At 36.3% G+C, this 72089-nt stretch overlaps 1 protein-coding gene across 3 annotated transcripts; it reads right to left on the reverse strand.

The window, feature by feature from the left end:
- Positions 1 to 6744: 6744 nt before the first annotated feature.
- On the reverse strand, positions 6745 to 55114 carry FHIP2A (FHF complex subunit HOOK interacting protein 2A). Of its 3 annotated transcripts, XR_006354835.1 has the most exons (18): positions 54942 to 55114; positions 47697 to 47775; positions 42580 to 42749; positions 40529 to 40633; positions 40069 to 40191; positions 34734 to 35027; positions 34325 to 34521; positions 33309 to 33423; positions 31178 to 31254; positions 30878 to 31070; positions 30522 to 30691; positions 21268 to 21411; positions 20011 to 20101; positions 15931 to 16074; positions 11695 to 11835; positions 10166 to 10269; positions 8623 to 10064; positions 6745 to 8581 (listed from the first exon to the last, which is right to left on the reverse strand). XR_006354835.1 is itself a non-coding variant. In XM_043984578.1 (17 exons), the coding sequence occupies exons 1-17, from the start codon at positions 54984 to 54986 to the stop codon at positions 9959 to 9961; spliced, it is 2298 nt and encodes a 765-aa protein (XP_043840513.1). In that variant the 5' UTR covers positions 54987 to 55114; the 3' UTR covers positions 6745 to 9958. The 3 variants fall into 3 exon arrangements, 2 of the variants coding, with proteins under 2 accessions (XP_043840513.1, XP_043840514.1); XM_043984578.1 differs by having other exon boundaries at positions 6745 to 10064; XM_043984579.1 differs by lacking the exon at positions 54942 to 55114 and adding an exon at positions 49664 to 49683 and having other exon boundaries at positions 6745 to 10064.
- Positions 55115 to 72089: the final 16975 nt, after the last annotated feature.

Below are 72089 nucleotides of genomic sequence, written 5' to 3' on the forward strand. Positions count from 1 at the left end.
ATCATCATCCAGTCTTTGCTTGAAGGTTTCTAACCTCTACATGCTCTGACTCCTTACACAATTGGTAAGAACAAAAGGGTGAAGACAAGTACAAAAGTATCTTTTTTTCAACATGGAAGAATAATGTTTATGGAGCTGGCTAATTTGTTTCCTTCTGCAAATGGTTCTCTAGGGAAAGTAAATCAATTAAAATGCTGCATGCTACTATACTTGTGAAATGGAATGGGGAATACATTTTTCATATAATTACATAAATGAATCTCCATTCCAAGGCTTTAAAAATATGACTTTATCAAGACTACACTGAATTTGTGAGTCATCACATCCTTTTACATTACAGTTAAATTGATTTTGTTATTCCTAGCCCATAAATTAAAGGTCCTCGGCAATACTAGGCTTGCTTTGTCCTGTCACAGGGATGTTGTGAGGGAGAAAAATCATAATTTGGGAGAAGACACACAGTATTCCTGCTCCCTTTTAGGAATCATATTTGCCTTTTAGGTTCACACTTCCATTTTAATTTCATTTTCATTGGTACATTTTGTTTTTCTATTATCTTCAGTTCTCAATCTATCCTTGCTTCCTCCCCTATTGAGAAAGCCATATTTTGTTACAAAGGAAAAGCAGTTCAGCAAAGCTAACTCATCAAATGAATCAGAAAATACGCAATTTTGTATATCTATAGTCCCCTCTGTAAAGAAGAATGTACTTTTCTTTCCTACACATGAAGTGATTTTATTCAATGAAATAAATCAAGCTGGGAGCAAAGGCAGGGCCAGAATCCTGACTTCTAATTTGGAGTTCTTGACATAACACTATGGTGCTTTAAGAACAGATTATGGAGGTTTGCATCTTGATGATTTTAATGAAACTTGAACATTCTTATTAGTGCCCTTTGATTATCCTTAGAAACCATGATTATAATTTATTAATAAGCGACTAAAGATAGTTGCCATAAGATCATGCCATGGTTGCATGATGGAAAGAGGATAACTTCTACATTTGGAATCCGGAAGACCTGGGTTAATCAGGAAAACCTGGGTTCAAGTTCTGTCTTTGACTGTGACCTTTTAGTGACCACTCAGTTCTCTCTATATAAGACTTCAAGTATTTATTAAGCACATACTATGTGCCAGTCACTATGCTAAGGGCCAGGAATCCAAATAGAATGAAAAGGAAAGACAGTCCCTGCCCTCAAAGAGTTTACATTCTTTCTAATGGAGGTGGTCAACACAATTTATGCAAACTGAAAAGGGGCAGGGTTGGGGGAGAGACAATAGCAAGGTTGAAAAGTCTGGAGTGTTAGGAACTGATCTAGGTTAGAAGAAAACACAACTGCCTTGGCTGATTCAACAAATGGGAATTGAGGGAAAGAATTCATTAGAGGCTAAAGGCATAGGAGCATCTCTAGTATTAGGAGGCACCTGAGGCAGAGCTCAATCAGGTTTAAAAGACTACAAAATTTACAAATTTCCTAGATCAGTTGGGGGGTATTTCCATAATAGGAATTCCTCACATGAATGAAACTGCAGACCCAGACCAACATTTTTAAAAAGCAACATTAACATGAAACCATTGAAGAGGCATGCTGCTGTTATTGTTCATCCTTCATTCATGAAGGTGATGTCATGATTTGTAGTGAACTGGACTTAAGTGAGGGAGGGCATGCAAAGTCACTAACCTCACTCTCTCCTCCAGAGCCATCTGGGTCCAGGGGCAAGATATACAACAGGACAACTGGAAATGGCCCAGGATATTTAAGACAATTGGGGTTATGGGATTTGCCCGGGGTCACACAGCTAGTGTCAAGTGTCTGACCAGATTTAAACTCAGGTCCTGGGCCAGTGCTCTATCTACGGTGCCACCTAGTTGCCCCATGAAGACTTTATAAGATCTGTTCTCAGCCGGACCCAACTTAGACTAATACAGTAATTGAGGGATCATGAAAATACAATGAAAACAACTTTACTTAAAATAAGAATAAAAAACCCAGCATTCAGAGAGTGCTATCCCCCTCTGCCTCTTGTTTAACCACAACAACCACCTTGCTAAGGCAGAAAGGTGTTCCTGCAGGGCAGTATGAATTGAGCTAAACCTCCAATGTTCAGTGAACATTTATTAAACACCACCACCTATTCTGTGCTAAGCATTGGGGATGCAAAGAAACGAATACATTCCCTGATCTCTAGGGGCACAGTCTTAATGAGGGAGACAAAATGCAAACTAATACATATAAAGTAGCTCATATGAGGAATAAATTGGAAAGAATCAACAGAATGAAGGCACTAGAATTAAGAGAGATTAAGAAAGGCTTCCTTTAGAAGGTGGAACTTTTGCTGGGACTTGAAGGAAACTAGGGAAGCAGAAATGAAAGCATTGTAGGTAGGGGACAGCCAGTGAAAATGCCTGGAATCCAGAGATGGAGTATAGTGTTCAAAAACAGTAAGCAGGCTAGTGTCAGTACATCGCAAAATAGTAGGGTGAAAAGGTGGGGTGCAGGCAGGTTATAAAGGACTTTAAAAGCCAAAGAATTTTATATTTGATCCTGAAGGTGATAGGGAACCACTGGTATTGAGATGAGATCGTGAGTGTGTGCGTGTGCGTGTGTGTGCGTGCGTGCGTGCGTGTGTGTGTGTGTGTGTGTGCGTGCGTGTGTGTGTGTGTGTGTGTGTGTGTGTGTGTGTGTGCATAGCTAAATAAAAGATCCAAGCTTCCTCCCCACCTTAATTCTCCAAGATACGATTAAGAATGGACTCAGGTAATGTGCCCATTGCTGGGGTTCGTGTAAGTACTATTCCCAAGTTCACGACCATGTATAGGCATACCTTGTTTTACTGAATTCCATTTTATTGCACTTCACAGATATTATGTGTCAAGAAAGGCTATCGGTACCATTTTCCCTATAGCATGTGTTTACATCATGTCTCTCACATTTTGGTAATTCATGCAATATTTAAAACTTTTTCATTGTTATTATACTGGTTATGGTGATCTGTGATTTCTAATGTTAGTATTGGAATTGTTTTGGGGCACCTCAAACATGACAAACTTAATCAATGAATGTTTTATGTTAAGACTGCTCCACTGACCAGTCATTTCCCATCTCTCTCTCTCCCCCCCCCCAGCCTCCCTATTCCCTGAGGCATAATATTGAAATTAGGTCAATTAATAACCCTACAATGGCCTGTAAGTGTTTAAGTGAAAGGAATAATTAACTTCACAGTTTTCTTACTTTAAGAAAATACCACAGACACCCCAATCTTTTTTTTTTTTTAGCCAGGCAATGAGGGTTAAGTGACTTGCCCAGGGTCACACAGCTAGTAGGTGTCAAGTGTCTAAGGCTGGATTTAAACTCAGGTCCTCCTGAATCTAAGGCCACTGCTTTATCCACTGCACCACCTAGCTACCCCTCCCCCACCCCAATCTTTTACAGCCACCACCTTGGTCAGCAGCCATCATCACTGTGCAAAGATCCTCCACCAGCAAAGAGACTGACTTGGTGAAGGCCCAAATGATGGTTAGCATTTTCTAGAAATTAAGCATTTTAAAATTAAAGTTAGATATATATTTTTAAGGCATAATACTACTGCACACTTTATAGATGATAGTATAAACATAACTTTTCCCACTTGGAAACCAAAAAATTGGTGTGACTAGCTTTATTTGTTCTGGAACTAAACCCACAGTATCTCTGAGGTATTCCTGTGATCATACCTGACATGGTCAACTATGGAGGAAGTCATAATGACTTTCTGACAAGTCATTAACTTAGATGTCTTTCTTTCTTTCTTTCTTTCTTTTTTTTGGTGGGACAATGAGGGTTAAATGACTTGCCCAGTGTCAAGTGCTTGAGGCCAAATAACTTAGACGTCTTTCTGATGTATGCTCAGTAATTTTTTAATTCAGCTGTATTGCTTCCAGTATAGTCAACCTGCAAGATCATTCATTGACTATTAGAACGAAGTAGATCTCTACAGATCACCTCATTTTACCAATGAGGAGACTGAAGGCCAGAAACAAAGTGCAAGGTCACATTGATAAGAGGCATATATGTGACTTAAAACCAGATCCCTTAACTCCTGAGTGTACTGTTCTTTTCAAGAAAACATGTTGCACCTTCCAAATTTCCCCCACAAGGCCTAGCCAATGCCCATATTTAGGAGCTAGAGTTCTGAATTGTAGCAATAAGCAAATGGGCCACAATTGAAACCTGGCTAACCCAGGGAACAGATTGCCTTTGAAACCAAAATATTACTTACCTGACATCCTAAGCCATAAAAAACCCCCACCACTGTAACTGAATTTACTATTCACCTCAGATCCATCACTAACTTAATTCACGATTTCTAAAGGGATGTGCTTCCTATTACAGTCTACATGCTAGGAAGAAAGGGTCTTTTAAACCATAATACTTAACTATTCTTGCAGGACATGAGCCATAATGGGGAGAAAGGACAGAGAAAACAAACAAAAACACAACAATATGACTGGTGCTTTGCACTAGTGTCCAAAAATGTAGTTTCAATAAATCAACAAGCATTTACTAAGAGCCTAATATGTGCTAGCCATTATGCAGCATTATGTAGTGATATGAAGGGCATACAGATACAGAAGGCAGAGAGACCTTACCTTGTGAGGAGCTTCCATTGTGCTGAGGAGATATCTACCCCATATGTAGAGAGCAATACATATATAAGCTATACAGAAAATAACTAAACTGTGAATGGCTTTAAAAAGGCCAAACTTAGGAGTTTTTATTTTATACTGGAGGCAAGAGTGAGCTATTAAAAGAGTAGGAATGTGACATAGAATATCAGTGGAGGATGTATTGGAGATGAGAGGATGGATGTAGGAAGACCAATTAGGAGGCTTTTGAAATAATTTGTGAGGCAATGAGGGTCTGAACTACAGTGATTGTATTGCAAACAGACAGAAGAGGATGAATGCAAGAGAGATTTTGGAGGTAGAATGGCCCGACTTGGTCACTGATTGAATAAGGGAGTAAATGAGATTTTAAGATGCTGTTTGTGAACCTGGATGACTCATGATGCCCCTGGAAGAAACAGGGAAGTTAGAAGGAAGAGGAAGCAAAATGAGTTTTGGACTCAACATGCTGCATTTGAGATACTTATGGGACATCCAGGTAGACATCTAAAAGGCAACTGGAAATGCAGGACTCAAGCACAAAAGAGATGAGAGCTACAAATGTAATATAAACTTGTCATAGAGAAAGAAAAGTGAGTCAGCTTTTCCTGAATTAATTTCTCCTAGTGTGGCTTCATTATTTTATCTAAAGTACTATGGATTCTCAAATCAGGCACATCTACAGTCAAATGTAAGTATTAAAGAGTCAGATTTTAGTGACTTTCATTTTGGAATACCTTGAATGTCACCCCCATCTCATGTATGTGTGTATGTATGGGCTTGCATGTATGTATATGCACATATTTTATATAATATATAATAAAAATATCATAGTGGGGGGAGGGGGAGGAGGACACAGGTGGATCTGGAGCACTAGTGATTTCTTCATTGTGTAGAGATACTAATGTGGGAACTCCCTCCATTGATGCATATGTAGATTCTAATACATGCAAGTGGTCAAATAAGAATTAAAAAAATAGGAAAATACACCTGGTAGCTAGTATGTTGTTCCTGTGGTAGTTTGCTACGTAAGTTGCTTGGCATGGATGAGAAACAATCTATCACAATGATTCAGCTCTTTTTTTGTCATTGCTAACAAGTGGCAAAACTTCCACAGCATCTGTAGCGCGCACACACACACACACACACACACACATATTCATTCTTTCTCTCTGAAACAGGATTTGAATTTTTCAAGTTCTTGGTGTTGACACCACTTCAATGGATGAAATACTATACAATTCTTAACACATAAAAATTATATATACATATCTGGGGACACCCCCACACCCCCACACAAACACACATCTCTTCCTGAAACTTTCTCTATAAATGGCTGGTAAAGACAAGAAGAGTGATGGTTAAGGGCTTCCACTCACTAATATGTAAATCTATTCTGCTGGTATATCCTCATCTCATCTTTTCTCCTTTTAAATTATCTTTCCCTTTTTTTTTGATGAGGCAATTGGGGTTAAATGACTTGCCCAAGGTCATACAGCTAGTAAGTGTTAAGTGTCTGAGGCCAGATTTGAACTCAGGTCCTCCTGATATCAGGGCTGGTGCTCTTTCCACTGCGCCACCTAACTGCCCCTCTCCTTTCAAATTCTAAAGCTTTAGGTCGAGATGCAGGGGTGAAAAGATGCCAGGCTGACCGTGTAAATAACTGGCTTTTTTTCTTTCAGATTATGCTATACATTATACTTGTCTCTTTCAGTTAGCAAGTCAGAGAATTTTATATCTAACTGAAGGGCTAATCATCAGGCAAAATAGTAAGAAATTTTTGAAATAAAATAGTATTTGGAATGAAGTTACATATTAATGTTACAATGTTGTCTTATGTATCATCCTTCCTTTAAATACATGCAACAAAGGGGCAGCTAGGTGCCACAGTGGATAAAGCACCGGCCCTGGATTCAGGAGGACCTGAGTTCAAATCCGGCCTCAGATACTTGATGCTTACTTACTAGTTGTGTGACCCTGGGCAAGTCACTTAACCCTCATTGCCCTGCAAAAACAACAACAATAACAACAACAACAAAAATACATGCAACAAATAAAATGTATACAATTTGAATTCCAAAAATACAAGTACGCATGTGGTTTAAATTAAATTAATTTATTTTTAGAATATCCCTCTTAATCCTGCATGCATTGGTTAGCACAAAGTTGAACTTTATCACAATCTTCTTTGTAAAAGTTAAAGTATGTACTCTGATCACTGGTTGGGATAGTTTCTTCACTGGATAGCCCCATGACTGCCAAACCATAGTAACACTGTTGAGTCAGCAATTTATACAAAGTTCAATAGAAAAAAATTTACTGAATATCCTCTGTTTAATGTAAACAAGGCAGGAGGCAAACAAAGAGTTTATAGTAACACTATTTTACAGGGCCTGAAATGATTATCAATTGTGTGTTAAAGCACTGAATTATTACCATGGCATAGATATCTGGATTTATCGTACAACCCAAAATACAAATACCATGTAATTTGTGAGTATTTCATGGTTTCTTTTATCAATGCCTATAAACTTCATAATTAAATGGTAATTTTATATTTGTACAATAATTTATGGAAACAACTTACCAATTTATGAAGTAATTCCATAATTCGTGCCCTGTAAAATGAGGTGTAACAATTTTTACACTAGCAACAGTGTAAGCAAGCTAAGGATTTTGGTCCTTATATATACATAAAGTAATGTACAACCAGACTGAAAAGCTGTGTATTATTAATTCACAGCTCCCATATTGCACAGATATATTATGAGAACTATACATAGTCACAATGTGAGCACTGCATTGGTAATAGGCTAAGACTGATGCTCATTATGAAAACTTCAATAGGGTTTGAAAACATAACTACAATGGTGGAGAAAAATTTTTTTTAAATGTGCACCCCCTATTTACACAAATATGCAGCAAAGCTAAAATTCAATTTGGGATCTGCTTAAGGTGATCATCTCAGTGGTGTTTTTTAGTACAACACTAGCTATTAACAATTGTTTATTGAAATGTTCACTGATAGGAAATAATAGAGTCCTATACACAGAATAACAAGCTACTTAGTGCAACTTTCCACTGACAAATCTAGATGTAATATTGAGTGACTTTTCATATCTTCCTAAACACGAAAAGTGCATGTGAAAATTAGAAAAAAAAATAAAAGCAAAGTATATCTTAATAGTTAACTTATTTGGAAGAGTCACTGTATTAATGTAACTATGATTTCATAAGCAGCACCCAGTACAAAAACAAGTCCTAAAGCTCTTAGCTTGATTTCATGGATGAGCTAGAATACCCATTTCTGAGAGTGAGAATTGAATAGCATTTGGCTTGAGAGGTAAGAGCATCACAGTGGCATCTTAAGGATTAAACAATTATATACCAAATATAAGAAAACATTAATAAGCAAGATTTACCTTAATGCATTAAATTTTAAACAACCCAAATTAAGCAAACAACTTTTACAACAGAGTAAAAGCATGCAGTACTCTCTGCATGAACTGACTGATAACAGTGGCTGACTGAATGAGACTCCATTATAAAAATCTTTTAAAGAAAACTACGCATGATGTTAACACTTGCAGTTTAGGAACTTGATTTTTTTTTGTTGTTTGTTATTTTACTTTGTGAATTTGGAATGTCATCACAGATTTGAATTAAATTACTTAGAAACATATATTCTCTTAAAAGGTGGCAAATCTACTACTGTTAAGAATACTCATAGTTGTTTGCTATCCTGTTCTTATCTAATAATGAAATAAAGCTTTATGAAACATAAAATAACAAAAAAATGAAATCAAAGCAAAAGCCCAAAATACACAAAGGTTTATAATTTGGTCCTATACACAGGCAGTGCAGTCTTCATATATGCAAATATGTGCTAAGTAAATATAGCTTCTCAAAGAGGCAGTGACAGATTCCCTTTAAACGACTATAAAGTTAACTTCTTTCCCCAAATATCTTTAAGTGGACTTGTAATAAAGAAAAAGAAAGTGCAGCTGCTTAACTTTAAAAATGTTAATGACAAAAAACTCCTAAACAGACAAACTTAGAAGAACTGATTTGAGTACTAAAAAATCAATAAAATTAAAAAGGCCAAGTGGTAGCGGCAAACGCTGCTTTGTCCACAAAGCACTCACGCCCAGCGTCGTTTGGATAAGCTACCAAAGAATCCAAAAGACTCCTTCAGGACCTACTTTCTACACATATTGTGTGTCTGTCTGTCTGTCTGTCTGTCTGTCTGTCTGTCTGTCTGTCTCTCTCTCTCTCACACACACACACACACACACACACACACACACACACACACACACACACACACTTTACCAAAATCCTTTGACACATAAGCAGGACATTGAAAGACTATGATTTTTTTTTTTACTTTAGGATCCTATACAATAAAGACTTCAATAAAAGAAAAATGTAAACATTGAGGATGTTGGCATTCTGATTGCTGCTTACTAAAGTGGAATCAGTCAGTTCTTTGCCTAGAAACTCCCGTGAAATTCAACAGGATAATAAAATCACAAAACACATTTGCCAAGGCACAAAATGTTCTTAACCCAATTTCTGTTAAATAAGATTCTTAAAAAAATACTGTTTTAGCAAATACAGTGGCAAATATGATAGTTTAAATAAACTAGGACCAAAATATGAAATAAATTCTTAACCTTGCTAAATGAGATTAAAATAACATTTTGAAAAGCATATAATTGATTAAATATCTGGTACATGAATTAAGAATTTCTTCACTGTATTAAATTTTATCCTTTTTCTTATAAAAGATTGAAGGCAGCTAAATTGTCCTAAAAATTCTTATCTTCAGTTATCACCTTCAACTTTTTCCTTTTTTCTGTATTGAGTGAATTTCTTTTTAAGCATGTATAGCATTTTCTCATTCCCACTTTCCTTTCATGTTTTGTTTGATAAGAATTCTGACATCAAAAAGTTACAAAAATCAGTGATTTTCTTTGCTACATAACAATCCAAAAGAACATATGTATTGAGCTTCAGAGTGTCAAAAAGCCTTACTACCTAAAATGATATTAAAATAAGATCATCAAAGTTTAGACAGAAATTTTTACAGCTTTTGAAACAGTCACTAGAAATGTTTGTTTCCTGAAGTTCCTTTGATTGCATCCTGGGTTCAATGGCGTGCAATTATATACAGAACCAATAAAGACAATGCCAAAAACTGTACACCTGTTACCAAGAATGTCCATTCAGTCATGTCCTCCATGGCTCTGGCCAGTTTAAGGCTTTATCCTTTCTTGCCTGGGTGACATGGAGGCTACCATAAAGACATTCTTCATGGTGTTGAAGAAGTGTGATACTTCACAAATGCAATTGCTGCCAGTTCCTTACAGAACTCTTCTAGTACAATCACACCCTCTAGTAATGTCATGTGGTCAATCCTGGTAAAGAGAGAGCTAGGGTAATTAAAAGGCAACCATCACAAAATAGCAATGTTTATAAGCTTTTATATGATATGACAATATGCATAATTATGACTTACATTGGGCCATCAGGTTCCAAACCAAGTAGTCGTTTCCTGACCAGTAGAAGTTTGGGGGTGAAATCTGGAATCCGCTGGATTCGGACCATAAGGTCTCCAACTACCTGTAATACACAGAAACAAAATACACCATGTCCCAAAAAAACCCATGCATGGGAACCTCCTGGATGATAAGAACAGTTCATGGCAGTGTGAAGTAGGGGAAGTAAAGCTATGCTTGGTTTCAGGAAAATTTGACTTGAATTTAGGTTCTGGTCCTTAAAAGCTTGTCTTTCTGGATCTCTCTTGACTTATGTAGAAGAGAGGATAATAATATATGCTCAATCTACCTAAAAGAATGATAGTGAAGGTATTCTGTAAACCACAGAGCAACGTACAATGAGAGCTGCTATTATTAAAAGGCTTCTATATAACCCAGTTAAGATACAGGAGAGGAAATGTCAGTTTTGACAAAGTATTCACATATACCCACTTAATATTAAAATCTAACGGGGGGGGGGGGGGGGCGCGCCGCTGGGTGGCGCAGTGGATAAAGCCCTGGATTCAGGAGTATCTGAGTTCAAATCCGGACTCAGACACTTGACACCTACTAGCTGTGTGACCCTGAGCAAGTCACTTAACCCCCATTGCCCCACAAAACAAAACAAAACAAAACAAAAAACTTAGCCCAAAGCCTTTTTAAAGGTATACTTTTCAATATTCAGATCACAGATACAGAGCTGGACCTTAGGAGACACTGAATCCAACCCCTTCATTTTACAGATGAGAACCTTAAGTCCCAAGGTTAAGTGACCTGCCCGAAGACACTGATATCATAAGGAGCAGTCAAGATTCAAATCCAGGACTTCTGACTTCGCATTTAGTGCCACATTACAGTTTATCTACAGTTAAATCAGAATTCCACAAAATCACAGACTGAGGTCAATATGGTACTATGGAAACATGGAAGAACATTGGACTTTAATTAAAAAGATTTGAGTCCAACTCATACTTCTGTCACTCTCTGGGTGACCTTGGGTAAGTCAATTGGACTAGGTAAGTTCCAAGGTCCCTTGCAGCTCTAGAGTATGGTTTTAAGATTATCAGAGCTGGAAAGGACCTAAGAGCTCATCTAATCCAACATGTTCATTTTAGAGATAAGGAAACTAAGTCAAAGGAGAGAAGTAAATTGCATATACCCACATAGTTATTTAATAACCAGGACTCAAATATGACTCCAAGTCCAGTGCCCAGTATATATTATAGCAGACCATATGTACTCACCTTTTTTTCATGGTAGGCATATGTCTTACCAAATTGTTTTAAATTAAACTATTTCTTTATTATGTATAATCTGTCATACAATATTAGATCTGGAAGAGATTCTGGAGATCATCTAGTAGTGAATGTAAAATTGTTTCAGAGAATATATAAAATATTTCCTTTTTCATGTACTTTATTAAATATAGAATGTAATTCTATATTTCCTTAATAATTTTAACAATATACTAGCACTTCTATAGATACCATATAATACACAAATCACTCACCCTGACAATAACAGAAAAGAGTGATCTACAGCCAGATGCCAGATTCACATATGGATCCAAAAGGTACTCATGTATATGAGGATGAGGGAAAAGAGAAAGTCTGGATAACACTGATGTTACTTGTAAATTTACATCATATGGCTGTGAAAAGGGAAAAAACAGAAAGAGATGCCATCAGGTTATTATTCTTATATTTGATAGTATTCTTCTTAATTTACTGCTCAACCTAAGTTCACCAGGAAACACGATCCACTACCTTACTTTTCCATTATGACATTCTGCAACTGAAGGACAAGCAAATCTATTACCATTATCCCCACCAACCTTAGCCAAAAAACTTGAACTCCCCAAATCTTCAGCATAGATGTTTTTCATACAATACAAATAGACACAGATACAAAAAAACATAACTAAGATACTAGTCTGTATTTTTCACTGTCTAATGTATAAATCCCAGCTCTGACACTAATTTTTTGACTTAGAGAAAAATCACTTTGTTCCAATGGGTCTTCATTTCCTTAATCTGCAAAATGAAGGGGTACTGCTTCTCAGCATTTTGGCTGAGATCAAGTATGGGGTTGGGACAGTATGCGTAAGGTATCTTCTAGTTCCTAAAATGTTCTGTAGAATCTATGTTTCAATAAGCCATTTTCCCAAATGATAAGCAGTTAAAGAATATGAAGTTTTCAAGAGAAATAAATGATTAATATCTATATGAAAAAATGTAATGTTGTCTCTCCTCTCCCTCCATGGGGGGAGAGGGTGTGGGTAGAAAGGAACCGTGTATCCAGAAGGGATATTAGGTGAAAGGGACAGAAGAATGATTTATGACCATGTTCAATGCAACACTCAGTAATACTAAAGATAATTCATGAGTGACTCAACTGAACATTTTTTTAAAACACCCAAACATGCCAGATGTAAATCTGGCAAACACAGGTAGTTTATAATAACAAAATATGTTTTATCAAGTGCTAAAAGAAACAAAACTGATAACATTTTGACTAAAGTGGAAGGTTTCAGTTCTATGATCTCAAATCTAGTTTTATCACCAAATATATGAGTTACCTTTTCAAAGGGATTATCTAAGAGCCACTCCCAATCTGAGAATTCTACCTTGCATTTTTCCAGAACAGAAGACAAACATATTTTATGTACATTTATGTATATTTTATTTTTAATAGTATTTTATTATTTTTCCCAGTTCCATGTAAAGATAGCTTTTAACATTCATTTTTGTAAGATTTTGAGTAGAGAAAAATATTTCTATCCTCAGCTGTACTTTCTTTCTCTGATATCATGGCGTAGTTGTTCCCTGATAAGACAAAACTAAGATAACAAGAGCAATAGCTGAGCTGGTCTACAAACTTCAATTTTTCTTTAGTTTCAAGTTCAAATGAAATGTAAGAAGAAGAGGAAGGAAAGAAAGAAGAAGAAATCTACTGAAAGGTTATACTCTTGGTATAAAAAAAAACTATGTAGAATTATATAATAAATTTTTTATCAGATGGTCTGGAATTTTTAAGTTCACTTTAGGTACATTTATTACCTAAGGAAAAAATAGAATTAGAATTATAAAAATAGTATGGGTCAAAGTCCAAAAATAATTTATTTTGGACTACTAAACCCATTTGAGCACTAACTATATGATGCTACATTAATGATGAATCAGAAAAAATTAAAACCCTTATCTAAGAACCATAATCATTTTACCATAGGATACTCTTTAATATAATGTTTTTTTAATATAATATGTTTTTTGGTGGTAGAAAGATTAAAAACTTTAACTCAGATATGGTCTTTTTTTCTTTCTATATGAATAAAGAATAAATATATCATTTTTAAAGGTATTACAGAGATCACACAAAGAAACCCAGAGGAAAAAAATTAAAATTGAAGTAGACAATTTGAATCATGGAATTCTTACTTCCTAACATTTAGATTCTTAATTAGCACATTTTTCAGACTATTTAATGATCCCATCAGTTAATAAACACTTATTAAATACCTATGTAGAAGGTGCCGTGCTAAGCACTGGAATGACAACAAATAATAGGTTGTTTACATATACTAACTGATATCCTAACTAGGCAGCCAAGTAAAACTGTTAAGTCAGAAAAGAAGCAGCATTTATTGAATCTTCGGTGCTCAGGTACTGCACCCAACATATCATAACTGAATGACCAACTAGCTCTGGTGCCTAGGAGAGTTATTCAACAAGGTAAATAAGGTAGTAAGATTATTTAAAGAGTATTATAACTATTATATATACTAGACTCCAAAACATTATGTAAGATATTTTAAAGAAACCTAAATCTCCAAAAGCACATATCACACAAATATTAGAACTTTTTGTAATAAAACTTTTCAAAAGCTATCCACTATTAAGAGGCAATAATAAACAGGGAAAAACTACATCATGTTTTTCTTTTTAAAAAAATACGGTCAGGGGCAGCTAGGTAGTGCAATGGATAAAGCACTAGCCCTGGATTCAGGAGGACCTGAGTTCAAATCCCACCTCAGACACTAGACACTTACTAGCTGTGTGACCCTGGGCAAGTCACTTAACCCCCCCAATGCCCTGAAAAAAAAGATATGTATATGGTCTAGAAAATAATTTGGGTCTTTCCTAACTAATGCCCTGGAATAAAGGTTATGCATAGTTTAAACAAACAAACAAAAACAAAAACATGGTCTGACCCAATTCATGACATTTCTTTATTTTATTAATTTTATTTCCTTTAGCTAATACTAATATCAGAACTTAATACTGTCTTTTTAAAGTTAAGGGATGGATTTTTTTTTTAATTCCAGAATTTGTTTAAAAATCAATGACGGGGCAGCTAGGTGGCGCAGTGGGTAGAGCACTGGCCCTGGATTCAGGAGGACCTGAGTTCAAATCCGACCTCAGACACTTAACACTTACTAGCTGTGTGACTCTGGGCAAGTCACTTAACCCCAATTGCCTCACAAAAAAAAAAAATCAATGACACGGGCGGGGGAGGGGGGGGGGGGGGGGGGGGGGGGCGGGGGGAGGAAGGTCAGCTAGGTGACGCAGTGGATAAAGCACTGGCCCTGGATTCAGGAGGACCTGTGTTCAAATCTGGCCTCAGACACTTGACACTTACTAGCTGTGTGACCCTGGGCTAGTCACGTAACCCCCACTGCCCTACCCCTGCCCCCTAAAAAAATCAATGGCACATTTTCTAGAAGATCTCAGAAGGAAACAGATTGAAAGCATATGAAATTATTCTATATTAGATAACTTTAAAGTGTTTTCCCTTAATTGTTTGAAAACTAACTACCCTGATGATCTCCTAGTAGATATGGGAGAGAATGAGATCTAAACCCCGTATTACTCACTGGTAAAGTAAGTAGTTTGAAAGTCATCACTGAAGTCAGAGAAAGACTACTAGTGTGCCAGTTGACAGTGAGGAGCTATCCTCTTGCAGTTTCCAAGAGAAAAAACAGGGTCCTTGCATACAAAAATTATAACGGTTTGACTATACCTTTACTTAAGGCCTAGACTAGGTGCCAGCAAACTATGGCCTGGGGGTCAAATTCAGCCATAAAAAAAATGTAATAACTATTCTTAGCTCATTGACTGTACAAAAACAGGAGACAGGCCAGCTTGCAAGCTTAGTTTTCTATTATGTTATGATAAAACTACTGAGAGCCTAAGTTCTATAATGGCTAACACAAAATATTAAAAGACCCTCCTCTAGAAGAGTTCCCATTGCATCCAGTAGATTCTTATTAGTGGATTTATGAGGAATGTAGACAAGTGCACAGGACAAAAGGTGTGCAGGAGTTGAGAACTTCCACAATAGATCTAGTATATGCATCAAAAAGATATTATGGGAAAAAAAAAGATATCATGGACCCAAGAAAATAAAAACTGAACTTAAGCAATTTTACAAGAAAAAAAAAAGCTAATGAATATTATTTTGCATTTAATGTCACCTCCAACTCTCTACTCTCTAATGTTCTTTTATAATGTCTAAATAAATGCAAGTTTAGATTTCTAAGCTGATCATTGAGGGAAATTACCTAGGTCACAGAAAAGGCAGTAAGATTACTAAATTGAGAAAATTTCATAAGAGTATATCAAGTAAAACAGTCAAAGAATATACAATTGCTATGCTGAAGATCAAATTAAACAAGTACAATTTATAGAGAATAGTAATTCGAAAGAACACAAAACCCAGTATTTATAAACACTTTATTTCCAATTACCTGATCAAGAATCCTTCCCATTCTGTCAAACAAAACTTTCAAGAAATGACCCTCAAAGAAAGCTGCTTCTAAATTGCACTTTTCCAGTGCTTTTGGAGATCCAGGCCACTCCCATCTTAAGCAGATAGAACAATAATCCCGGAACTAGGAAAAAGGTATTTTGATGGTTAGATTGGGCTAACAAATTTTGAACAAGAATGATTTTCAGAAATACATTACTGTACAATTATTCAACAAAATAGGTGCTATGCTAGAAATACAAGCGACTACAGTGGGACACAGTGAAAAGAGTAAAGAGTGCTAAATTTGAACTCAAAAGACTTGGGTTTGAATCTTGACTGTTAGTGATTGTTACCTCAAGCAAGTCTCCTTAATTCCTTAGGGCTTTGGTTTTCATTATCTATAAAAATGAGGGATTTAGTGTAGATAATTTCTAGGATTCCTTCCAGTTCTGTTATCCTCTTATCTTAATTGGACTCTTCTTGGTACATGGCTTTTATGAGGCACAGTGCCAAAGGAGGAATACCTAACTGAAATGGCCCTGAGGTGAAAAGGTGGCAGCGTGCATAGAGTACAATGAGAAAGCTCCACAGAGTCAGCTTTCTCACTTATTTCCTTCAATACTTCCAACTGGAATGACTTTAAAAGCAAGATGAATCCTGTCCAAAACATCAAATTTACTATCAAACGGCATGGAAATGAGTAGATTGATATGATATTTACCAGTAAAAAAGCAACAGCATAGCATATGTCCATAGTTAGGGCCCATAACTGCTACTTCAAGAAAGAGGTACTCTCAAATTTAAGTGACAATTTTTCTCTCTCATATCTAATTATAAAACTTGAAGAATAAAAAGAATTTTTTCTTAAATATACAACTTCCAAAATTTACACAAAAGAATACTCTGTGTATTGACTTTTAAAATTTACCTTAGTTGAGATAAAAAGAGACATTCAAGACAAAACAGAAAACTCCTTATTAGTGTTAATTAGTCTTTAAAAAACAAGACTTGTCATTTTAAAACTGAAAATTTATAAATGACAAATGCTTAAAATGCTAAAGTTCCTCAAGTTACTACAAATTTCAAAGCACAAAAAATACCTGTATAGATTCAATCACAAAGTGCTCCTTAAAGAAATAAAGAACTTAAAATAGCTTGAGGAATATTCATAGCCATGCCACGTCAATATAATAAAAGTAACAATGCCAAAGTTAATTTACCAAGTTAATGTTATACCAATCAAATTATCAAAAAGATACCGTATAACCTAGCTTTTTTTTTTTCAGGGCAATGAGGGTTAAATGACTTGCCCAGGGTCACAAAGCTAGTAAGTACCAAGTGTCTAAGGCTGGATTTGAACTCAGGTTCTTCTGAATCCAGGGCCAGTGCTTTATCCACTGTGCCACCTAGCTGCACCCTAGCCTAGCTTCTTAAACTGTAAATCACAATCCCATATAGAGTTATGTAACTGAATGTGGGGATTGTGAAAAATGTGACAACAGTAAAAGGTTATGTATACCTATTTTATATTCCTATATACCCAGGATCACGTAAAAACTTCTTGGGCAAAAAAGGAATCTCAAGTAGAAAAAGTTTAAGAAGCCCTGCCTTATTGTACACAATAAAATAGTAACAAAACATCTTGAAAAATAAAAGACCTAGAATACTAAAAAAAAAATTAAAAGTGGTCGAGATAAAAGGGGAACTACACTTCTGGACCTCAGACCAAATTACAAAGCCGCAGCAGTCATCAGTACAACTTAATATTGGTTAAAACGGGAATATAAATAAATGGAACAGATTAGACTAGGGAGAATGAGAAACAATAGAACTCAAGTTAACTATCAATCTCAAATATTTTAGCCCTTAATTTTATTGGTTAACTCAGATTGTTACACTAAGCATTTTTACACTGTTCTTTGAGATTCTGATCCAGAAGTATTTTTGAAGATTACTTTGCTATTATCAATTATCCAGAGTGCCCTTTAACATCTATATTATGTCATTCTGTTAAGAGTTTATAAATTTATAGACCGTTCATTCTAATGACATAGTATTTAATTGTTTAAAAGAATGATTCTATGAGAAAATTCATCTGAATTTCAAATTAGTGATACCAGGAACACCTTTCCTTCCACTGTTTAGCAGCTGGAATGATTCTGAGAACACATTTGAAGTTACTACTTCAGATGCAAAAAAGATCTCTTACCTGCTCTCTACTGAGCAATGTAGCACAGGGGAAACAGCAGTGGGTTTGGAACAAGAGGACCCAGTTTTGAGTGCTGGCTCTGTCACCATCCATGTGGCAGCAAATCACTCAGCCTCACTGGCCCTATTTTTCTTATTTATAAAATGAGGGAGAGGAACCAGAGGTTCCCCAGAGGGTCTGAATCTATGATTTTTAAGTTTTTGGTACTAGCTCTCTCTCAGGGCCTCAGGCTTGGTTTGGAGAAAAGCAGGGAATAAGGATTGGGTGCACAGAGGCTGGGGAGTGGGATAGTCAGGAAAGAGATGTTAGAAAACAGGGAATGGCTACTGGGGAAATGAAGAAATGGTTTATTTTATTTGGAAGCCTGTTCTCAATCCTCCTCCTACTTGACTTTTCTTCAGTCTTTCAAACAGTAGATCATCTCCTTGATACTTTTCTATCTAGGTTTCCACAACACAGTTCTGCACTAGAGTTTTCCTCCTGACCACTCCTTCTAAATCCTTTGCTGATCTTCCTCCAGGTCACATTCACTAAAATTGGTATCTACCAGAGCTCTGACTCAGGCTTTCCCCCCCTCTATACTATTTCCTTTAGCAATCACATCAGTTCCAATGGATTCAGTTATTATCTCTATGCTGATAATAATCTACTTATCCAACCATAACCTCTCTCTTGATCTCCAGTCTCACATCTCCAACTGCTTACTGGGCATCTCAAACAGGATGCCTTGTATTTATCTTTAACACAATATATCCAAAACTGAACTTTTCTTCCCCCTCAAGTCCTTCCTTCTTCCTAACTTCCCTATCACTGCCAAAGGTACTTGCTTATCCTCTCTGATACCCAGGCTTATAACCGAGATATCATTCTCAACTCCTTGCTCTTTTTTATGCCTAATATAATCTGTTGCCAAGTCTTGTCAATTTTACCTTTGTAACATCTCTTGTACATATTTCTTACTCTCCTCTGACACTGAAACTACTCTGGTGCAGGCCCTCAACACCTTACACCTTTAGACTACCATAAAAGCCTGCTAGTTGGTCTTCCTGCCATGAGGCTCTTCCCTACTCCAGCCCATCTGCCACTCAGCTGTGAAACTGATGTTCTCAAAGTGCAACCAGGCCATCCTCCTATTCAATGAAGATCAGTGGATCCCTATCACCTCCAGGATCAAACACACAATCCTCTGTGTGATATTCATTACCCTTCACAATCTAGCCCCCGCCTACCTTTCCTGTCCTACTTTTTCTACACCTTACTCCCTTCATGTATTCTGCATCCAGTGACTGGTCTCCTCGTTTTTCCTTCAACAATACATTCCATCTCCCAACTCTGAATTTTCACTGCTTCTCCTCACACCTGGAATTCTCTCCCTCTTTATCTCTGTCTCCTGATTTCTTTTAACTCCCAGTTAAAATCCCACTTTCTACTAGAATCTTTTCTTGAACTCCCTTAATGCTTGTGTCTTACCTTTATTAATTATCTCTAGTTTATCCTTTATATATTTTGTTTGTATGTAGTTATTTGAATGTTTTTGTCTCTTATAAGACTGTAAACTCCTTAAGGGTGGAGACTGGTTCTTTTTTTTGCTGTGTTTTTTTTCCAGGGCAATGAGGGTTAAGTGACTTGCCCAAGGTCACACAGCTAGTAAGTGTCAAGTGTCTGAGGTCAGATTTGAACTCAGGACCTCCTGAATTCAGGGCCAGTGCTTTATCCACTATGCCACCTAGCTGCCCCTGGAGACTGTTTTTTATATTTATTCCCAGCACTTAGCACAGTGCCTGGCTGCTTCAATGAGGAAAAATAGGTTTTCCCTTCCCATGAATTAATTTTTTAAAAATTAATGAAAAAATTTGTTGCTTCACTTACCTGCCTATGAGCATCTCTGAGGTAGGTATCATAACCTGTCCCCTCTACCTGGTAGGATGATTTTGCTTCATCAGGTACTAGACAGAGAAAACTTAAAACAACACATATGAAATAGCCTAAGTAGTACTGTTTCTACATTTAACAATATCTTTAAGCGTAACTGCCTTTCCTTAGTGATGCCTCTTGAGCAGAAATCACTTCAAGAGAAGACATCTTTGAAAAATTATAGATGACAATATATTATTTGCCTAACTTTACATCAAATATATTACTAGCAAAATATTTTTCTGTAATTTCAATAGTTCCCCTTAAAAGCAGTCCTATAAAACAATTTGGGTTGGTTTTTGTTTTTTTTGATGGGGCAATGAGTGTTAAGTGACTTGCCCAGGGTCACACAGCTAGTAAGTGTCAAGTGTCTGAGGCCGGATTATAACTCAGGTCCTCCTGAATCCAGGGTCAGTGCTCTATCCACTGTGCCACCTAGCTGCCCCCTTAGTTTTTGTTTTTTACCTTAATGATCATGAAAAAGCAGGCAAAATCTTTATTGATCAGTGGAAACAGATGACATCAACCCTATCCTAGTATGAGATTTCAAATTAGTGTTTAAACAGAGAAAGAAAGAAAGGCTTTTGGTCCCTGGGAAGCAGAGGTAGATAAATGTCTAAATTTTGTTGGTCTCATTTAAACAGAAAACAAGAAAATGGATAGATATAGGTTTAACCAAGAAAATTTATCTGAATCAAAAGACAATGTGGGGGCAGCTAGGTGGCGCAGTGGATAGAGCACCGGCCCTGGAGTCAGGAGTACCTGAGTTCAAACCAGCCTCAGACATTTAACTCTTACTAGCTGTGTGACCCTGGGCAAGTCACTTAATCCCAATTGCCTCACTTAAAAAAAAAAGACAATGTGGTATTGTTTAATGTTACCCAATTAGCATACTATTTAAATTTAAGAATCCATAAGAACATCTGATATTTTGATCCTCCTAAAAAAAGTTGGGGTTTTTTGTTTGTTTTGCATATTCCAGTCAAACATTTTCTCCAGGGCTGGATTAGCACTGTCAGCTTTAATCTTTTCTAAGAATGGCAAATAGTTTCCTTATATTGTATTAAATAAGTAAAAGCTGTGAAAGTAAAGGTTTCCATTGACGTCACAATTTGTTTTTGGAACAATTCAAAGGAAGAGCTATGTAAATAACATTCACATAAATTATAAATACAAAATTAAAGACATAAATCTATTTAAACAAAAACTTACCTATTTACAATTTTATGGACTTCAGTTTTTCCATCATTTTTGGGGTGTTCTGGAGTAGTAGGTGGTGAAGAACTAAGCCACTCTTGATTTGACAAAGTGTTTTCTGGTGAAAGGTCAGTAAATAATGGATCTTCTTCCAAATCCCTAAATTTAATTTTAGAAATAAGGAAAATATTTTGTTACAATATTTCTAAAATTGGACATGAACCTTAAGATGATGATGCTAGAGAACAAAGATTTGGATTTCTTAACCAATCAAGACTTCACATATGAGAACTATAGGCTCTTAGCCAGATGAAGTATGTCTAACAAGAAGCAGTAAAATATATTTGTTTAGTGATGTATAGATACACAAGTTTATTTTAAACAGGAAAATGAAAAGAGCAAAAAAAACCAGAAACCAAAACCCCACCCTATCCACATACATCCACTAAGCCAAATACCACAGGAAATAGGTGATATAAGAAAAGAAAATAAGGCTAAATAAAGGTCCAGCAATTAATTCACAGAAGATTATATCCAAAAAAAGAAAGCCATCAATATACTTGTAGCCTCAAATTAGACATTTGAGCATTTGAGGTAATAAATGAATTGTAGATTTTTAACTCAAGAACAGGATGTGATTCATGACAATAATATAGCAAAAAATAGGTACATTTTATCCAAAAGGAAAAGACAAAAAGAGCAATGGAGTAGCATTGTATACCAAGATTTACTCACAGGAGATGAACCACCAATCAGATGGGAGAGGCATAAAAGAGAACATTTGGGTTAGGACTGACAAAAGTTATGTAGTAGTACTGTGGTAAGAATGCACCTACCAGAAAGAGATGGACAGAGTTTCAGAAACAGATCACAAATCTGCATCATAGGCATGATAGAGTCAGGATGAGGAAAATCAGGTATTTGGACATCTGCTAGAACATTCTCTTTGCTAAAAGCAGTAGCAGGACTAAAATTCTAGAGTGGAAACTGGCTCAAAGAAAGACATAATAAATTGATAAGAACACAATTTCCTTGATAAATATAAATAAGGAAGAAAAATGACTGCTGATGCACTAGTCAAAAATGATTTTAGAAAGACGTACAGAAAGAAGGTGAAATCAAAGGCAGACAACTGAAGAAAACTAAGAGGCACAGTCCATAACAGTGTCAGGAATGCTAAAATTCAGAGTGAGATGAGATTGGAAATGAATGCTAATATCAAAAAAATATCAGTTTGTTTCATTTTTGTTTTTTTTTTAAAAACTGTTGTAGGCAAGAAAAAAATTCAAAGGGATACTACTGCTAGTAAGTGAAAAGAATAATAACAAAGAATGGGATGATGGAAAGAAGGCTGAACTACTCAACTCTTACTATGCTACTGGCCTTCTCTTATAAAGAAACATGTTCTTGACTAATGCAGAAATGTTTAATGTGATTGTACATATATAACCTATATCAGATTGCTTTGTCTTGGGGAGGGGGGAGGGAAGGGAGAGAGGGAGAAAAATTTGGAACTAAAAATCAAACTATCTTTACATGTAACTGGAAAATAATAAAATACTATTATGATTTTTAAAAAATGTTGAAAACTATCTTTAGATGTAACTGGAAAATAAAATACTTTTATGGTAAAAAAAAAAAACATGTTCTGCTGGAGAAGTGATACCTAAGCTAAGTGAACGTGGTAAGACAAAGTTCAATGAATTCAAGTCAACAGGCCTAGGCAATCTACATCCTGGGGTAACCAAAAATTCTTAAATGCAACTGTTGAGTGCCTGTTATGTATTTTTAAAAAAAAACATGGAGAATGGAAGTGAAGCTACAGATAAATATGGCAAATGTGGTCTCAATTTCAAAAAAATGGAAATGTAGACTTCTTAAACTACAGGTTGATGAACTTGACTTTAATTCATCACAAAATTCTAGAATGAATGGTTAAAACCATGATTTCTAATCAATTAGAAAGGGATATATTAATTATTAAGAGTCAGCACAGGGGCAGCTAGGTGGCGCAGTGGATAAAGCACCAGCCTTGGATTTAGGAGGACCTGAGTTCAAATCCGGCCTCAGACACTTGACACTTACTAGCTGTGTGACCCTGGGCAAGTCACTTAACCCCCATTGCCTCGCAAACACCCCCCACACACACACACACACACAAAAGAGTCAGCTTAAGTTCATCAAGAGCAAGTCATGTCAAACCAATATCATTTCCCTTTTTTTTTGGGACAAGGTTACTAGAATGACAGACCAGGGGAAGATGATAAATACAACATATCTGGATGCTGACAAGGTATTTGATGAAGTCTTTAATAATATGTTTGTTGAAAAGGTAATGAATGTGGGCTGGATGAGAGTGAAGTTAGAAAGATTCAGAACTCATTTAATGACTAAAACCTAAGGACAATGACAGCCTTGATTGAAATTTCTAGTGAAACAACCTAGGCATTTGCTTTTAGTTTAGATCTGTTTTGTTCACTATTTCTATCATTTACTTGCTGAAGATATAAACAGCATGCTCACAAAATTTATAGATTGCATAGTATCAGGGATTTAGATATAAGGTGAGTACTTTTCAAGGAAGAATTTGGTAGCTGAAGGGGAAAGAAAAAGAACTTATGTTAATTTTTTTAAAACACCCTAAAATCCATACTTAAATATAGTTTTCAGATGGGATGTGAGAAATTTGCTCAAACAAAGAAGAAAATACACTTTTATACAATGTAAGGCCTAAAACACCTTGGAAAGAATCTATAGTGACTCTCATAGGTGAAGAGTTTGGTGGCTAGAAGGGAAAGAAACTTTTATTTACTAAAAATTTGTGTAATGCATGTGGAAGGAATATTCAGAGTCAGAGACTTAAGACGACTACATTGAAGACTGAGGAATGGCTGTGGCTGCAGAGCATCATGGTCATAGAGCTCATTTATATGTAACTGGTTTTGGCTTTAAAGGGTTAAAACAAACCAAAATGATAAATCAAATGGCTGTTTGGAGACTATGGGAAACTTAGATGAGGGGTGATTTAGTAATGAGCAGAAAATGGGAATTTGAGAGTTTTTAACCCAGAAAGAGAAAAAAGCAAGTTCCACACCTGAGACCTGAGCCACTGGAGGGACTAACCATACCCAATGAAGAGGTGAAGAAAGGGCAAGAGAGAGAGGAGAGAAAAGCAGGGTAGAATGTAGTTGGCTCTGAGCTGTAAGAAGAAGCCAGCAGCAGGAGAGTGGGTTAGCTGCTCCTTCCTAATTGGCTGGAGAAAGGCTGATTCCATTAGGAGATCACTATTGCTCATAGGTGCCAGGTCCAGTGTGACAGTTGGGAAGCCTCTCAGAAGTATCTTTTGCTCTCTACTGCCCTCTCTGGTTTGGAAGGGAAAAGCAGGCAGAGAAAATAAAGGCTTTGAAGCTGGTTTGCTGTTTGATGGGCTGGCTAACAGCTGAATGCATAGGACTGCACAGCCCAGAGAGCTAGCAAGATAAGTTCTGCAGCTGTCTGGTTGCAAGGAAGCAGTTGCCAATAAAAGAGTCTAATACTTCTTCCATGCTTTTTTTTAGTGTGACTGTGAGTTAAAAGAGCTTGTATATGCTTCATCAGTTGGGAGTCAAAGAATTAGGCCAAAAAGAGAGCAGTTATAAACAAGAGGAACAAATAGAAACAGGAAATTATTGAGTAGAAACATGGTTTTCTGTGCTACAGATGTTCCTGAATGGATCAATGATATCAAGGCATGCAATTCAGAGTTGTGAATGACCCCAGGCACACAACTGTGCTCATTCATGTCAAGTTTCTGTGAGTGTATTATTGGAAGACTGTGAACCAGGTTTATGCAATAGTCTATTCCTGTCTTTGTTTATATTGAGGCCTTATAATGCTGTAATTATTGTTGCTTGGTTTTAGCATATTGCTAAACAAATAGTTATGTACAAGATCTAATATTATCATGATTTTGGGTGACTGGGTTTGTTTTAGTGGAAGCAAACTGGTGGGGGCTGCAGAGCTGTTAAGTAGGGGGAGTGTTATCTTCTCACAACAGGGTTACCCCAACACAACTAAAAAAGTTTAAGCACAGTCACTTGGTGGTGGTCCTTCTCTGGGAATTCAGACCTTCCAGTGTAAAGAGGAGGTGAAAGTGATCTAGCCAGGGCAGAGAGAAAGTGAACTCCATGAAAGTTTATTCCATGAAAAGGATTCCAAGAAGGTCCATGTCAGGAATGCCCCACACATGTATTATATAGATCTGAAGAGAATTTTAGAGGACATCTAATCTAATACTCTGATTTTACAAGTAAGAAAACCGAGGCCCAGAGGCATTAACTGACTTGCCACATAGGAAGTAGTAGAGCCAGGATTCACCTTCAAGTCCTGTGACTATAAATGTACTGCTCTTTCTACTGTACCAAACTGCCTCCCATGAAGATGGAAGAGATCTAAAGTCCCTAAATGAGAAAATTGACATCTGAAAATATCTTGATGGGGTAGATTAAAGGACAAATCTATTAAGATACGGTTTCACAGGAATAAATGTAAAGGCCTACACTTGGGTTAAAAAAAAAATCAACAACCTAAGAACAAGATGGAGAGAGGCGTGTTCATATAATTGAAGTGAAAAATACATGAAGATTGTAGTGGATTATAAACACTACATAATTAAACAATATATCACAGAAGCCCAAAAAAACTACTTTGATCTTAGACTGCTTAAAATAAAATGTATAGTACACAGGACATTACAGTCCCACTATAGCCTGATCCTGATAGATGACATCTGGAGTATTTTGTTCATATCTGAATACCACATTAAGAAAAAAAATTGCTATCTTGTTTTTACATCACCTTAAAAAATATATTTTCCACCCCTATCCTGCCCTTACACTACCCAGGGAGGCAAGTTATTGTTATCATTTGTTTTTATATCACCTTCTTTTAAAAAATCACTCCCCTCCCTTTCACTTCCCAGGAAGCCATCCCTTATAACAAAGAATAAATTGGGGTGGGGGGGAAGTAATTTAGAAAAGCTAGACAACCGTAACAAAGTCTAGAAATATATGTAATATTCCTTCACACCCACCTCTGCAAAGAAGGGACAGAAGTTTTTTGTTTTGTTTTTCATTTCTACTTCAAGGTCAAGCTTGATGATTATAATTTTGAGAAACATCTTTTTTTTTGGGGGGGGGCAATGAGGGTTAAATGACTTGCCCAGGGTCACACAGCTAGTGTCAAGTGTCTGAGGCCGGATTTGAACTCAGGTCCTCCTGAACCCAGGGCCAATGCTTTATTCACTGTGCCACCTAGCTGCCCCAAGAAACAACATTTTAAGAAAGGCATTGACAAGCTAGAGCCTGTCAAAAGTCTGACAAACAGGATGTCTTTCAAGAAGGCCACCTGAATAGGAGGCAAACTGCTCCGGTCCCATATACCTAGTATTGCAGTAAAACCCTAAAGTTCACACCAGACTGAATAATGATCAAGAAATCCGGGGCAGCTAGGTGGCACAGTGGATAGAGCACGGGCCAGAGCACCGGCCCTAGAGTCAGGAGGACCTGAGTTCAAATCTGGCCTCAGACACTTAACACTTACTAGCTGTGTGACCCTGGGCAAGTCACTTAACCTCAATTGCCTCACTAAAAAAAGACAGACAAACAAACAAACAAAAAAAGAAATCCAATGAGAAACTATAGTGACTTCTACATTTGAATTGTATAAAGTTAGCTAGTCTTGAATAAAGCTCATGCCAGTACAGTATCTCATCAAAACTAGGGATACATGTAGCCTGCAAAGCACTATGGCCAGAAGGAATAAAAGTAGAGGGCTTTCCTAAGAATCTCCAAGGTGGGGGGAAAAATTATGAAGAAGGTAAAGGGCAGAGGGAAGCCCCATGGAACAGCAACAGGAAGTAATCAGCAGCAATGAGCCACCACAGTGCTCAGATTGAGACAGGCCTAAGGAGCTCTGTAGTCCCTAATACCTTGCCCTGAGATAATAAAAAGGGTCTGAAAATACAGTGCTCTCAATCTCAAAGATGAGATGATGATCATGGAGCTGAGCACAGGGAGGTAGAAATCAGGGAAAGAATCTAGGGATCCCAGGTGGAAAACAAGCAGGGCAGGTGAACCAAAAGTGCAAGGGGCGTGGTGGGGTGGGGTGTGCTTGGCCCTGGGACAAAGCCTTAATTGATGAATTTAAGCTGGAAAACTAAGTAAATCAAAGAAAACACCATTTGGTATCCACAAAGTCTATTCAAATACCTAAAAAAAAATGAAGGATTAAAAAAGAAATACAACTTAAGACTGCAAAAGTAGAAGAAAATTTAAGATATCTGATATTAAAACATCCAACTTGGAAAGAGAGATCATTTAAGAATTACTGGATTTTATGAAAACCATGATTAAAAAAAAAACCTGGCTGATATATATTTTTTAAATCATTTTTTAAAAACAGCCCAAAACTACTAGAATCAAGAAGCAAAATAAAGATGAAAAGAATTCACCAATCTCCTCCTGAAAGGAACCCCAAAAGGAAAAGTCTCAGGAATGTTATAGCCAAAATCCAGTTTCCATGTCAGAGAAAATACTTCAAATATTCAGAATGAAGCAGTTGAAATATCAAGGGATACACAAGGCATGGCAACTTCTACTAAAAAACCAGGAGATCCGGAATATAATATTCAAAAGGCAAAAATATGAGTTTGCAACCAAGAATAATTTACTCTGCAGAACTGAATGTAATCCTATAGGGGGAAATGTCCTTTAATGGAATAAAGTACTTTCAAGCATTCATGATGAAAAGACCAGAGCTAAGTAGGAACTTTGAAATAGAACTCCAAGAGTGGAGAGAAACCTACAAAGGTAACAGCAACTGGAAGGAGCTATGTGATGATATAGTGCTAACATTCCAATAGAGGAGAATAAGTGATGAGACAGCTAGGCAGAATACTGAACAAAGTATTGGGCTTAGAGTCAGGAAGACCTGAATTCAAAATCAGCCTTAGACATGCTGTATGACTGGGCATGTCACTTAACCTCTGTTTGCTTTAGTTCTCTCAAATATAAAATGGGAGTACTCACAGAACCTACCTCTCAGGGTCATTGTAAGGATCAAATGAGTTAATATTTGTAAATTGCATATTAGCACAGTGTCTGGCACATAGGAGCTGTTATATGTAAAGGCTTATTCTCCCTCTTCTTCACTTCAGAATCCTAGTGTATTTAAAAAGTAAAGAGAGTTAAGAAAATCAGAGGATCTGGGAGTATATTGCTTCTATTCTGAGGGTCTTTAAGAGGGGGAAAAAGAAGGAAGAAAATAGTAATGTAGAAAGAAACAATCATCATAATAATCACAGTAGTAGTAGTAATAGTAATAATAATAATGATAGCAGCTAACATTTACATATTGGTAACTATGTGCCAGGCACTGTGCTATGCACTCTGCAATTATTATCACATTTGATCCTCACAACAACCCTTGGAGCTACGCTGTTTTTATCGAAATTTTACAGTTGAGGTAACTCAAGCAAGTGCAGGTTAAGTGGCTTGCCCAGGGTGCAAGAAAGGAGTGGAACTGGCTATTTTTCATAATTTAGGTATATGGAAGAAATGTATAAAATGGAAGAAGTGATAGGGATAGTGGGCATCAGATGAACTTTACTCTTATCTGAAACAGATAAAGGAGTTTTGAACATACCAACAGTGTAGTGTAAAAATGCTTCAAAATTAATAAGGAAATAAACAGGATTAGGAAGGCGGCAGGTTTTAGATGAGAGTATCAAAGAGAAAATAGTCAAAAGAAAAACAATCATTTAAAAAAACAACAACAGTCCAGAACTATTAGAATTAAGAAGCAAAATAAAGATCATCCTGTAAGAGGGTAGGAGGGAGTACCTTAGATTGTCTCTAAGGAATGGCTATCTTGTAGTCCAACATAAGTTAGATTAAATTATAAACTTAATCAAAAGTTGTACAATATCTCTGAAATTCTATTTCTGCTACTTAGATAGTATGTCATCATTTAGCTGACAAGGAACATTATACTAATATATAACTGACAAGTTAGCTATTGTTAATCCAAATCAATTTTGTCTTAAGTATGGAAGGATTAAAACATCTCTGTCAAGTGTAAAACTTGTGATTTCATCAGTGTGGGCGTTATTGTTATGGGAACTTCTTCCACTGAAACTGATCACAGGCCATCTAGAACAAGAGTCCCAGAGAGTTGCCTGAAGCTCAGAGGGATTAAGTGGCTTTTCCACTATCACATAGCTAGTTAAGTGGCAGAATTAGTGTGTAATTTGAACTAATGTCTTACTGATTTTAAGCATGAAGGTCCAGTAGTACTATAGTATGCTATCATGGCAACCAAGCTTTATTAAACGAAACCATTAGCTTAGATAGAGAAAAAAAATGACAATAACATTATTACAAATTAAGCAAGAGTTAGACAAACAAATCCATACAGTGGCTATATTAAAAAACATATGTCTGGACCTTGTGGTGATCCACTGTCAGGAGCTGGGTAACATATCTCAAAAGACATAGTTTGTCATTGCTTTGATCAAAGTTCTTAAGACCTTTCAAAGTTGTTTTTCTTTAGTGTTATACTTTGCATAAATTGTTTTCCTGGTTCTGCTAACTTCACTCCATCAGTTCATTTATACTACCTAGGATTCATTTCTTATGGTGTGATGCAATACAATTATACACTTTAAAAATGTTAGAGTGTTTTGGATTTGGGTTTTTTGTCTCTTATGAGGAAAGAGAAAGCAAAAAAGTGAAATAGACAGATCATAGGGTATAAGAAACCATGCCATAAGAGGATCAGAGAAGGAAACAGCTATGTTAGTTTACAGAGTTTACAGAGAATATATAGCTGTCTTCATATTTTTAAGGGCTTCATTATATGAAGAAAATATCATTGGTTATTTTTTATGAATAGAGAAGAATTAAAACCAATTATTACTTTTTTGTGGGATGAGGGGTGGGGAGGAGCAGTGAAAAGGAAGATTTCAGTTTAAAGAAAGATTTTCCAAGAATTACATCTGTCCCTAAAATACAAATGGTTCCCTTGTCAAATAGTAATTTCCTGTCATTGGAGCTGTTGAAGCAGAGGTTGAATTTAATGATACTTATTTATCCTGTAGGGACACTATAGAAATCATTCATGCATTAGGTATGAAGTTGGACTAGATTACCATTCAGATCCTTTCAATTCTAAGATTCCATGTTTAAGAAACTGTCTACTTAAGATGCTCAGTTGACACATTAAAAACTTACACTGCTCCTGCTATTAATCCATTCTCCACCACATCTTTATCTTCTGGGCATAAAGGTTTATATTCTGTGTAGTTTCTTTCTTCAAGATTTCTCAGAACCAAGTTATAAAGAATGTGCTCATTGGGTTTTTGTAATAGATGTTCAAACATCCTTAAAGTCATAATGCTAATCTGTAACCAAAAGTATAAGAATGAATTTTAAAATACCTTTTATAATTATTATTCTTGCCTTTGTGCATAGTTTTTGTTTCCAAATTTTAGTAACTAAATACATGGAAAAATGTATATAATATGTACATAAGTAGATAGTATCTAAAACATTTTAAAGTAAAATTAAAAATTGTTCTTTTTTCTCACCTCATCAGATATATGATCACAATGCTCAATTAATCTATGCCGAAGTGGATGTCTGTTAATTTCTGCTAGTGTCTCTGGTTCCCTCTGCTCTCCAAGAATAAAAGAAACCATTTCCTGAAGTAAGACATCAGAAGTTACTTGCCGAACAATTCGATGGAGCAAAGCAGTAGATGTCAGAATACCCATCTCTGAACTGGACAAAGTAAAAAGTAAAAAGATACTTAGTGTTGGCAGAAAAGACTAACCTGACATAAAAACACTCATTTTATTATTTATTTTCAATGGAAAGAGGCTACTCACGTTTGCATTAACTGTGGTTCCATAACACCAATGAAAAACCTTTCCCGAACAGCTCTGGCCAAAGCGACAGCAGCCGACTAAAATATAGTATAAGAATAACATTTTATAAACTGAAAAGGTTATGTTTTAAATAATATTTAGGAAATTAAAAACTAATTTCCTAATTTAATTAGGTGGGGAAAACAATCGTCCTATATTTAAATATATAAATTGATCATATGGACCCAAATCCAGAAGCATCCTGATGTAAAGCAAACAGAATGCTGGATTTGGGGTCAGAAAGATATGGGTTCAAATAATCCTTCTGACACTTAGTTGTATGCCTACAAAGAATTTAACCTCTTAGAGTCTTCGGCAACAATCTAAGACTATAAATGATGAATGGCAGCTGCATTGGTGGGAGGAAGTTCCTAAACCAACAAATTGCTCACACCTGGCCAGTACTCTGTGGCAAGATGGCACCAGCCCCAGGATTCATACTTTTTCAGTACCATCTGCCCCTGATTAGAGGAGAGAGAGCTAAGAGCTCCCCCCAGAACCTTCATTTAAGGAGGACACCTAGGCCAGTCATCTTTGTATTTGCCACCCAGCTTCACTCCTCTGGACCTCTCCATCACACCTTCATCAGAGACCTCTCCCGTGGTTCTAACTTACTGTGTCTGTAGCCTTACTCAAGCAGACTGTAAGCTCCTTGAAGGCAGGGACTGTATTTTTCACTTTCTTTGTGTCCCCAGTGCTTAGTACAGTGCCTGGCACATAATAGGTGCTTAACAAACGCTTACTGACTAACTAACCAACCAAGACCCTTATGTATTGACACAATGCATCCAAATTATACATTATTTCTGGGTCCTATCCACACACATTAGGCATATATCCAGAAATAAGAGGAAAAAGGTATCCTGACAGAGGTCATAAGTCAATTTGATTGCTGATTAGCTCATTTATCTTATAAATATCTTCACTTAGGGAAAGTATTTGTTTGAAATAAATTATCTTCTCTAAGAAAACTATTTCAGACTTGATTCTTCTCAGCAATATAATGGTCCAAGATAGTTCCAAAGGACTCATGATGGAAAAGGCTCTCCAAATCCAGAAAAAAAAGAACTGTGGAATCTGGATGCAGATCCAACCATACTATTTCTATTGTTTTTGTTGTTGTTTTTCTTTTTTTAAGGTTTTTCCTTTTTGCTCTGATTCTTCTCTCATAACATGACTAATGCAGAAACATGTTTAATGTGACTGTTCATATATAACCTATATCAGATTACTTGCTGTCTTGGGGAGGAGTGAGGGAGGGAGAAAAATTTGAAACTAGAAATCTTATAAAAACAAATGTTGAAAACTATCTCTAAATGTAACTGGAAAATAATAAAATATTTATATGAAAAAAAAACCTATTTCAGAAAACTAGTGAATAGTGTAGCATGTTGGACTTGGAGTCAAGACGCATTTGAATTCTACTCTTATGTGACCCTGGGCAAATCAATGAACCTCTCTGAGCTTTAGTTTTTTCCTCTGTAAAATAGGATTAATAACAGCACTTTCTTCACAAGGCTGTTAAACTGATCAAATTAAAGAATGCATGTAAAGTGTTTAGAAGACCTGAAAGCACCAAATGCTATTCATTATGATTATTGTAAATCATGACAGTTAAAGCATTCTGGGCAAACAGCAGAGGAGTAACTTGAAGTCAATTTGCTAAGAAGTAAAACTGAGTTTCCTTTTCAGGGGTGGGAGAAGCTCATGGAATAATCTGCTGAACACCATAGGATTAAGTGCAACAGTTCCTCCTTATAATAAAGCAAGTTTTCTAAGTTTCTCAAAGAAATAGATTATTTTCATTATGTTTTGTAATATTAAAGAAGCAAATGTTATGCCCATTTTATGCATTAGAAAATAAGAGCATAGTAACTTGTTCAAGGTAATAAAAAAAAATCCAGAACTTGAACCCCAGTCTGTTTACATCTTCCTAGGAAAAATTATTTGTTTTTTAAACTAGACTATGCAATTCTTATTAACATACTTATTAACAATCAATCTTGGATTACATGTAATAAATTTAAATTTCACAAAGCAGATATGTATTTACATTTTTTGAGTGATCTATGAGTCAAAAGATATTTCAAACCTTTTGTGCTTCTTTAATTAGCTGATCACAGTAATCAAACCATGAGAGAAAGGAAATTAAGGCTCGTTTTCCTGGAAAAGCTGATGCATCTTCTTTGTGACTATATGAATCCAAACTGTAATTTACAAAAAAGTCCTTAGTACAAGATCTCCAAACAAGTTTAATTATAGCTTTCAAGATGCACACATTTCATTCTGTCACCTAGATTTATTTTTAGTTCATATGACAATGAGGAAAGCAAAAATTATTTTAAAAAATACAAAGTGTTTACACAAAGTAGTAAGAGAAACAAAGGATTAGGAAAACAAATAATTTCCAATGTCTTTTTTAGGGTGCAGAAATGGAGACACTGAAGAATAAATGGAGTTTAAGTAGAAAAGAAAATGTCTGATTACCTCCTTTCACCTTTCCCATAATCTCTGGAACTAGCAAAAGAAAGCTAAGTCATCTAGTTGTTGGTATGGAAGAGAAGTGAAGGAAGGTAAGAGAATCCACAAATAAATGATAAATAGGTAGGTAAATCTTTCCCTTTTGTACTGTGCAGAGTAATAACAGGACTGTCAGTTGTTGGACAGCTAAATAAGAGGTCCTTTTTTTCAAGTAGGAGACTAAAACATTAACACAATTCTTGTTTTTAAAAAGTGAGGGAAGGGTAGATAATCCAAGCATGCAGTCAACCAAATATAGGAAAGGTTTCGTTCCAGTATTAGGGAACTTGATTCCTGAGTAAGGGAACTACAGCTATCTATAAAGATTGCCTATCTTAAACAAAGACAAAAGAAAAGTGGTTTAAATATATAACTGCTTGTACTCTCCAATACCCATTATGTTACAATAATTCATTCAAAACAGATACTTCTAGTAGCCTGAAAAAGAGCAGCGAGATGTGAACATCTCTAGAAGAGAAATGACTTATGATTTTCAAAAGTAAAGGTAATTGTAAAACAGAAATTACTGAAGAATTTATAGTGTAGATTTTTTTTTCTTTATGGAGAAATACAAAAGAAATTTCTTACCCCCAGTTAATTGCTTCCACTGTTTCAATATCTAAAGGATCCACTGACTGAGGTAAGGCCTTATAGAGGGAAGCAAGTCTGTCCGTCAGTAGTTCACATAAACAAGTGCTCTGGGTAAGGCATTTGGCAGCTGCAGGTTCTGGCAAACTTACTAACAACATCAGACCCTCACATGCTTTCACAGCTATTCGACCATCCTATAAAAAAGAAAACCATGGTCCTTCAAATCACAATTATGACTTCCAATACTTGTTTTAGAAAAAAACAAAACAAAACCTTAAAAGCACATTAATACATTTTCTAAAATAAGAACAGATTTTTAAGATTCTAAAAGTTTTATTTCAAACTTTTACTACCACAACCATGTAACAGGAAAATGACAAAACTTGTAAATGACAAATGAACTTACTGGGCTTCTAGTAAGATTTAGTAAAGAATTTACTAAATTGTAATCCTGATGAGGACGAGCAGCAGAAGCCTCAGGCAGTGAAGTGACATTTAGCTGATCCAGTCTTGTGGACAGATCATCTGGCTGATGAGGAAGATCATCTTCTATCTCTGTTGGCTCCATTCCAATATTATCAGAGAGGTCCTCAGGCAGACAGGCCTGCCTTATATCTGTTGTCAGGGAATCCTGTCCTTTCAATGTATCCTCTGTGACTACATCTGATTCTCCTTTGGAAGCCAATGATTTTAATTTGTTCTGAAAAGAATCAAAACATTCTCAAAGTCACACCAACAGCCCTAAAAACTACAAAGTCTACAAAGAAAATGGTTGTTTGTTTTTTTCTACAATCAGTATTTCATAAGTGCAGGTACTGCAGAAATCAACAAGGCATTATCTCCACGGGAGAAAAAAACTACATCTTAACATAATACTATGTATCAAATAGATTTAATTTATCCCTTAATTGTTTTATAGCTGCAAAATCTTTTCAGGAGAGATAAGTGACCACTAGTTTGGGTATTGTTTGCTTTAACTTTCCTAATTGAAACTGTATATTAGATATACCTAACAGAACAGAAAAAATTGAGACTAGATCTAAAGTTCATATAGTCATGTCATCATGCAGGCAATATCAATTATGATTATAATAAGATAATGAGAAGATGCTTCCAAAAAAATGGTCGGAAATGTACAGTTTAAAATAACTAATATCACACTCAAGATTTTTTTTTCATAAATCAGGGTTCTTGTAAGTATAAAAATATCAACATATATTCTTGGCATTTGTTTTCCTTAACAAGAATAAGAAACATTTTGAAGGCATCTTAATTACTATCTTTGAAGGTAAGATTCCAAACTATCTGCTATGATCGTTTGTTTTCCTGAAATACAAAATGAATCTTGAAGTAAAGGAAAAGATCAATATTAAAACAAAAGTTTTCAGTTGGGGCACATAAACAGATGAGAAAAAGCTTTATGACAGACATAATAGAATGCATCATAATCTGTCTTAAAATGATTAAGTGACTTCAAGATTTTCCTTTCACCAAACTAAAATCACAGTATGAATAAACTTTTTGTTACTGTTAGAAATAGGGTTTATCATTAATTATCTTGAGAAATCAAGCTGAGAACACATGAAATAGAGGGGAACAACTGCAAAGAAAATAATAGACAACAAATAGGTACTACACAGCAATCAACAAACAAGCATTTATTAAGCATCTAGTAGTATGTGCCAGGGAATTCAGATATAAGTGTAAAGACTGAAATAATAACCACTTGCAGTGATCAAAGGGAAAATGACCTATGTGTACAAAAATTATAGCAGCTCTTTTTGTTTTGGCAAAAAAAATTGGGTATTATGGGGATGCTCATAAAATGGAGAATGACTGAACAAGTGGTGGTATGTGATTAGGATGGAATACTATTGTGCTATAAGACATGACAAGCAGGATGCTGTCATAAAAAACCTGGGAAGACATATGAACTCATACAAAGGGAAGTGACCAAAACCAGAACACTGTACACAGTAACAGCAATATTCTAAGGATGATCAAAACTGTGAAAGACTTAAATACTCTGACCAAGACAATTCCAAAAGACCCATGATGAAAAATACTATCCACCTCCAGAGAGGAAGACCTAATGAACTATGGATGCAGATTGAAACATACTTTTTAAACTTTATTTTTCTTTCTTTTATTTTTGTCTGTATTTTCTTTTGCAACATGGCTAATACAGAAATGATTTGTATGATTACAATTGCATAATCATTATCAAGTCGCTTGCCTTCTCATGTGGGGGGAGAAGAGGAAGGGAAGGAGAGAATTTGGAACTCAAAATTTTTTAAAATGATTGTTAAATGTTTTTACACATGTAATTGGGCAATATTTAATGAAATAAATAAAAATATATTTTTGAAAAAAAGAATCATTGAACTATATCAGTTATAATCCCCCAAAAGGGCCTACATCTCATTTCAAGAACTCTTACAAGAAAACTTCCTATATTTCTCAGAACCAGTGTGCAAAATGTAAATAAAAAGAATCCATCGGTCACCTTGTGAAAGAAGCCTCCAAATGAAAACTCTCACGAACATCAGCCAAAATCCAGAATTTTCAAGTCAAAGAAAAAATACTGTGAGCAACCAGAAAAAAGTAATTCAAGTAACAAGGAGGCAGAATTAGGATTACACATGATTTAGTAGCTACCATTATAAAGGTGCCAAGAACTTGGAATACTGTATTTCAGAAGGCCAATGAATGATATAGGCTTACAACCAAGAATGACTTACTCATCAAAATTGAGTATAATCTTAAAGGGCAAAAAAAAGAGAATCTTTAATGAAATAGAAGACTTCTAAGGAATCCTGATGAAAAGACCAGAGCTGTGAAGAAACTTTGAAGTTCAAACAAAGAGCGACGAGAAACATAAAAAGATAAACATGAATGAACAGTGATAAAGGACTAAACAATGACACGAACAGCTTATGATACATGTATCCCCAGACTCCTAGCATCATCAGGGAACATAAAGGGAGTCTGAGTAGACATATCCTGGGAGTGGGTCAGTAAGTCTTGATGATCTTAGGAGAAGAATGAAGGGAGAATTAAGAGGAGAAGCAGAATAGACTGGACATGGGTGGGGACAAAGGGAAAGGAAAGAAATTATCTCACATAGTAGAGGTACACAAGTAGGAATCTATGCAAAAAAGGCATGGGTGGAGGAACAGCTGACATTTTAACCTCTCTCTCAACTGAACTGGTCAAAGGAAGGAAGAAAGAATACACATACAGACACACACAGTTGGGCACAGAAATATATTTCACTCGACCAGAAAATAGAAGGAAAAGAGAAGTGTGAGAGAGAATTAGAAGGAAGGTAAGCTTAAGGGAGGAAATAGTTCTAACAGAAACAAACTCTAAAGATGTGTAAAAATATTTCTAGTTCTTTTTGCGGTGGCAAAGAATGTAAATCTGAGGGGGCTCCCATAAATTGAGGGATGGATAATTTATGATATGTAAATGTCATGGAATATTATTCTGTTGTAAGAAATGATGGAGAGAGTTTCAGAGAAACCTGGCAAAACTTGCATAAACTAATAGAGTGAAGTGAATAAAATTAGAATAATTTATATGACAACAATATCACAAAGGCAAACAATTTTGAAAGAATTAGAAACTCTTATCACCATAATGACCAAACACAATTCCAGAGGACTAATGATGAAACATGATACCTCCTGATAGGTATAAGATTCAGAGTATAGAATGAGACAATTTTTTTTGGACATGGACAATAAAGAAATTTGTTTAGATTGACTATGTACATTTGTAATGAGTTTTGTTATTTTGTTCTCAGTTGGGGTTGGGGGGGGAGGGTTAGAATGGGAACGTGGGAAGGCAAAATTTTTTCATTGAAACAAATAAAATTTAATTTTTAAAGAGTCTTAGAATATTTAGAATTTACTTCATGTTGTGAAATTCCTTTCACTTCCCACTTATATCAGAAAATCATATTCCCTAAACTTCACCTAGCCCTAGAAGTAAAAGTTTATTAGAAGAATGAAATACAATAAATTCTCATTAATTCAGATTCAATTAATTAACATTTATAACAATTTAAGCACACTGGGCTGATACTTGCCTTTTAACTATGTATGAGATAAGGTTTGCTAAACTAAAAGGATAGCTATTTTGGGTAAAATACCTAGAATGTGAAGGACAAACTATTTTCAAGCATCTTAGAAGTACCATTTACAACTAATATACTATTTAACAATCATTCTTTTTCACTCTAGCAAATTAAATAAAGATCTCTAGTAGGCAATAATGTTAATTTTCATTAAAAGTAATTTTAAATTGGAAAAATCCATATTATGTTTGGAAAGTTTCAGGAGAGAGATAAGAGATAATAATGGCTCACATTTATAGTTGTTTAAGATTTATGTGTTTTCCTCACAGTCACAGTGTGAGGTAGGTAGTACAAATATTATCCCCATTGAGATTGAGAAAATGATTTGTTTAAGGTTACAAAGCAAGTAGGCTCCAGGTCAAAGGTTCTTAAATTAGAGCTCATGGACAAGGAGTCTATCTATGGATAGATTTCACACGGCCCATTAACTTAGATGAGAAAAAAATTACAATTTTATTTTCACTAAGCTCTAAGTTATCATTTCCTTCTATTACAAATGCAGACAACAAAAATTATTCTGAGAAGGGTTTATAGGCTTCATTACACTGCCAAAGGTGTCAATGACACACAAAAAAGGTCAAAGAAATATGAAATATAGCTAATATTACTAACCATTATATTAAAAAAATTTCCTCTGTTCTAAGGTCAGGATTTGAATACGGGTCTCCTAATTCCCAGTCCACCATTCTTTCCACTACAAGAGAAGATATGTCTAATTTCAGAGATTTTTTTTTTAAGTCAAATTATACTATGCATTTTCTTCCCATTGATAAATAGGAAACATATTAATATACTAATCATTATAAAAACAATTTTTAGAATATACTAATGCATTTCTTGCATCAAATTCATGCAATTTGGAAGCCTAACTGAACCTGAACTGCCCATCAGGTAAAATAAAAGAAACCATGAATTCAGTACTAATTTAAATTCTCCATCATGGGTGACTTCAGTGTTAAGAAACATGCTTATACTTGAAGCTAACATTGCTCATTATGAAGCTAATCAATAAATGTACTTTTCCCATTCAATGTAGAAATAAAAATTTTAAATATTGGTATTAATAACACACATATTTTTTAAAAAGCTATAGCTAAAGATATAAAAAGGAAATGCAAAATAATTGGTAAAATAATGTAAAATTGGCCATCTTACATAATATATTGAATCTGAGAGAAACCCTACCATTCTTTATACCTGTTATAAAATTAGATATCTACACTTATCTCTATCTCATATCAGACTTCTTATTAGACAACAGTTACAGTAAACCTGGCTGGAGATTTTATTTACAGGGGTTTTTTAGTCTACTCCACCAGTCCTTTTGTCCTACTTTCAAGTTGAGCCTTAGTGTTGGTCTGCTACATCTGAATTCTGAAACTATTTCACAATGAAAATTCCAACAATCTGATTCAAAAGCATTCTTTTAGCATCATTAAGCTGGGAATAAAATAGCAAGTGTTAAATAAAAAGTTAAGTCTTACCAATTGATAAAGAGAAGTAGTTTAAGTCTTAAATATTTCCAAAAGCAAAGTTCTTATAAAATTATAAACTGAAGCCAGTATCGAGTATCTGTAGCCATAAATATACTTCCACATACCTCAAGAAAAAAATTGACCAAGTAGGGATCTTGTTTCAATTTTGCACACACTATACAGAGAAACTGAATTTCTTCATTTTCGGTTGGAGTTGCAAGAACTTCACCACAAAGTCTGATTAGCTTCTGTTTTAAAAAAAGGAATACTTTTATATAATTCACATAAATACTAACTGGATTAAGGCAAGGATTTTTTGATATTTCAAATCTGTAGAAGATGTATACCATCTGTTATATAGATAGGAAAAAATTCTCATTTTCTAATGTATTTCTTAGTATCTTCAATATCTCAAATAAAACATAGTATCTTATACATAGCTAGTCCTCAAATATTTGGTTAAATCTAAACATTCCCTTTTAAAGATGAGTTTTATGTTGTTAGCACCTTTAGGAAAATATTTAAAATAATTTCTACATCAAACCAAATAAAAGAAATATTTTGATGTTAAAGGGGAAAAAATACCTGCACTGGTCTGTGTACATTAATGTGTGGAAGTAGTGGCTGTCGGATTCTTCCTAAAAGTTTCGTATAGAAAGCCAGTACCTGCTGTTTCATTCCTGGAGGACACTAGGTACAGACAGAAGAAAAAGAGAAACAGACAATAAAAAGATATTTAACCCCAAAGTGAAGAAATGGGAAAAAGAATTTTCATTAATTTATTGCCTTCTCAATATCACAACTTGCAATTAGATAATTAAAATGTAAGAATGAAAATAGAAAATATCATAATTTAAATTCTGTAAATAAAATTCTGTATCAACTATATAGTTTGTGAAGTTAAAGACTTGTAATTACTGAAAGTTTGTTGACAAGATAAATGTTGAGATCTCGGTGTAATACTAGCAAAGTAAGATTATGTATTCTAAGTGTTGCCCTTATATTTCACAACTAAAGAAGTTACTATTTAATAATGGCTGGAGGGAGCAGCTAGGTGGCGCAGTGGATAGAGCACCGGCCTTGGATTCAGGAGGACCTGAGTTCAAATTCAGCCTCAGACACTTGACATTCACTAGCGGTGTGACCCTGGGCAAGTCACTTAACCCCAATTGCCTCACCAAAAAACAAAAACAAAAACAAAACAAAACAAGCAAACAAAAATAACGGCTGGAAACTTCCTAATGTGCAAACAGATATATATAAATGGGATTCTATGACACAAATTGTATCTTAATGGACTGACAACTGTACTTGATTTAATTATTTGTAAAATATGCACTGTATTTTTTTTTACAGCTAGTAAAGAGTTTAATAAAGTTTTTGAAATACAAACCCAAATTAATTCTATTAAACAGGAAATACTGGCTAAAAATTAAAGGAAACTGAGGACTGGCACCATGAGATTAAATGGATAAGGAATTAATAATGAAGTTATATTAGTCAGGTCTCCTATAAGCAATATTAATTATACTGCCTTTCAATGAGCATTTTCTAAGTATTAAAAAAAAAAGGTATTAGATATATATGAACTGTAACTTTAAGGACAAAAGCATTTGTTCAGTAACACACATGTTGCTCTCATTTCATACTACTTCATATGTGTAATCATTAATAATAAATATACTGGTACAGCCCTTATTATTTTGCTCAAGAATCATTATCTTTATCCCATATTTTTATTTTTTTTTAAAGTGAAAAGTAAGTTGCAGATCATCTATATACTAGGAAGAAATAAAAATTGCATGAATAAGAATCGACTATGATAATAAGATATTTAGTACTGTCTATTTACATATATGTCAATTATGCATATACACATATGTATTATAAATATAAACTATCACTAATAATTTTAGCAAAATTAAATTTATAATGCTTAGGAAAATATATTTAAATAAAATTTGACTTCCACATCTGCTTATCTAAACATCACTCATAGATAGAATCAGATTACAAAATTTTAAATTGTGGGAAGAGAACAGAGATATCATCTGGCACCCAAGCCACAATTTGAATGGTAAGGAAATTAAAAGCTAGATTATCCTAATTGGTGTAGGTTAAGTCAGCCAGTACAAAAGCACATGAACCAATTATTTATAGCCAGACCCCAGGCCATATTTCTCATCCCACAGAACTGCCTACCCTGGTCATCTCCTTGCCCTTCTACCTTATTTGCTGATGGTTCTCTCCAGGCCACAGGACCTTCTAAGATCATGCACTGAGAGAGATTTAACCCCCTCAGCTCTAGAAGTTCCACTCTGAGGCTGGACTTATGATCCTAAGTGGTATGCCACATACTATATAATTAGCTGGTCCTAGATCATGCTTCACATTCTATTGTCTATCTTCTGACCATTTATCTGCCCTGCCATCCAATCTACCTATTTGTTAGAATTTTAGATATATCTAGTGTACAGAAGTTTTGAAAGGAATGATCTCTGCTAAGGAAAACATATAGTCTACACAAATCGCTTAATTTTTTATCAAATTTGAACCCATGTCACCGCATTTTCTGATTTCAAAGTATTCATAAAGTTTGAAAAAATGCATCAGAACAGAATGAGTTAAGAACTTACATCAGCTTTTCCTAATGTGTACAATGTTTCCAAGATCTTGTGATGAAGTAAATATTCCATACAAGGCCCAGTCTCTCCACAGTCTAATTCATTTTCTTCTTGTATCAAGATATCCAACATTTGCTCCAGATGAGATGGAATGTTTGTATCTGTCACTGGAGCTTTATCATCTAAAGAGTAAAAATAGTATCCACCAAACATACATTAAAATATATCATTATTATTTGAGCTCAGGTCCTCCTGACTCCAGGGCTGGTGCTCTATCCACTGTGCCACCTAGCTGCCCCTACCTCAAAATTTATTAAGGAAATTGGTTTATAGTTTTCTTTCTCTGTTTTTACTCTTCCTAGTTAAGGTATTAAAACCATATTTGTAGGACCAATATGATAATGTTTTACATAATTGCACATGTATAACCTTTATCTGTTTTTTTTGGTTCTGCTCATTTTGCTTTGCATGAATTCAGGAAATGAGGAAGGGATCGAGGGAAAGGATTTGGTTATGGTTAGAATTGGGGAGGGTTAGAATTTGGAACTCAAAACTTCAAATAAAATTGTTTATTATAAAAAATAAAATTTAAAAAGCCTTTACAATGATAAAAAACACATTTGTGTAATAAAAGGAAAAAAATATATATCATTATTTTTAATCACATAGATTATGAAATACCTGTATTTTCTTACTGCTATCCAGACTCTATAAAATGTGGGAGAATCCAGATCATAATTTGTTTTCTCATTAAAAATACCTTTTGCCATAAACCTGTTCAAAGAATCTATTCAATATTCTGAATTAAATCTTGTTTGTCCAAAATAACCAACAATGAACCTCTTTTGCACTTATCAAATTCTAATTTGTATAATATTTCTTTGTTCCTACTTTATCTTCCCCTAATTACAAAGCTAACTGGGCCATGCATATCTTTTTTATGTCTGTATCTCCACTAGTACAATGCCCAACAGTATAATGCCCTGAATAAATTGTTCTTGAATTAAATAGAATTGCAATGTATTTTCCATGAGAACATGATTACAGAAGGAAATAGCAACATCAACTCAACACTTCCTGAAATAACAAATAAAATGTTTTATTTAACCATAGTTTGGAAAACCTGACTTTGAAGATGAATTGTGAAGAAAATTGACCAGCTGAGAGTATCCTTAGGGTCAGGGTTAGGGAGAAGAGGGAAGGAAAGCTAGGGAGGAGAGGAAGGCACAGAAAAGAGAGTGAGTACCATTGGGCTCTATTCTTCATCCTGTCATTGGTTATCATGTGATATGGGGAAAGTCAATTTATCCTACCTGTCATCATTTCTTCATATGGTTTTGTTTTTAAATAAAGGAAGAAACAAAAGTAAACCCTTTTAAGTTATTAAAATCTTTTAATTAGACTTTGCAAAGTTGCTGTTAAGGCATAGTAAACATTAAAGATTTCCCTCCAGTATTTTCCCCCCACTTTTATACTGATATTATTACTCGGGCGGGGGGGGGGGGGGGGATTTGGGGCAATGAGGTTTAAGTGATTTGCCCAGGGTCACACAGCTAGTAAGTGTCAAGTGTCTGAAGCCAGATTTAAACTCAGGTCCTCCTGAACCCAGGGCCAGTGCTTTATCCACTGAGCCACTTAGCTGCCCCTTATACTCATTGAGTTTAGTCAGAAAAAAGTGCTTTCTCCTTTTTTATCCAATTTTTATATTATAACAATAGATTAGACAATGAGCTAGGCCCAGAATTTAATAAAAGGAAGGAAGTGACCTATATGACATCAGCAAAATGTGCAACAATTTCAATGATCTTAAGCTTTTAACACCAATACTCTTGTAGTAATGTTATATAGCTGAAAATTACAAAATGCCAAAAACATCTCCAGTATGGCATAGCAATGCCAAGTACAGTGGGACAAGTGCTAGACTTGCAGTCAAAGGACCTGATTTCAAAATAGGCATTTATTACTTACTACCTGTAACCTTATATGTTCAAAAATATTTATAGCAGCGATTTTTGCAACAGCAAAGAACGAGAACATAAAGGGGTAGCAATTAATTGTGAAAGGTTAAACAAATTATGATATATAAATTTAATAGAATACTACTATACTTTAAGAAATGACAAGAGATGGCTTCAGAGAAACCAGCAAAGCTTGTATGAGTAGATGCAAAATGAGTAAAATAAATAGAACAATTTATGCCATCAATAATAATGATATTGTAAAGACAAACAACTTTGAAAGACTCAAGAACTATGATCAGCACAATGACCAACCATGATTCTAGAGGTCCAGTGATGAAGTATGCTACCCACATCCTGACTGAGACATGTTTTTGGCCATGGCTATTACAGGAATTTGTTTTGCTTGACTATTTGCCATAAGGGTCTTGTTTTTCTTATTCTATTTGGGGGAAGTGAGGAGGTAGAAGGGACAGAAAATAATTTTTTTTATTGGAAAAATTATCTTAAAAACACACAACCTACTATTCATGTGACCATAGGCAAGTTGTTTTGCCACTTGAGGCTTCAACTGGAAGGAGTCCATAGGATTATAGAATTAAGAATTAGGAGAAGTCAGGGGCGGCTAGGTGGTACAGTGGATAAAGCACCAGCCCTGGATTCAGGAGGACCTGAGTTCAAATCCAGCCTCAGACACTTAACACTTACTAGCTGTGTGACCCTGGGCAAGTCACTTAACCCCAATTGCCTCACTAAAAAAAAAAAAGGATTAGGAGAAGTCATCTAACTCAACCCCTTCATTTTTATAAAGAGGAAACTGAGGTCTAGAGCATGATCACAGAGGTATTATGCACAGAATAGAAATAGGAACTCAGGTCCTATGACTACAAACCAGTAGTCTTTCTAATCCACTATACTACTTCTAATATAGAGCTCAGAAGTCATTAAGTCTAATGCTAATTTTTAATAAAGAAACTGAGATGAGTTCAAATCCGACCTCAGACACTTGATACTTACTATGTGACCCTGGGCAAGTCACTTAACCCCAATTGCCTCACCAAAAAAAATTTAAATTAAAAAAAAAAAAAGAAACTGAGGCCCAGAAAGATTAAATAAACTGCCCAGATTCAAACCAATCAGTAAATAGAAGAACTTTTTGGTATTTGAGGTAAGGTCTTTTGATTCCAAATTTAGTACTCTTCCCACTGAATTATCACCTCTAAGATCCTTTCTAGCTTTAAAGCTATGATTTTATGATCCTCAAAACTGGGTGATCCAAAGGGCCATGGAGAAACTCACTGTAGGCATAAATGGGCTGCATGAAATCTATTACCAACATTAACTTGCACCCAAAAAGATGAAAAACATGTCACTCAAGAGATGTTTGAACACAAAAGAAGATGGCCCAACCATACAGTAAGAATAAGGGAGAGCAAATAGTGTTGCACTGCTACCAATATAATGTTAGAAGACACAGAGAAAAGTCTCCAGCACATATTGGGCATCCTCACCACCCCCCATCCCCAACCCCTAGGGAAAGACTGACGGGAAGACACAGATAAGAATATCAGAAAATAAGTCAAAAGAAGTTTCCATTATGGATTCATTAAAGTTTTTTAAAAACTTTTTTAAAGCCCAGATTATTACCACAATACATTTGTTATTTGTCCAGCTTTAAAGAGTGTCTGAATATAAAGGATAAGAAAACACTGAATTCTTGGTTAACTCCTCTACTTGGGTCTTCTCTGAATTTCTAAATTTAATATGTACGGTATACATTGCTATAATTCAATTTGATAAGTAATCATTAAGCACTTTCTAGGCACAGTGCTAGGATACAAAGGACAAAAACTTTTAAAATAACAGTCTCTAACCTTGAGAAACTCACATTCTAGTAAGTATAGGTTTGATACATTGATTTGTATAAAATGCAAGCTTATGCCAGCTACTTTGCACAGTGCCTGGCACAAAGTATAGGTGTTTAATGAATATTTGCTGAAACTTGAGTCGTACACAATTTGTATATATACTGTGTGTATGATACATGTATTTAACAGCATTTGTTAAGTTCCTATTTGTTTCTTGCCTAGAACCAGAGAATTTATGGGAATCTGAAAGGAAATAGAAGGCCGGTCCTTGTCCCTGTTCAGCTTTTAAGTAATTTTCATGTGTGAATGTTTTAACTACCAAAGAGATTGGAAACTTCTTGAGACTGGAGACTACATCATTTCTTTTTTATTCCCTGGGATAGTTCTGAAAACAGGTAGTGAAAAGATGGTTACTGGCTATTTGTCTTTGCACTGTCTGCTTCATTCATGCCTGAAACACTCCCCTTCCTCCTCACATCCATCTTTTAGAACATTTAACTTGCTCCCTTCAAAACTCAGCTTAAGTATCCGCTCCTAAATGCACTGATCTACTTAGCTGATAATGCCATAACATTCCTCTCCTTACAAAAAGAGATACTTTGTATTTGCTTATATATGTACATCTCATTTTCCTCCAAAAGAATATAAGCTCCCTGGAGGCAAGGGCTGTTTCATCTTTCTCTTTGTGTGCCCAGTACCTAGCATAATCCTTGGCACTAAATAAATGCTTATTGATCAATTGACTGATACAATAATTTTTTAAAATGATTGGTTTGAAAATTATTTATGAATTTTCCACAAATTCACCAGACAATAAAGACTATTCAAAATGGACTATTTGCTATTTACCATTAAGAAAAAAAATTATTACTAGAAAGACTCCTTAATGTTGAAAAATGAACGAAAACTTGAAGTATGTCATGGTAAATGTATTTTCTTCAATGGTGCTAGGGCTGGGGGTGGAGGCAGAATTTAAGAGCTGAGAACAGTCATCAGGAAAGGTAGGACCCCTTAATAAACATTTCTGCAAATTTCTATTCAGATTGAACTGAAAAAAAGGAAGTAAAAAATTGAGTCTGACACTAATGGACACATTTCCAATTACAGAGAATAAAGAATGAAAGATGATATTGACTATTTGCTTTGTTATCTTAGGGCACTTTCGAAAATGTGAATCAAAGCAGAATGAGGTTGTTTTTTTAAAACTCCCTTTGGGGGGAACTTATGTAATGAAAAGAAATCCCAGCATTTCATAAATCTGCTTTTCTTCATACACAATTTCTGTACCTAATTCAAAAATTACCTGAAGTCTCTATGTAGTAATGGGTAATTGCTTTCCAGTGATAAACAAAATCTTCTTGTAAAGGAAGAGAAGGTGCAAGCTATAAAGAAAGAAAAAGAAATACGTCATAATTTAGAAAATAACATTATTTTATTTTTCCTAGAATGAAAAATTCTAGTCTATTTATATATAACAGCATATAAAATGTCAACTTTTAAATGGCTTTTGCTCTACATGAAGTATTCAAATGAACCATAAAAACTCAAAGCCAAGAATTTATACAAAAGATAGAAAATATAAATGATCAACACAAGGATCACAATTTAGCATTACTGTTAGACCATTATCTTTTCTTGGTATGGTTTAAAAATAAGTTTTATTAATCTACTAGTAGGGATGTACCATGTTTATAATTAAAGAAAACAGTTAACCCATCCTCATTTTGTCAATATTTTTAAACTAAAACTCATAGCAATATTTATTATCAGCAGAATGAACTTTCTACTTTGGACTTTAAGATGTGCAACAGTACTCTTTCCACATCAGCAGAAAAGAATATATAAAGCCAACTAAGTGATCAGACTAAAAGTAACACTTTCAGAGACAAACATTTAAAATTAAATCCTTCCCATTTTATGTAGTACTAGGTATTAAATGAATATCACAAATTTTGGCAAATTGTCATTTTAGAAATATACCCAATGTTACTTTAGGTCACAATTTTATATTTCAAAAGGATATTGTCTATTTCTACTTTGAAATTCATTTCAGGGCATTTTAAGGATCAAAACTGTACGCTTCATACATGACAGCTACAGAATCCGATTATTAACAAAGAGAAGAAAAACAAAAGAGTATGGACCCAAGAACAACTGATCCAATTATTTTAGCAATATAGTTTATATTATTATAATTACAACATGATATATTTTGTTTGTGATGCTGGGAAATAATTTATCCCATTTTTGTAAAAAAATGTTACTATGTTGTTAAGGGCAGAATGGCAGAGACTCTTTCAGGCTTGGCTTAGCATGAACAGACCTGAGAACTAGAAATTAATAATACTATGTCCTCCTGAACACAGGACCCAACATTTCATACTATTTCTGATCTTGTTTTTATGGAAGCTAATAAGTATAGGAATTGCCAGAGAGGGTTAGAAATTGGAAATACCAATGCCTAAACAAATGTGTTTGGATATTTACATCCCATTAAATAGTCTAACACTTCCCATGTTTTCAAGTAAAAGAAAAAAATAAGCTTTTAACAAACTCTATTTGGTTATTCACACATAAGTGCATAGCATAGATACACATATTTATATCCATACATGTGTATGTGTATGTGTATGTGTGTATTCTTACACGAGAGGCAGTATAGTATAATGGGTAGAAAGCCTTGTTTCAATTCCTACCTGACACATACTAGCTATGTTATCATTGACTAGTCACAATCTCTCAGTGCTGTAGGCAACTCTAAGACTATAAATTACAAATAGAGTCTAGACCTGTAGAGGAGTTCCCTCACCTGGGAGTTCCTTATTTCAATGAACTTTCAGGTCTGGTCCCTAGGCTTACCACTATTCATATATGCTACTCAACAAAGTCAGATACCTATTGTGTGACCCTTTTTATTATTTCTAAATCACTTGGCAGAAATATAAGACTGAAAGGATCCCTATGGACCAACTTCTATGCCAAAGAGCTGGAATCAAAATAATATCTTAATTTACATAGTATTTTAAGATTTGCAAAGTAGTTTATAGACCTCATCTCATTTGATTCTTAGAATAACCCGCCTCTGTGAAGTGCTCTTATTATTCTTAATAATAACTGGGAACTGAGGCTCAGAAAAGTTAAATGACTTGCCCAGCATCCTATAGCTAGTCAATTTCTCAGGCAGGATTTGAACACAGAATCAAACAAGGAAACCCTTCAAGTTAGCTTTACGGATAATTCTAACAAAAAGTAGGTATTAAAAATATTTACCCATAATCCAAAACTTTTATTATTTTTAGTCAAGCCATTTCTTTTTTCTCCCTCTTCCTACTTCCTCTCCTAACATTAGTGATTGAAAAAAAATTAATTTCTTCTATAGAAAAATGCATATTTATACAAAATTTTTTAAGTCATTAAAATCCTTTGTTAAAGAAGAAAAAAACATGCACTTAGGAATGGTGTAAATAAATAAAGAGATGTAAGGAAGATTGAGAATAATATGAGGAACATTAAGATTGAGACAAGGGAAAGAGAAAGAAAAGAGCAGTTAATAGAGAAAAGTTTAATAGTGAGACATAAGCTCTCATACCTACTTTTTAAAAGATTTTTCTTCAAGATATTTCAGTTTCATCAGAAATACCAGTTGTGTGACAGACCTCAAATTTTAGTGGCTATTACAGAAGACATATCTAGGTTATTCTTAGATGTAGTGCTTTTATTTCATTTTTAATTCTTTAGAGAGAATTTTAAACAGATTTAGAAAGAATGATAGATGAATCAAAGGAGGCAGCAGTTATGCCAGATCATTTTACCCATGCAACTCTCTTTTTACAGGATAGGCCACTGAGAAAGTGCTTAAAACTGAGCCTTTGCTGTAAGTTTTATTAACACGGACCATGTGCTTGCTTTGTAAATACCTCTCTCCTAAGAGTAAGATTTAAACAAGAACTTTATTCTAAATAGAAAGTTAAATAGGTCCAAGTAATAGTTTAAGTTTTCAATATTTCAAATAAGGGGGCTAGTAAGACGACTCCCTAGTAAATCTACCTATTCCATTACTAATCCCCTTTGGACTAAGCATAGTACATTTTGTTTTGCAACTTGACTACACTGATCATATATCATATTTATCTGTGCGGTGTCTAATGTGATCTCCTCCCCACTTAGAACTATCTGTTTGAATGCAAGAGTAGTACACTAGAAACTTAGAATCAATCACTACATAGAAACTTTAATTCTTCCACTAAAAAACAATGAAGTGTGATTAAGATTTCTTATTTTTAGAGTTTTGCTTTATACTACACAGATCAACTGCCAAGTGGGGGCTGGGGGGTAAGGAATCTTTTATAACCTGCCTTAAAAAATATTTGAAGGGGCAGTTAGGTGGCACAGTGGATAAAGCACTGGTTCTGGATTCAGGAGGACCTGAGTTCAAATCCGACCTCAGACACTTGACACTTACTAGCTATGTGACCCTGGGCAAGTCACTTAACCCTCACTGTCCCGTCCCCCCCCAATTGAGTTTCCTTCAGGGTAATAAACACATTCTTGGCTTTGGTAACAACCATGTGCTTAATACCAAAGTTTTATGTATATGCAAATATATATTTATATATAACCATATAATGTGTATTATATGCTATATATGTGTTTGTGTGCATACACACATATCTATATTTCTCCCTCCTCCATTAATATAAGCAATGGTGGCATTATATTTTCTATTACTGAAAAGATACTAGGGGACCTATCCTGGCCAAACAGGTCTTCAAAAATAAATAAATAAATCCTACCTTTCTTTTCCTTAGGGCTATTCTCTTTTCCCTAGCCACTTAATGTTCCTCCTCTCTCTTAACTGTTAAATTCTCTAAGGCCTAGATCAAGTCTACTGCCTGTAAAAGATCCTCACTAACTACTTCAACCAATGATTTCTCTCCTGCTCTAATACTTATTGTCTGTAGCACTCATGACATTTAATCATATTCTTCCTTATATTATGATTGAATTGTATTTGTATATGTCATCTCCCCAGTAAGATAATAAGAACCTTAAAGGCAAGGGTTATGCTGCTGTTTAAGCTTCTCAGCACAATGTTTTATGCACCTGTTATAAAATAGTTCTGGAATAGAGTTACAGACATATTTAAGATGGAACAAAATGTTGTATTAGGAATTTGACTTTTTAAATCCTTGTTAATGTTCAGTTGTTTCAGTTTTGCCCAACTCTTTGTGACCTCATTTGGGGTTTTCTTTGCCATTTCCTTCTCCAATTCACTTTATAGATGAAGAAACTGAAGCAAACAGGGTTAAGTAGGTTAAGTAACCTGCTCAGTCACACAACTTGTAAGCATCTGAGGCTGAATTTGAATTCAGGTCTTCTGCACTCCAGACTTCAGACCCCACACTCTATCCACTGTGCCACCTAGCTGCCCTTTTAAAGCCTGCACTAATAATTTTGGGCATTATTTATCTCAAAAATCCCTTCTTACCTGGTTGAAAAGAAACAAGACAACACATACACACAAAAAGTAAACATAATTATTCCCCTTCATAATGCCTTGGGGATATTACCCTATGGGGAAACATACTCCTTAAAACTGGAATTAAACTACCAAGGAATTTAAGGCAAAGGACAACTTATTTCCCCTTTAGTTACTTCAAATGACATATTTCCCAAATCATATAAAAACATATCTCAGATGTGTGGCATGTAACACTGATCTGTTTACTGACAATAAACAGAGGATTACACTTGTATAATGGATGGTTTTTTACTGGTTCACAGAAGTTAGTTAAAACTTTGGAGGGTTGGCTGGAATTCTGTTAAAAGAATTTTTTTTGGTCAATAGATTATTTTTTTCAAGATGTGAATTTCTCACCTAAATCCAAAATAGGGTACCTTATTGAAAATTTTAAAATAATAATCTTTACAAATATTTCAGTTGCAACTAAGATAAAACTAAATAAGAAACCCTTATTAAACAAGCAAAATTTTCACTTGCAAACTGTTTTAATGGATGTTCACAAACTGCTTAACAATCCTAATGATTCAGTAAACAGGAAATAAGTAAATTGAAAGAGATGGCATAGAATGAAGAAACCTGGATAGCAATAATATCAAAAGGGCTAAAAATGATTGAAAAATTATTCAGCACAGGCACTGGAAGACAAACAATACCACACTGAGTGTGAGTGAGAGAGTGTGTAGTCTTCATGGAACCCCTATATACTCTTGGAACGCTGCATTCAGACTGAATCACACATCAGAGGTAAATCATAAAAAAGCAACAGAATAAGCTAAGAATAAAGACTATTTTGTGAGGAAAAAATATCCTAAGAGTTAATACAGTTTAGAAAAAAAGATGACTATGGAAGAAAGTTCTTTGAATACTTAAAGCGAAATCACACCGAAAAGTGAAGACATGGAACGCTCAAATTAAGATTTAATATAATATTTCATGAGAGGATGGGTAAAGAGAACTGGGCTCAAAGCCAGGAAGACCTTGTTTCAGTCTGTCTTCTGACACACACTGTCTGCATGACCCTGGGCAAGTCAGTTTACTTTCTCAGCATTCTAGAAAACAGACTATAAGTTGCAGAAATGAAATGGTAGGAGTTTACTCATTTCGGAATTCCCTACATTAATGAAATCACAGGTCCTGTCCCTATTCCTTATCCTATAATATTAGGATAAAATGTTAAAAGTGCAAAGTTGTTCAGTCTACAAAGAAGCAAATTCTAATAAAATCTAACATCATAGGAAAGCAAATAGAGGAGACAACACTGACAAAACATTAATGCTAAACTAATAGTTCTACAAATTGTTTAAATTCATAGGACCACCTTAGTTCCTAAGATCATAGGAAAAAAGGATTGTTGATTTCCATCAACAACCTGAAGGGAACCAAAGAACTCAATATTAGAGACAGTCTATGGATGCCAACATTTGCAATTACAGAAGTTAAGATAAATAAAGGCAGAAAACTTTGAGCTTTAAGATAGACTCAAATTTTATTGGGAAAAAGGGGAAGAAAGGTTGTCTTCTACCTTTTCAAAATACAACTGCCACAAACATCATCCTCGAAAGACAAATGATTTGAAACAGTGACCTAGTATAGACCATATTAAATAAAAAGATTTTTTTAAATCCTTGCTATTCTAAATTGGAGGAATTTTAAATATATTTGGAATACAACACTAAGGATGAGGTTAATTAGTAGACTGAGGTGAACAAAGAAAACCAAGATGTACCCTAACCTGAATTTGTAAATCTATCATATTCTCTCTAGCTTCAATACTACTCTTAATTGTTGAAAATTTCACTCTTTCCTGATATCATACTGTACAAGATTTCCCACAGTGCTTCCAACAGAGTTAAAATCAACAACTGTGGATTTAAACTCTCACTTGACAAAAGTTTTATGTTGTGGTTTTAAATTTTTATTATGTTAATGATCCCAATAATAAAGGAGTTATAACTACTGGAAAGATTCCATTGATCATTAAATATCCTGTCATGCCATAAACTCAAAAATTATGAACACTATTTTTAAAAAATGAATGTGGAAATAGACTATGAAGACAAGAACTATTTCAAGTTGGGGGAAATTAATCTAAACCATATCAGTCTAAAATAAGCCAAGAATTAAAAAAAAAAATAAGTCACTGTTACATTTTCTGTTTGCTCATTTATCTATTTCTCTCTTCCTCCCTCTTTATTAGAGAGCATCTTTACATACATGTCTCTGAAATTCTGAAAAGGTAAACAGAATTGCTAGATTAAAAACAAAAAAAGATCCAGGAAAGGGGAAAGAAAGGAAACAGATGGCATCAGTGAGAGCTTGGTTATTGTTTAAATCCATACTTCATTAAATGCCCCCTCCCCTTCCAAGCCCCAGCAAAAATCAATCAAGTGCACCTAAAGGCCTGGAATAATTAAAAAAAAAAAAAAGCAAAGAGCCAGCAGGGGCTTAAGAAAGGAGCCGGGCTCCCGGAAAAGTCGGGGTGCATATCGAGGAAGCACCTCCTCCTTCCTTTCAAGAAAACCAAAACAAACCCTGGGGGTTCGGTTCTTTGTTTTGTTTGGGCTCAGGCCGGAAGGCTTTTTCCAGGGGCGGGCTAACGGTCCAGGAAGCCCAGGAGTGGGGGTGCTGTGCCCCGGCCCAGGTGTCAGGCGGCCCGCCTCAGCTTAGGTGAAGGAGGAATGGGGTGGGGGGTATCCCCTGGCTGCGCCCCACCCCGAGCCGTGCAGGGCGCCGGGGCCCCAGACCCGCAGAGCCGAGCTCGGAGCCACGAGCCAGGGTCACCCTCTTCTCCTTCCTCCTCCCCTCCCCCGCCAAGACCGGGGCCAGGGACACTAGCCCCGGGGAGGCCAGGATAGACCCCGAACCCTCCCGGGTCTGCCCTCCGCCTCCAGGAGGCCTCCCTGGCCGAGGACGCGATCCTCGCGGGGTCCCCGAGCCATGCCCCCGAGTCCTGGGCCCGTCAGGTAGGCCCTGCGGGGATCCCCGGCCTGCCGTGCCCTGCCGCCCGCGGCCCCGCGGCCTTACCGCCTCCACGGCGTGCTGCAGGATGGACGTGAACTTGGAGAACATCCTGTCCCGGGACTGCAGCAGCTTCTCCCGGGACGACCTGGAGAGCTCTTCGATCCGCCGCCGCCGCCCCTGCTGCGGCTGCCGGGGCCGCTCCAGAGTGAAGGCCGGTGCGGCGCGGGGCGCGGGGCGGGACGAACGGAGCTAGAGAGGGAGCGGGAGCCGGTGGCGGCAGGCCCAGCGGGGCAGCCGGGGAGCGGCGGCGGTGGGGGTAACGCGGGCGGCCGCCGGGGGATCCCCTGAGGCTACGGCTCAGCAGACACCGTGGCACTGTACTGACACCGGGCTCCTTCCGCCCGCCGCCGCCGCTCCGCCTTCCCGGGCCGCCAGGGGGCGCGGCCGAGGCCTCCCCGCCCCTCCGGCCCTGGGAGAGAAGTGGGGGGAGGGGAGAGAGAAACCGGGGGAGGGGGGGAGGAGGGGAGGAGGGGATGGAAGAGGGGAGAGAAGCTACACGGGGCTGGGGAGGAGGAGGGAAGGAGCTGACCCATGATGCTCTGGGCCAACCGGGGAAAGAAGCCATGGAAAAGGGCCCATCCTTTGGGTTTGCGGGGACCCAACTCCTTAGGAGGCACACATAGATATAGGGAATTCGGTATTTATTCATTTATTTTTACCTAAAAACAATAAAATTGGGCTGGTGAGAAGACCGGTATCTGTCTGGGATGGTGAACGACCACAAAACAGTTGTTGACACGTGGTCTCCCCCGTTAGACTGTAAGCTTCCTGAGGGCAGAGACTGTTTTCTGTCTTCGTGTCCCCTGCACTTGGCACAGAGCCTGACACATAGTAGGCGCTTAATAAATGCTTGTGTACTAAACTATTAAGCGCCTATCCTGTGCCAGGACCGGTGCTAACAAAGAAAGGCAAAAACCCAATCCCTGACTTTAAAGGGCTTGCATGCTAATGGAAGGAGAAGAGGTTTGGGGACCACAGATGAACGTGTCCTTAGGAAACCTTAGCTAAGTATGTGGAACATAGCGTTTTAATTAATTTATTTTTACTTTTTTAAAATTCGGGCTATAAAGAAGCTGAGGATCTGGGACTGTGTGAAGAGCCAAGTATTCAGGTCAGTATGTCAGTCAACAAACATTTCTTAAGCACAGGGCTAAGTATAGGGATACAAAGACCAGAAAGCAAAACAAAACAGAAGAGATCTGTCATGGGCCGAGCACCCCAGAAGTTCTCTGGGGTAAATCAAAGAACCTTTTCCTGGAGAAACTAAAACAAAAGACAGGCACACCTAAAGAGATAAGTGGTGCTTGATCCGGAATGAGCTAGCTCCAGGACCACCCATCATTCCAGTCTCCTCCACCCCTCGGGGAGATAAAATTAGGTGTGGCTGCTGCCTTTGTGGCAGAGGAGGAGAGAGATGGCTTGAGAGATTCACAGTCACCCATCACCCAACTCCCTCAGCCACCACCAGTGGGGGATGGTCCTCCCCTAATTAGGGAACTTTTCCCAGTCAGATGATCACCCCCATCAGTCCTCTATAAAAGTATTTGTCTGTCTCCTGCTCATGGAGATAGTATCTCAGAGCCATGCTCTGTGCTATCTATGCCTTCTCCCCGTGAGAAGAAGTCCAAGGATTTCTCTTTTGGTTTCTTTTCCCTAGCACCCTAAATAAACTATCATTTTATTCTAATTGGTTTTGTGTGCAAGAGGGTGTAATTCTTTAAAGAGGAATTCCTAAGGACCCCTACCCCTATCTCAAATTCCCACCTATTTTCCCCCATAACAAGATCCTTGCTCTCCAAGAGCTTTCCTGTTAATGGAGAAAACAACTTGTTAATATTTATATATGAGATGTATACATACCAAGATGGAAGATTGAGTATAATAATATAAGGGGTGGAAGGACCCCAGCTTTTGTAAGAACTTTATTAGGTTGGTCATTTAAATCATTGCCTTGGGGGAAAACTGCACACTGAGAATAAGGGGATTGATAAGTAGGTCAGCTCTGTTGACATACATCAGAACAGTGTTAATACAATATGGCAGGGTCTTGAGTGTAGGGAATGTAATCAGCTAAATAGAATGGAACGCAGAAAATGGTTACTTTATTTTCCAATCATGGTGTGAGAAGTTTAAATATAGTGTGAAGGTCTAGGGAAGAGGCCAAGGAAACTTTTGTAAGGGGGAGAACCAGTAGACTTAACTCCTGACTGAAGGGAAGTATCAAGTATGTTATTTGGAAAATCCTTAAAATAGATATAAAAGTCAGGTCTAAGGGCATTTATCTGTTATGTTGGTAAAAAGAAAATTTCGCTTGATAGAGATCTGTGGAATTTATTGGTATCTTAAAAATTAAAATGTTTTTAAATCCACATGAAGTTCATAAGATTCTAAAATCATATGTTAGCAGTGAAAAGGACCTTAAAATCATCTATTTCAACTCTTTCATTTTACAGATGAGAAAACTGAAGCCTATAGAGACTTGCCCTAGGTCTGTGCTCTATATATGCAAGGTCTTGACAACTGAGTACTAAGTGAAAATTTGAAACTGTTTTTGGTTGAAAAAAATGAAGGTGAAATGTAAGAAAAGGTCAGAAATGAAGTAGGAGGGGGCAGCTAGGTGGTGCAGTGGATAAAGCACTGGCCTTGGATTCAGGAGGACCTCAGTTCAAATCCAGTCTCAGACACTTGACACTTTACTAGCTATGTGACCCTGGGCAAGTCACTTAACCCTCATTGCCCTGCAAAAACAAAAACAAAAAAGAAATGAAGCAGGAGGGTCTAAAGTCAAGGTTGGGGGAAGAGAAACAGTAAATAGACCCTATTTTCCCCTGCTGGTTTTTGTTCCCTTCATTCTTAATTACGCTCATTTGCAGGCACATTTGTCTTTAGCTTTTTGTATCTTAAATTCAGAGAGTGAAGTCAGGCTGCTTCTGATACAATTCCTACTGTTGACACATAATCTTTCATCTGGATAATTGTGTCAGGCTCAACCAAGGCCTCCACCTGCACTCCCTTTTTTTTAGATCACAACTGCCTAACTTGGTTAGGTTCAAGTACTAACTGTAATTAATTTCCTACCCTAATTGTTATGCATTTATATGGCATTTTATATTTACAATATACCTTACAACCACTAATTGTATGGAGTGGTCTATTTAAAACAGACCTCATTTAGAGTTGTTTGCATTAGACAATTTCTGTCCTGATTGTCACTCTGTGTATGCTAGCTATACACAATAAATGTATTTCTTTGCTTTACAATGACTCCTTTCCATCTAATTTCTAGATATGAAGACAGACAAACTGGGCTAAAATTCTCATTTAGGACGTGGAAAAATATTCTTTTTCTCATCATAGAGAAAATAATACATCAATCCTTATCTTATATGTATCTTGCTGATATGATTTGAGAAACAGTGGGGAGGTTCCCTAAACTCTCCAGCTATTTAAGGGTTGATGTTCAGAATCCCACAACTTAGATTTTGACTTCATTGGCTTCAGCAAAAGAGGTATATTGTGCTCAACAAAATTGCAAGTTTTAATGGGAGAAAAAATGTATTATGCCTTATTAGCCATGAATTTTCTAGCTCTTTTTCTAATTCTGTTTTGACAGGGAGCAGAGGTAAGAACAAGAGGGAGCCCTTCCTCCCTAGGTGAGAGACCCTTCAAAGTCTGGGGGAGACTAAGGGAATGGAAGACAAACTTTGCTTTCTTTTCCATTTTGTCTAAATCTGAACCTATTTACTAGAAGGTCTCACTAACCAATGTATCCCCTCTACCTGTAATTTTCTCTGGCTGTACCCAATGCCTAGAATGTTTGTCTTCCTGCTTTCTACCACCTGGCTTCCTTCAAGTCCAAGCTAAAAACATACCTTCTAGAGGAAGCCTTTTCTAATCCCTCTTAATATTTTAGTGCTTTCCACTCTGTTGATCATCTCCCACTTATTCTGTATATAGCTCTACATAGTTGTTAGCATGTTGATTCTGCTGTTAAATTGTGAGCTCTTCCAGAGCAGGGACAGGCTTTTGCCTTTCCTTTCTTTGTATCTCAGGTGCTTGGCACAATGCCCAGCAGTCTGTAGGTGCTTAATAAATGCTTACTACATGACCTTTAAATCTTACAAAAAGCCTGAAATTCCATTATTTGTAATGAGTCCTTGCTTTATGTTAACATATTGCCTTTCTACATGCATGTACTTTTAAAAAATGCTTATTGTGAGTTAAATCTCTTTTCATTTGTCCCATTATTCAGTGACTTTTCCTTCTTTGAGGATCCCTTCATCTACATTTATCTCCCTATCCAGACCATTGTGGCAGTTATCTGGTTATTCTCCCTTCTTTTTCTTTTTTTTTTTTTTTAGTGAGGCAATTGGGGTTAAGTGACTTGCCCAGGGTCACACAGCTGGTAAGTGTTAAGTGTCTGATGCCGGATTTGAACTCAGGTCCTCCTGAATCCAGGGCCGGTGCTCTATCCACTGTACCACCTAGCTGCCCCTTCTCCCTTCTTTTTCAAGGAATTTAATACCAGGCTCACAACAACCTTACTTTCTACCCCAACTTCTGCCTTTATACTCAGAAAATTCAAGAGACATATATATATATATATATATATATATATACATCAATATATACACACATACATACACACACACATATTTTGGGGGGGTGGGGCAACAGGGGTTATGTGACTTGCCCAGGGTCACACAGCTAGTAAGTGTCAAGTGTCTGAGGCTGGGTTTGAACTCAGGTCCTCCTGAATCCAGGGCCAGTGCTTCATCCACTGCGTCACCTAGCTGCCCCTATATATTTTTCTAGTATTAATAGTATTTTATTTTTTCCAATTGTTTGTAAAGATCGTTTTCAGCATTCATTTTTGTAAGATTTGGGGTTCCAAATTTTTCTCCCTGCCTTCCTTCCTTCCCTCCCTCCCCAAGAGAACAAGCAATCTGATATAGGTTATGTATGGCACAATCATCAGCATATATGTACATATATATCAGTGTGTCCCCACAAACATATATGAGTGTCCCCTCTGGCCTTCCTGGTCATCAGTCTCCTTAATTCACATGACCCACACTTTCAATCCATCTCAGCTACACATAAGAATGGTCAGAACCTTGATATCATCATCACTCATATGTTCTACTTCCATGAACTGATCGTCTCCTATCTTTTCAAGTCTCTCAGTGGTCCACTCTTTCTCATCTAGCCTGAAATTCTCCAGACTTTGCTCTGGCTTCATTTTCCTCTCATTTTGTTCTTGACCCTATAGTTAATCAGCTCAGCTTAACTACTGTCATATCTAAAATCTCCTGTCCCCTTTTGCTATTGCTTGCCAAACTTCAACCATGGGATGCCTCCCACCCCCCACCTTTTTCTTTTCATATTCCTGAATGGCACTGCAGGTAGTCACACACTTAGTCAACCATACAGATTGGGACCATTGCAAATTTATCTTAATTAATCCCAACTAGACCTTCACTTATATAGTAATTGGGTTTTTTTTTCTTTATGGATTCTATAATAATGGCTGTTCAAAATCTTTTCCTTTTTTCTGAAGCCTTTCACAACTTACCTTCCCCCTTCCTCTCAATGAAGTACCCCACCTAATAGTTTACCAAGAAAATAAACTTGTTGTCATGAACTATCTCTTCTATACCTCCAAATTCCTTGACATCATTGACTTTGCTCCTGTGTCTGATGGCTCTTGTCATGAAGGCTAATCACTTTAACTTGTGCCCCTTGATCCCATTCCCCCCCAGCTCCCCAAAAGCTTAAACTCCCCCCTCCTCTTTCTCTAGTCTCAGTCTTTCCCTGACTACTTCCCAACCACTAACAAGCATGTCCATTTCTTTCCCATCCTTCCCATCCATCATCTTCTCAGGTTATCGTGTACTTTCTCTCTCCCTTTCACAGCCAAACTTCTAGAAAATAAAACTATCTTCTCATATCTCTTCTTGAAGGTCATGCTTGATTTTTCTTTTTGTAACACACTTTCAGTTGTTTGGTGGTTGTTCTTTCCATTTATATTGTTATAGTCATTGTATATGTTGTTTTCATGACTCTGATTCCTTCAATCTATATCAGTTCATAAAAGTTTTTTCTGTATACATCATATTTATTTTTTCTAATGGCACAGTAATATTCAATTACACATACCACAATTTGTTGTCATTCCCCAATCCATGGGCATCTACTTTGTTTCTAGTTCTTTGCTACTATTAAAAGCACCCCCGATACACTATAGCACTATAGAGCTACAATGCATGTGATTACTGTTATCCCCCTTATGACTAGAGACCTCTAATGAAGCAATGTAAACCTCCCAGGACAGCCCTTTCCTGCTTTGAGATAGTTCTGATTGTTAGGATGTTTCCTCCTCCCCCAACCCCCACCCCAGCCTAAATTTGTCTCTTGCAACTTTGACTCATTTTTTCTGTGGTTCTTCCATTTGGGGCCAAGCAGAACAAATTAAATCCTTCTCATATATGACAATCCCTCAAATATTTTAACACAACTGTCATCCCCCTTGAGTTTTCCCCATGTGAAACATATAAAACTCCTTTGACAAAAAGACTCAAGGCCCTTCAGATTTCTGGCTGCCTTATGGAAATTTATTCAGCTCTCTCCCAAACTAGGAAACCTTGAACTGAGCTCAATATTCCTAATATATTCTGACCAGAGCAGAGTACTGTAGACTTACCACCTCTGCATTTTGGAAAACTATGCCTTTTCATGAGGCCAAAGATCACACTGGATTTTTTAGCTGCCACATCACACTATTGTGTTATATTAAGCTTATATTCTCCTAAACTCCCAGATATTCACAGGTACAAGATAATCACGACCCTCCCCCTGTCTTGTACTTGTGAAGTCAATTTTTCAAAACTACATTTAAGACTTTAAGTTTTATTCTATTAGATTTGGCCCATTATTTTGGGCTACCAAGATCTTTTTGCATCCTAAATCAGTCAACCAGTGTGTTAACTATGCCTCTCAGCTATATGTCATCTCCAAATTTGTTAAGCATCCATCTATGCCTTCATCTATCTCATAGATAAAAATGGTAAAAAAAAAAAAAAAAAGACATGGTTAGCACACATCGCCTAGAGTGTTATACAGCATCAAATCATTTATGACTATCCTTTTGAGTTCAGGTATTCAACCAATTCGAAATCCAACTAATTGTATTGTCATCTAGGCAGCATCTCTACATTTTCTACAAGAACAATATGAGTTATTTTGTGAAACACTTTGCTAAAATCTAGGTAAATTGTAACTAGATGATTCCCATTTTCATTAAGGATACTTCATAATTATAGAATTCCAATATAGATAACTACTGAATAAACATCTTTCTAAATGTTCCATAGGTATCTCAAGCTCTACATGTCTAAAACAGAGCTACTTTCCCCTTCTGCATAAACTCTACTCTCTTCTCCACTTATTTCTGTCATGGGTATTATTATCCTTTCAGTTACACAGGTTGGCACATTCAGAATCAGCCTCAACACTTCACTTTCACTTGGTTCCGCTCCCCATCTAATTAGTTTCTAAGTCTTATCAACACATAACAGTTCTCATATTCATCCTCTTCTCTCTCTGCATGCAACTATTATCCTAGTTCATGTCCTCATTACCTCTTACCTAGATCATTGCATTTACTTCCTAACTAATCTCTTTGTTTCGACTCTCTCTTCTCCAATCTATTTTCCACACAGCTATCAAATTGATAATCATAAAGCACAGTTCTGTCCATGTCATCCTGCTCAAGAAGTTCCAGTAGCTCCCAACTTTGGGACAATATACAAATTCCTCTACTTGGCCTTTGAAGTCCTTCATAGTAAGTCTTTCCATAATAGTCTTTCAGTAAGTCTTTCCATAATGATTTCATATGCTTCCCCCCATGCACTTTCTGTCTTAGCTAAATTGGCCAACTTGCCAATTTACACATCCCATTTCCTATCTCCGTGCCTTTGCAAGGACTGACTCCTGTGCTAGAAAAATTTTTGCTCACTTCTACCTCTTGGAATTTCTACCTTCTTTCAAAGCTCAACTCAATTGTCATTTCCACTAGGCCTTTCCTGATTCCCCCTTTTGGAAGTGCTCTCTGTGCCAAAATCACTGTATTTCCTTTTGTATTTTGTATTGTTTTTTGTAGTCACTTGTCTGGGTACATGTTGCACCTTGGAATAATGTGAACTTTTAGAGAGCAAGGACTTTTTTGTTTCAATCTTTGTCTCCCCAACACTTGCACAGCATCCTATACGTAGTTAGTACTAAATGAATGCTTATTGAAAGAATAAAGACTCACCTCTCCCATGCCTGGAATGTACTTCCTCCTTAGCTCTGACTCTCAGCTCAAGTCTTTCCTCCTACAGGAGGCCTTTCCTGATTCCCCCAGGTGTTAATGCTTCAACCTTCAAATTATCTTGTACCTACTTTTTATATGTTGTGTGTGTGTGTGTGTGTGTGTGTGTGTGTGTGTGTGTACTTAATTATTTCCCCTTGTAGACTATAAGTTTTTTGAGAAGAGGGACTCCTTTATTTTTGCATTTGCAGCTTTAAAAATGGTTTGGTCAATGTCAGCCCAGTCCTTCTTGACCAGTCCCCCTATTACATATATAGACACCTAGCATAATGTCTGACACATTAGTTAGCTGAGAAGAGGACCCTGAAAGAAGAGAAGTTTTAATCGAAAGTGGTGGGTGTATTAATGTTGGAGCATAAAGGAAGCCAAGCTCTAGGAGACTAAGTAGATGCATGGTAAAGGACTCAGAAATGGAAGGTGAGAGATTGTATTTACTTTTTTCTGCCACATCCCTAGGGTACTATGCTCCCAAGATCATAATGAAAAGGAATACAAAGTAATGGCTACAAATGAGCTTCAAATAGGGTCAGAGCCACATCATACCATTAAAATTCCATTTCAAAGCACATAAAAGCCATAACCTTGGGTTTTCTGTGCATTCTTTGAATTGGATGTGAATATTAGTTAATTGAAAAGGCATTTGTAAATTAAATAAGAATCATATCATTGTTGCTTTTAAAACACAAATATTCTATATGCTTTCTGTTATTTTATTGAGCTTCAGCCAAGACAGACCAGCAGGCCCTTACATCTGGAGAAGAACTACTTCTATGCACCTTAAGCTTTATGGTCCTTAGGGCATGAAGAGGGAAGGCAGCCCAGGATGGGGCCATGGAACAATTGGTCACAGAGTAGGAGGAGGAAATGGTCTATCTCCTATTCTTCTATTGCACTTGTAGTAGGATAACCTCTCTTGGTACCTACTTACCTTCCTCTTACTTAACACCCTTCATTCTTATCCATTTCATTTATCTCCCCACACTTACCCACATCCATTTCATCCTTAATCCTCCTCAATTTCTATGCTTTTCTATCACCTCAAACCCTCTTCTACTGTTAAAAAAAAAAAGCAAATTTCTTTAGATTTCTTCCTCTCACATGATTCTCATCTTCTAGTATTTATTGAAACATTTTTTTTTACAAAGACACTTCATCCCTTTGAACCATCTCTAAAGGTTTCTATTTCTTTTACGCTGCCTGACACACAAAGTCAATGGAAAAATATGACATATTCCACAGTTGATTTCAGACTTTTCTTTCCCATCATCATTAGATGATCACTCATTCCTCCTTTAAAGTTCATTCTGTCTTGTTGAGATGTTTGTTGTGTTCATCTGTAGGCCTGTAGTTCACTCTTCCTCCTTCCTGATAAGTCCAGTCCCTAAATGATTCTGCAGCCTAACTTCTTCCCCTCTTTGAATGTCCTGGTCTCCCCAGAGATAGATATGGCATATTACAGGAATGGGGACATAATTAGTGTGAATGCACAGGTATGGAATATGAAATGATCAAGTGTGGGAAATAGCAAGTAGCTAGGTCAACTACAATGGAAGAGGGTATGGGTGTTAGAGTGGTAAGGAGAAATATGTCTGGAAATCTTGGTGGCAGCCAAATTATGGAGGGCTTTTTTAAGGTTACACAATAAGTTTATTATATATTTAAAAGGATTAACAAGTATGTAATAGATTTATAGTTTCATGTACAATTAAATTTTTAAAAATTCTACTGTTATGAAGATGTTTTAATTCTTACCTTCAAAATAAAATTTAAAAGTTAAAAAGAAACAAATTTGTAAAAAGTTTGAATTTTCTGTCAATGAACTTGCCAAAAACAAGAAGAACAGTTTAGATTTTGTTTTCTCCCTACATGATAGCAGTATAACTGAGATGTGAACAATTCAACCAACTTGCTGATTTTTCTCTATCATGTTAAAGAAAAGAGCCTGGGTTACATCTGAATCATGTCTTGACTACAATGACCCAGAGCACATATATAGTATAAATTCTAGTAGAAGAAAGAGGTTAATATAACTTAGTAACTAATTGTGAGAAACCCCATTTAAAAATTTCTAGGATTCTGTGTTGGAGAAGTATCAAAAGTCTTTATTTATACATTCCCATGCGAATGGGCCAGCTCCCTAATGGAAATGGCAGCAAGCAAGCATGGGACTGGAGGGGGGGCTCTCCCGTGTTCCTCAGTTACAATTTTTGAGTCAAGCCACTGGTGCCAAATGCTAGCCAATTGGAATGCAGTATAGTCAAAGGGGCAGCCCTCTAAACTCCTCATCCATGTGACCAGCCTTGGATCTCTCTCATCATATGATCCTGATTGCTAGAGAGGGGTGAAGGAAAGGAGCCATTAGTTAGCACCCTTCTCCCACCTGAAATTCACCTCCCAGACATTAATTGTTCCCCAGACAACTTCAATCAGCTTTTGAGGGGGGGCCCATATTTCCCACACTAATTATCATCTGAGAAACTGCCTAAAAAGAGAACAGGATTCAGTTAGGAAATCTGCCTCTCTTTGAAATGTTTTTTGTCTGCTATCTCTGATATCTTTCTTTCACTAAGATTTTAGGGTATGTGAGCCCAGGGTCAGGGACTATATTACACTGTCAAGAACTATCACCAAAGAGATTAATTAATATTAGCTAATAATAATGAAAGAATCAACTAGGGTGATAACATCACTCATCACCATCACCATCACCATTAATTGACAGTTCATGTTTGTTTTCTGTGTTCCCAAAGAGCTTTTTTTTTTCACTACTGCCCTAGGAGATACTTCATTCAAGTATTGTGTCCATTTTGCCCTGAAAGAAACTAGGTCCTAAGACTTTTTTTTTCAGTGCAACAAACACTTATTTTTTTCCCATTACATGTAAGGATAGTTTTCAACATTCATTTTCATAAGATTTAGAGTTCCAAATTTTTCTCCCTCCCTTTCCTCCCCCCTCCACAAGACATCAACCAATCTGATATAGGTTATATATGTACAATCCACAAGTGCTCTTTTTATTGGTTCTTTCTATGGGGGTGGATAGTATGCTTCATCATTAGTCCCTTGGAATTGTCTTGGATCATTGTATTGCTGAGAGTAGTTAAATCATTCACAATTGCTCATCGAACAATACTGCTGCCACTATGCACAATGTCCTCCCAGTTCTGCTCACTTCACTATACATCAGTTCATATGAGTCTTTCCAAGTTTTTCTGGGATCATCCTGTTTGTTATTTCCTATAGCACAATACCATTCCACTACAATCATATACCACAGCTTCTTCAGTCATTCCTCAATTGATGGACATTCCTTTGATTCCCAATTCTTAGCCACCACAAGGAATTGCTATAAATATTTTTTGCACAATTTTCCCCCTTTTCTCTTTTTCATGATTACTATTGTTAACTGTATCCCTCCATCCTATTCCCTTCCCCATGATATTTACTTTATTATCTATCTTCTTTCATTTGTTTTTTTTGTTTGTTTTTAGTGAGGCAATTTGGGGTTAAGTGACTTGCCCAGGGTCACACAGCTAGTTAAGTGTTAAGTGTCTGAGGCCGGATTTGAACTCAGGTACTCCTGATTCCAGGGCCGGTGCTCTATCCACTGCGCCATCTAGCTGCCCCTTTATCTATCTTCTTTCATTCTATCCCTCTTCAAAAGGGATTTGCTTCTGTCTGTCCCCTCCCCCAATCTGCCCTCCCTTCTTTTGCCCCTCTCTATCCCCTTCCCCTCCTATTTTCCTGCAGGGTTAGATAGATTACTCCATCCAATTGAGTGTGTATATTATTCCCTCCTTGACACAATTCTGATGAGATTGAGGTCTTTGAGCCAATTCTGAAAAGTGTTGGGCTCATTTAGATTAAAAAGATTATTCCACCCAATTGGATATATGTGTGTGTGTGTTAATCCTTTATGGAGGGCTTTAAAAACTGGTTGAACGATTTCTATTTTTCCTAAGGTCTTTGAGGAGGGAAGTGATATAGTTTTTGCCTTCCTCTGTATTACCAAATATTAGTCTTGTGTTTAATGAATGCTCACTAATACACATGTGCATTATGAAGATAGTTTTGGCACCTGGCTGGATTGGAGAGGAGAGAGACTGGAGACAGGAAAATCAGTTAGGAGACTAACAATAGGGGAGGTAAAAGATGACAAAAACCTGAACTAGATAATGGCCTTGAGATTGGAGAAGGAACAGATGCATCACATGTTTTGCTTATGTAGCACTTGCTTTGAAAGTCACTATCACAGAGACTATAGATATTGAACTACCTTTAAAGAGCAAAAAAGAATGTTGGGAAAGTAGTTGATTTTGGTAAAAGCCAATTAAGAAATGGCTTAATGTGAAGCACCTCTTCTGATGGGGTCAGAAAGAAGGTGTTTATCTGTGAACCATGAGGTTCTATGAACAATGTGTGCTATGTGGGACTTTCCTTTGGATTCAGAAAGAGAGTGAGCGATGTTATCTATGAAGATATACTTGCTAAGCTATGGAAAGACAATTTTTTAAAGTGTTAGCTTTAGAGCAGTTAAAAGAAATATATCCTTTCATTGCTAGAAAGAAACTGAAGAAAACACAGAAGAGAAAGTGGTTGAAGGAACTTTTCTGAGGAAGCTGTTTTCAAATTGATTTTATGATAAAGTTTAATTTAATTGATTTTAGGTGTTCTGAAACTTGTTTACAGGCAGCTAGGTGGTATAGTAGAGCACTGGGCTTGGAATCAGGAAGACTCATCTTTATGAGCAATTTGGTCTAGAATTTTAGTTCTTTTGTATGGCATAGGTGGACTTGAGTCAGTTTAGATTCTGAGGATGGGGTCTGGAAGGTACTCAGGCCCCAGTCTCTGTTATAATCAGATCATTTTGTTCATGTATTATTCCATAGATTATAATAGAAATCATGTATTTTGCCTTACTGAACCTGATGTACCCTGGTAGCCGCTCTTCCCCTTACCTACATTCCAAACCCCCAGTCCTTGTTATCCTGTTGCTACAACACACCTCATGACCAGGCAAGCGATGTCTCCTGTTAGTGCTAGAGCAGACCCCACTCAGATACTACCCCCCTTTTGCATTCCTAAGTCCTAACTCCACCCCAGTACCAGCTCCTGGTACCATCACTCCCTTCTTCCCCCTTGCCCCTCCTTACCTGGATAGAGTGGTTTGAAGTGGTTTTACCCCTCCCATAGTTTCACCCTTTCCCCTCTTTCCTTGATTTGACCTTTTCCCCCTCCCCTTTTCGGACCATGTACCTATACCCTGATCACAAGCTGAACACACACCCTGGATGAGACAGGATTGGATGTTAGAATGTGAGCTCACCCTGTGCATGAGGGGACCCCCCCCCAAAAAAAAATCTCTATAAAAACCCAAATCATGAGCCCATTACTGCAGTCCTCATCTCTGGCATGGGGTTGCCCGTTCTCATGAGAATATAATAAATCTGCCTCTGCTTGATTTGGTGGTCTCCTCGAGTTATTTGGGTAAACTAAGGCAATTTTGTCCCAAACACTTTCTATATTCCAAACAACTATGTAATTAAGAATTTAGCCTTGTCATCTGTCTGTTACTAGTAATATATTCCTGTGTAAGATAAGGTACTTTAATTTCTCACAATGGTATGGAGATAATTAGGCAAATGATGCAAAGACTTGTAAAACCAGGATATATTTCTGTTATTTGTGAGGTTAATATCATAACTGTCTCAGTTCTGTATTAATGAAATGAATAGCAGCCCAATTAGTTATCTCAAGAGAAGAATGGTTTGTGATCTATCTTATAAATGACTTAAAGTGAGATCCACTTTTACTAGGGGTTATTCATTTGAACATGGCTAGAAGTTGAAAATGTTTTATCTTAAACAGCTTATTTAATAATTATGGTTCCTACTATACTAACTCCTTATACTAATTCAGATGTAGTTCAGTATTAACCTGAAAGATCTACTTAGTTATGATTATATGGAGCACATAACACAATGACAGAAATTTGCCATAAAAGAAGAGGGACATAGTTACACAGTAAGGGAATAATGCTTCCCCGACTTCATGTAAATTCCAGATGTTGTTGTTGTTGTTGTTGTTTGTCCTTTATTCTTGAAGAGGACCATGACATTAGGAAGGTGATATATCTTGCAAGTGAATTGGATTTAAATGAGGCAGGGTTGTGCAAAGTCATCAACCTCACTCTTTCCTCCAGAGTCATCTAGGTCCAGTGGAAGGTTTGTATCAGGATGACTAGAGGTCACCCTGATGCAGTAGGAGACCTTGACCTTTTAAGCTAAGGCATTTTACAGGTCTCAATTTGTCTGAGGCAATGCCCACTTAGTGATTAAGTTTAGGTAAGAAATGAGGCAGACAAAATTTATACAGATAGCTGATTGAATTGAGCCAGGCTTAAAGTGAGCAAAATGGGATATTTTCGATTCAAGAGGAAATGCTATACTGGGAAAATCAAGTCAGGAGAATTCTACCCTAGCTCATGCCAAGAGTCATTCTCCCAACCATTCCTATGAGAAGTTCACCTATAATTCATGCATATCAACCCTATAGGATTGCTGGCATCATGGGTGATCATACTCAGAGTCAGACTAAGAACAGTATCAGTTATAGTCCCATAAGGTCTTAAAGTGTTTGTTTGTTTGTTTATTTGTTTGGTGAGGCAATGAGGGTTAAGTGACTTGCCCAGGGTAACACAGCTAGTAAGTGTCAAGTGTCTGAGGCTGGATTTGAACTCAGGTCCTCCTGAATCCAGGGCCCGTGCTTTATCTACTGTGCCACCTAGCTGCCCCCAGGTCTTAAAGTTTTATTTTTTTATTTTTATTTTTTGCGGGGCAATGGGGGTTAAGTAACTTGCCCAGGGTCACACAGCTAGTAAGTGTCAAGTGTCTGAGGCTGGATTTGAACTCAGGTCCTCCTGAATCCAGGGCCAGTGCTTTATCTACTGCACCACCTAGCTGCACCCCAGGTCTTAAAGTTATAAATAGCAAGTTCCAGTAATCAGAGCTTCAGGTGGATTCAGCTCTCAAGGACCACATTTCCTTGATAACAGGTATTGATTATAATCTCACACTGGTAACAATAAAAGATTCATCGTGAAAAATCACATCTCATCTTTATATAACTAGTACTCATAGTAAGTAGATGCTTTTTTGTCCCTTGGTTCTACATTAGACAAATGATGTTGCTTTAAAATGCTTAATAACAATGAAAGACTTGGGATGGGATGTATAAATATAATAATCCTAAACAGTACTGAGAACGGCTTATATGAAACATTGTCTATAGTAAAACATGTTCAGTTATTAACCATGTTCAAATGGACACAAACATAGACTACTGTTTTCAGAATCCCTTTAAAAATGGGAACATCTTTAAGGTGACTCTTAAGTAGTTTATATGCATTTCAGGGCATGCTCTACACACAGGTTCTAATGCCAGATAAAATAACAAATATAAGTAAAATCAGATTTCCCCTTAAAGTAACACAAGATATGTCATAAGTTATTACTCTTGACTAATATAACTGACTGTACTGAAATCCTATTCCTTAAAACATAAACAAAAGAGGTTCCTAACTTCGACCTCACAACCTAATAGATTCATGTCTTTGTTTCACAAGCTTCTCTACCTTTGATTAATTATACTCATAGCATTCTGAAAGAATGAGATACTTCAGGAATTGGATCTTATACATATAAGTTCAAGTAATAATTTAACTTTGGCTTAGGCCATAGAATGACTACAGATTTCAGATGAAAACAAAAAGATCTTTCCCACTTGCAGTTTATTACAGTAATTCAGGTGCCTTGGGGTTAGTCTGATAACTAATGTTTTGTAGGGCTGTAATTCACTTAGATTAGATTCTCTTTACACTTTAATCAGAAATACCCTCTCCTAGTTGGGTGGGGTCCCACCTAAGATTGAGTCATCATCATTGGCCCTATCCTTTAGAAACTAACAGAATGACCTACAAGGGCTTGGCTGGTCTTTGAATAAGGAAGTAAAAAGAGAAGAAACCTCAATAATTGGTTATTAATAGAAAAAAATTGTCTCATTATTCTCTTTTTGAGCCAATTCCAATGAGAGTAAGGTTCAAATGTTGCCCACCATGACCTCATCTTCTTCCCCATTTTAAAAGCTCTTCCTCTCATACCTCTTTTATGTAAGATAACTTTTGTCATTCTTCCTTTCCCTTCTCTCTTTTCCCAATGCATCTCTTTTTCTCAACCTTTGTTTTATTATTTTGAAATCATCCCATCATAGTCAACTCGCACCCATACACACTCTTTCTAATTGACCTAATAATGATAAAGTTCTTAGGAGTTACAAATATCATCTTCTAGATAGGAATGTAAATGGTTTAATCATATCAAGTCCCTCATGATTTCTCTTTCATGTTTACCTTTTTATACTTTTCTTGAATCCTGTATTTGAAAGATGAATTTTCTATTCAGCTCTGGTATCTTCATCAGGAATGCTTGAAATTCCTCAATTTCATTAAATATTCCTTTTTTACCCCTGAAGGATTCCCCCTGAGGGTTATTCTTGGTTGAAATCCTAGCTACTTTGTCTTCCAGAGTATAATATTCCAAACCCTCTTCTCCTTTAATGTGGAAGCTGCTAAATCTTTTTTTTCATTCTTTTGATTTTTTAATTTGTGTGTGTGTGTGTATATATATATATATATATATATATATATACACATATATATATATATATATATATATATATATATACATATGTAAAGGGGCTAAAATTCTAGCTATACTGTCTAA

The sequence above is a fragment of the Dromiciops gliroides genome, chromosome 2 (assembly GCF_019393635.1).
Source record: "Dromiciops gliroides isolate mDroGli1 chromosome 2, mDroGli1.pri, whole genome shotgun sequence".
NCBI lineage: Eukaryota > Metazoa > Chordata > Mammalia > Microbiotheria > Microbiotheriidae > Dromiciops > Dromiciops gliroides.

Excerpts from the sequence above, each read along its gene's own strand:
- FHIP2A (XM_043984578.1), bottom strand. The coding sequence starts at position 54,986 with ATGTTCTCCAAGTTCACGTCCATCCTGCAGCACGCCGTGGAGGCG. Across the intron at positions 47,776-54,941 it reads TGCAGCACGCCGTGGAGGCG|CTTGCACCTTCTCTTCCTTT; the intron begins GTAAGGCCGCGG and ends CTTTCTTTATAG. Across the intron at positions 34,522-34,733 it reads TAAATCTTACTAGAAGCCCA|GATGGTCGAATAGCTGTGAA; the intron begins GTAAGTTCATTT and ends TCTTTTTTATAG.